Genomic DNA, 70,566 nt, shown 5'->3' with positions numbered 1-70,566 from the left:
CGATGCCAACGATGTCGTCGTATGCCACTGAACATTAAAATTATCTTTTTATTTTTTATTTTTATATTTCTGTTAGTAAAATTAACGTAAATGGATCTATATGTTTTACTTTACTAACTATAGGGATGTTAATATAATTTTTTAAAGTATAATGATCGAGATGTTAAAGATAATTAACTATACGAGGTAATATGTAATTAGCCGAAATGCACATACGCTTGCCTGGGGAAAATTTTGTTTAGGAAAACTTTTAACTAGGCCTCATTACCCTTTAATTTTAGTTTTGTAGCCTCTGGCTAAATAGATATATTTCCTTTTGTTAAAAGAAAAAAAACAGAAAAGGATGCTGTTCTATCAAACATGCAAACTCTGGAGAAGATAAAGCAGCATTCCAACTTACTGAAAAGTGGCCAAGGAAATGCAAGAAGACCATCCTTCTACTATTATGACAAAATCTACATGACTTATCTCATGGCAGACCAGTCTATAGGACAATTTAGGTGGCAGTCCACTTCAATTCATTTTACAGCATGTGTCTTTTCTAGCATACAGCAATGGTCATCATAAAAAGCTATACGGAGGGAGACTTGGCAGATCTTAATGCAAAAGGAAGAAATCTCAATGCAAAAGAGTGAGACTTTCCCTTTGTATTTTTTTTCCATCTAAATAATGAATGAGCTGATCAGCCAAAATGTTTACAATCAACAATGTGATCGATGATAAAAGAACTTCTGCAGGCAAACTTTTTATTGAAGACCCAACAAACATACATATCAAGAATGCCACATGAAAGATCTCACAATGAATATTTTGGCAACATACAACTTTTTATTTCTCAAGTAGTTTCAGCTCCACTACTAGCACAATCATACTATCCTTGGACATACCTTGGAGCTGACATGCCAGTCCCTAGAATTTTAGATTGTCAGATTTGGTCGACTTGAAGCATGTCCTAAGACCAGCGTTCCCCGCAATCTGAACTGGTCTCATATTTAAGTGCAGCTCCATGCTCACTAATGCTTCCTGCCGATAACATTCTCAGTCTTTGCCAAAACTGCCTGCTGGTTGTAATCAGAGGACCTGAGCTTGAGTGCCTTTGAAATGAACCAGATTCATCTATATCAAGTCTTGTAGATGTACTTGATAGACACGAACCCAATAGAACTCTCTCAGCTTCGAGACCTGACACATTACTCAATCTAGCTGCTGTGTCTCGAGTAGATAAATCATCATGGCTGCAGCTTCCTGTTCCTTTGTTCTCGTCGCACTCATTGCATACTAATTTTAAGGCCTGGACTACCTCCCCCATAAATGGACGGTGAGAGACTTCTGGCTGAACACACATTGACGCAATGGCTGCAACTTTTGCCACACTTTCAAATGGTGCATTCATGCCAAGAGCTGGATCGGTGATCATCTCCACATTATCCATATTATTAAGAAGAGGGCGAGCCCATGTGACCAGATTTTCCTGACCAGGGGGTTGTAGCATGTCGATCGGTTTCCTACCAGTAAGCAGCTCAAGAAGCACAACTCCATAGCTATAGACATCACTCTTGACAAGAAGGTGGCCTGTCATTGCGTATTCTGGGGCAACATAACTAAGAAAAAGCAGGAACATCGGATGGTTTTAATAACTACTACTTCTATGATGGGCAATTTAACGAACTGCTAAAGTGCAAGGATGACCATTTAGAACTTCTTACCCAAAAGTTCCCATGACTCGTGTTGAGATGTGCAAATTCTGCTCATCCAAAGCAGCTCGAGCTAGGCCAAAATCAGACACTTTGGGAGTGTAATCATGATCCAGTAAGATGTTGCTGGACTTGAAATCTCGATGTATCACCCGAGGGCTTGAATCTTCATGTAAATAGGCAAGGGCTCGAGCTGCACCAAGTGCAATCTTCAAGCGAGCACTCCAGTCAAGTGGAGATGTTTTCTTGTCCAATCCTGCTTAGCGAATGAAACAAATGAGACAATTCGAATCTGGAGATAAATTTCTATTCTAGAACAAAATACAGCATGCAATGGGAAACTAAGCATATGCATCCATTTATAGGGTATTCTAAAATTAAAGGAATTTTATAGAGACCAGGTTGGGTTTCAAAATCCAGTTACAATGGTCTCACCACGGAACGATTATATAGCTCAGTACCAATCCATTTTTTATAATTATTATTTTCAGTGATCTTCATGATCAGTATCATAAAGGTCCAACAATATCTTGGAACTGGTATGGCACCAAGATTTAAATAATCAAGAATAAAAGTAACCATGTGTCATAGTATATTAATTACCCAATAAAAAAAGAAAACATTAGAATTTGCACAAGCAGAAGCATTGCTTAAATTAAGTAATTCTAAACCTCTTTTTGCTTACCATGCAAGTGTGATTCCAAACTCCCATTTGGAATTAGTTCATAAACCAGACATCTTATGTGCTCCTCTGTGCATATACCAATCAACTTGACTAAGTTCCTGTGGTGCAAACGGCTAAGCATCTCGACCTCTGCATAGAACTCCCGTCCACCCTGCTGGTCATCTCTCTTAAGAATCTTTACGGCAACTCTTGTTCCATCTTCAAGCGTACCTTGGTAGACTCTCCCAAAACCACCTTCTCCAATAATTCTAGCTTCATCAAATCTGTTTGTAGCTCTTTCAATTTCAGATACAGAAAATGTCTTTGCTGATCCAGTATATGTTGCGATGCTAGAGCTGAAGGAAGCTGATTCTGAACTAAGCCTTTGTCCTAATATCGTGTGTCTTGTCCCTTTACATAAAGTTTAACAGAAAAAGAAAAAATAAATAAAAAAATGAAAGTCAACTTATGGATCTTGTAAGTTGCAATAGCTTTTCATGTAAATCCTATACCAATCCTACACATTCCCTCCTGCTTTACCACACAAGAAATGTAGGACTTTGGGAGTTCAGATGAGTTGGTAACAAATTCACATATATTGAAATCGTCTTGCAGCTGGCACTAATAAAATGCAAAAAAAAAAGGAAGGACAATGTCCATTTCAAGTACACCATCACCTATAAGGTTCGTTGCCTTTCTTACGTATCAAATATGCTTCCAATGTATTGAAGTCCTCACACTAGAAAATGTAAAAAAAATAAAGAAAAAAAGTTGCTTTCTGTTTCAATAGAAAATTTAAGCTACAAGGATCTTTGCTTTTCTTATGTGTCAAATACATCTGGCAAACCAAAATACAAATTATCAACCCAATAAGAACGTACCTGATGATTTTGCAAATAGTGGCAACATTTTATGCAGATTCGTCGCAGGCAGATGACTGTGGTTTCTTTGTTTCAACCACAGGAACCATGCTGCCCCCACACATAAGATCAACGCTGAAAAAGATGATAAAATAATTACAGCAATTAATCTCCGATTGGTCTTCCCCTTTTGTTTTCTCACATCAACGCCAAGAGGCTTTATTGCCATTGCATTACTATTATTGCCAAATGAACCAACGTTACCCCCTCCAGGTGCTCTAGGTGGAGATGGAGGAAGCCCTGCATAGAATAGAAGTCAGGAAAAATCCATGGTAACAGGACTTCGACAAACTGTAGAGCCTTCAAATTATCTTCTTATATATAATTTTCATATACATTAAGAGTGACTTATTTACATTCCAAGTCCATAACTTACTCAAAAGCTCATGTTGGATCATCCAACAACTCCTAATCTTCCTTTATGAAATTTCTGGCAGTCCATTAGTTAGGACATATACACCAATTAGTCCCACATCAGAAGCAGATGTTAGGCTGGTTTCTGATGTGGTCACTTTCCAGTTGTCTTTCCTATTAAGATGGATGAGCTGTGTAGGCCTATTCTATATCCAAAGCACCATGTCAAATATCCATGCATCTTGGAGTTTGACCTTTCAATGCCAAAATAGTTCAGGGTCAGAGTATCAATTGGAATTTTTAGTTTGCGAAAGGATGATGACCCTACAATTCAAGAAGGAACGCTAGGAATGGGATCGACAGGTCCTCCTACACTCATTAAAATTCGCATGAGAAAGAACTTAGGGAGGTCTGAACAGGGAACTGGGTTCATTGCTTGAGGCGTGTTCTCATCTCTATAGCCAAGCACAAATGGGCTGCCATTTCTAGAGGAGAGATTCGTACATAGTATGGGTTAGAGGCTTCAAATGACTACAGTAAAAGATATGATGGCACCATGCATGGCCTGACACTTGGCACCAAAATTGGCTTGTGAGTGTGGATTGAGCTATGTGATCAACAAGAGCTGCTAGTCATTCAAGTCGAACTATCTATCATTAATGCAGGTGACCATGCTATTATCATGACTTTTTATGTCTACAGCTAATAACTTGGGATATGGATTTTGTTCAGGTGGTTCTAGGAGTGTTTTATCAATACCTGGTGCAAGTACCTTCTCGAGATTAGTTGTGATATGGGTTTCAAATTAACTATAGGCTTGTCATATGTATTAACTCATACATACCAAGATGGGGGCACTTGGATTAGACTTTTCCAAATCCCTAAAGGTGGATTCTAGGTTATCCGGTGAACCCTTGACAAATATGTCAAGTCTTTGAGTGGGAAGGCTGTGATACAATTATTCTTATAACAAGAATAGAAGTTGGTTTGATATGATATCTGACACTAAAGGAGTCTACTACTAAAAATTTGGAACTAAGCATTTTGTATCATGTTGTATCAGGCTTATCAAATCCAAGTTATTGAGTCAGCAGACCCATTAGTTCGAGTTGTCATAAATGATATCAAGTAACATTCATAGACATCTAAATAGCAAGTACAAATTTCTTGGAAGTTTATGCCCATAGTAACCAACATAAAGTATTGAAATCATAATCACATTTAAGAACAACTAATAGCTAAAGTTGGACAAATTATTGTCTATGTATCTTCCAATAGCATTATAGGTATTAGCAACTAAAGAGGATGAAGCATATGCAAACCTGGATAAAGAACATATAGAACAGTATAGTCACCAAAAAGTGATGTGTTTATGACAAAATCCTTATGCCAGAACTTCTCAAATGATAAAAATGCAGTAGCAGTATCAAACTTTTCTTCAACGGGCACCAGATCAATAAGTACGATTGTGTTCTCAGGCTGGTCACTGGCAACATTTGCTCCCATAATGCGCACTTGACTTTGTTTCATATAGATCCCAAAGGCAATTTCTTGGGCAAACTCAGGGACCAAAGGAAAGAATGTATACAGTGTGGTGCTTAGACGAAGTCCAACTCGAATTGGCAATACACAGACACATGGTGATCCTGGAGGTGGAATTGTTAAAGGCTCTACACACACCAATGACATACAATCTGCACAAAGAAAGTAAGTTAACATTTATATTAAAGTTCTTAGATCAAAAGAATCTTGTAAACCTCATTAAGCCTTTAATTCAACAATTTCGTACAAACATAAAAACGACCAGAATTGGCTGACAAATGTGCACAGGATGTCTATACCCAAGTTAGGAGGTGGAGGTGGCAGCACCCAGATAGGTGGTGGTGGCGCTGCACTTGAGGCCCTAGGATGAGAGCTAGAAGGAGTCGTTATAGGCGAATGACCTAACCCTGTAGACACAAACACAATAAACATAAAAGAAAAAAAAAAGATATTTCAAGCAATTCAACAATATTTAAAAAAGAAGGATGAAATATACACGCATTCGAGTCCGAAGATACTGATGATGATGGTGAAGGAGATGGGGCTTGGATTGAAGAAAAAGAGGGGCCTGCAACGGAGGAAAAAGATCAAAAACAAAAGAAGTGTATAAGTTAAGACCCTCTGCATTCATCTTCTCTCGCCATGCTTTTGTATGCGTTGGTACCTTGATGAGAGGGTCGATAAGCATGATGTGGTTGCCTATTCTTAGGGAAGGCCTCAGGAGCTTCAGTAACCATAGGATCTTCAAATAAAAGCAGAATGAGAGAACAAAAACCAGTGAAAGCTTACAAACACATTTCTCCTTGCTTTTTGTATGTGTTGGTACCTTCATGAGAGGGTGGAGAAGCATGATGCGGTCTGCGATACTTAGGGAAGGCTTCAGGAGTTGGAGTGACCATAGGAGCTTCAAATAAAGCCAAAACAAGAAAAGCAAAATTATTGGAAGTTTACAAACAAGTCTATCAAAACTTAATTTGTCAATGGTAGTAATATCCACCTGGAAGATGTGATGGTGACCAAAATGGAGATGTTGGTGAAGAGGCTGAGTTTCCCACTCCTTTTCTAGGTCTCCACTGTTGGACTGGATTTAGAGGCGAAACAGCAGGCCCATCAGATGTACTCATTGCTGGAGGTTGAAGATGTGATGTTGATGGACCATGAGCTAAATTTGAGGGCTTAGCTTGATGATGCACAGGGCTTAACATAGGAGAAGAACCTGAAGAGAAGGTCAGTAACAAAATTTATGCTTTCAGATTCATTGTGTAACATACTCCAGAATCCTTAAGAAATTACCTTCTGAGGGTGACCCATTTGCTGGGGTCAAATGCCTATATCCTTCAGCTGGAGGTGAAGCAACTGGCACACCATGTCTTTGTCTGCTGCTGATTGGGGAAGAAATTGATGTTGGTGGTGCCACTGATCCTGCATGTTTCATTTAAAAAGTTACAATTTCAGACAGTTAAAGAAAACAAAGCATGCTTCGCAAGAGCTCTAGATGAAGCATCCAAAATATGCAATTTGTGCTCACCATGGAAATATGTAGAATGTGGAGCCAATGCAGATTTTGGAGCTATTCTTGGTATAATTGGTGGTTTGTTGGATGAACTGGGCTGCGGGTATCCTGGCGAACCGAAAACTGCTGCATCAAGATAAATGAGATGCATTATATACATATCTAAAAATAAGCTGCATTTAAGTAACCCATGAGTGGCATACTTACATGCTTAGCCATAGACATTCTCCATGGTGGAGCTATGTAAACAAGAAACTTGTAGGAGTATAGTGTGAAATCAGCAAAGAAATAGGCCGTCAATTAGTGACCAGGATGAGCATTACCTGATGAAATAGGAGCAATCGGTTGAGCTTCTACGGATGGAGATACAGCTCTTGGCCATTTATGTCCTGTGGCGACAAGAGTAGATGGAGCGGGCGACAGCATAGATGGAATTACCGGTTGGAAGCTAGGTGGCACTGCTCCATATGTAGGTGAAGAGACTATCAAGAATGAGAAACAGATACTGAAGCGTTAAACCTGATATCCTATCAAGAGGAAGAGGTTTTGTGAAACAAATCATGATTACCTTCAGGGAAAGAATCTGATGTTGGTGCAATTGCACTCCCTGAATTTGTAAGATGCGCAGGACTGCTTGCCATCCCTTTCTGCGAAGGATAGTCAAATGCAGCTGGTGAAGGAGCCATACCGAGCCCTACAAGAAAAATCACAAGCAAGCAACTTAAGTTTGATCACAGATCAGAAATCTTGTACAGCTCTTGCAATGTATTTATCAGAACTGAACTAGCAAAGTTCAACACTAAATTTTCATGCAACCAATTGCAAATAAAAATGTTACAGTTAGCAGTATTCTTGAGGATGCATAGGCTGCATTAACCATATTGGCTCGTCTCGGATGATGTCTTTGCAGCCACTGAAGGTGGGAAATTAAAGTAACATGACGAAAATAAATTGATAATACCTTATACGGCAAAGTGCTAACTAATAGATAAAATTGCTAACACGAAACTCATTCATGCTAACTTGAGTATATCAAACAAGGTTAAGGAAAATAAGTATCAAAGTCGAAACTGCACTTTCCACAGCCAAGTGATGCGACAACAGCTGATGTTAATAAGGCATGCTAAGGCTGATCAGAGCATTGTCGATCAAGCAAAAGCTTATTACATGAAGTGCCTTAAAATAGTTTTAAGAGGACTATGCGGGACAAAATATTAATACAGTTCTACTATAGCTCGATGAAAGTGGCTAGAAATATTGATCTGTAATTTTCCAATTGCAACAATTTTTTTTTTGTCTAATTTATACTTCTCTTTGTCACTCAAAGACTAGTAAGTTTGAAAAAACATGAAGAGCTTACAGCTACATTGTTACTAAATTGGTTTAAACATTTTTTTCGGTAGAACATGAACCCAGACCTAAATGCCACCCTCAGCTGTCAGTGTGAATTATAATAGAAGAAAAAGGGTGCTTTGAATGTGCAAATCCTGAGCAAGTTGAGCACAACATTGGTTATCGGCACACATCGTCTCCTAATACCACACTATTTCTTGTTGCAAGATAAATGTTCAACCAAAGGATAAAATACAAATAGTTCTCTGCGATCAGAAGCTTAGGCTCTTGGTCATCAACAGCATGACAATACATTGCTACAACAAAATGCTAATGAACCCTAATAAAAGCAAAATTCATCGACCAAATGCCAAAAGGAATTAATCGGATAAACGAACAAGTGCTAAATCACAAAAGTGATTAGGACTCGGCATTCATAATCAAAACTAGTTTTAGGAGCACAATAGCCATCATCGAGCAAAAGATCTCTTATTTTGCTTATTTACATCCATACAAGTAAAGCAAACAAATGGGTGTTCATCTCCTCCTCGCGGACTAACCAGCTGACAGGAAGATAAACAGAACATTTCCACACGCAATGTGTTACCTTCAAGTCGACAAATCACGGAAGCAAATACCGCAACGAAAATAATCCAGGGACGAGAAAGCTCGCATCGCCAACCCATCCTGCTGCTTCTCACCGACAGAACAAAGCTAAAGATCTAATGGCCTTCACACGCCACCACAGTCTCTTCTTCTATTGAAGCAAAGCCCTGCCCATCAAAGAGAAGGCATCCGAAGAACCAAGGAATCCTCAAGGCAATGGAACAGAATGGCCCATCTGGAACGGGAGATGGGCGGTGGCATGTTGGGTGAACAGAAGCGGATAGCTAAAAGCACCAATCCAGAGTAGGTAGAGAGGAAAAAAAAGGCGGAGGGAGCTCAACGAAGGAACCTTGTAGGAGTGCTTTTCCTGTCAAAGAAAAGAAACTGTAACCAAGAAGGAAGGTGAAAAGGAAAAGGAAAACCAAAGATACCGATGAAAAAGACATACAGAATGACAGTGCTCAATGCCTTGATGATATGAAAAAGGGTTGGGTTCTTTGTGGGGAAGGAAGAGATCGGATCAGAGATGGGTAGAAAAAGTGATCGTGAAGGAACGGCCATGTGATCTATCCAAAATTATACTCGGTGCGAGGACTGACTCTTGTTTCAGATCCTTTGTTGGCATGTCTGATGCTAAGCGTCACAGGGAGTGCAAGATGTACGAGTTTAGGGAATGTTGTGAAGGGAGTGCAAGAACCAACCCGTGTTTCAGATCCTTTGTTGTTTTGACATGTATAGGGGTAGAGTGACAGGGACAGCTGAGGATCTATCTACGGTCTTTGGGGAGGATCTTTCTTTAGGAGTGTCTATATATATATATATATATATATATATATATATATATATATATATATATATATATATGGATAGTTTTCTTTAGGATCTTTCTTTGGGGAGGATCTATATATATAATGAAAGCTAGTTTGTATATTTTTCAAATCACGAATACTGTTTGAGAATAAATAAAAGAGGTACTTACTGATTTGGAAATACCCAAGATGTGGGTATGTTGTAAGGAAATCGCCCTATATAAATTTTATTTAGGAGATTTTTTTTTTTCTTTCAAAATGACAAAAGTAACTCTTGACAACTATCTTTGATCTTTTTTTATTTCTCTTCAAACTTATTTAATTGAATCGGTTGAACCAACTCAAAGCTCGGACTAAAAATAATAATAATAATAATTTAAAATGAATAAATTTGTCTTTTAGACTACCTTATTTCATGTGATTTCATGCAGTGTGAGAGAATCTATCTATGGTGTAAGGGATTGTTTTGTATGTAGTGTGAGGACTCACCCGGGTCTCAGATTCTTTGTCGGCTCAGCGTCACAGGGACAAGAAGAAGAGGGCAGTCGCGTTGTTGATGGCTCAAAACCGGGGATCGGATTGTGAATCTTGTCCTGTTCGTCACATACAAACACTGTTCATTTCCTTCGCCGTTTGTATGGCTGGTAGCATACCGATTCAAGAAGAATTTGCAACGACACTCACCGCCATTGTTTGTTTATGTTGTGATCGAAGACTTAAGCCGGAGGTCACTTGGTGGTGTGTAATGTTGGGACTTGGAAGGGAGGCTATCTATTTTATTGAATGGTTGGAATAGCAACCATCAATTTTCATTACGAGAATTATTGGTCATGTATCACATCATGAGCTGACAGAGCATTGTATTAACGTATAAGATTTTACAATGTATTATCCGAGGTTTAATCATTTGAAAGATGAGCGATTCAAGTAGAAAAAAAGACATCATATGTTAAGCCAACTGAAAGACCAATGACGGGCATTTGTTTCATCAGAAAAGAAGAGCAAGAACGAGAGAGAGAAGATGTGGGCAAGACCAAAAGGAATCCAACCTGCCAAAGATTGTAGCAGGCAGTTGTCCTTGACGAAAGCTGGTCCCCGTTCGATTGGGGACAGAGCAATAAAGCAACAAAGGCACAAAAGCGCAGCTACAGAGACAAAAAATCTCTGGGATCTTGATCCAGATGAGACCGTAGTGGGAAAGTACTCTGTCTTCCTGTCGCTGCTACCAATCATGGAATACAAGTAACTTGCCTACTACTCTCAGTGCCTCAGGCAAATGTTCGGACATAACTAATGAGAACCGCCTTATCCATGGAATTGGTATGAGCTGAGGGAGCTCTGCTTCACCACTCCACTCTTACCGAAACGACATTACGTAATGCTTATGCTGAGATACAAGAGAGCATCCACTACATACTGCTTTGGATCTTGACACTACTTTGCTGTTTGTTCCATTTGATCCTGTGAGTACTTGTCGAAAGAAAGAAAGAGTAGCATGTAGGAGCTGTATGATCGCAAGAATTCCAGCTTTTCTATTGCTCTAGTGCCGAAGGAAACGGGTAAAGACGGCCGGCCCCCCCTTGCATGTGGCGTAGGTCTGCTCTCATGTACTACTTCCATTTTGCTATCGAGCTTTTGCTTCGGCGTGGAAATTGGCGTAGGTCCGCTCTCATGTACTACTTCCATTTTGCCATCGAGCTTTTGCTTCGGCGTGGAGATTGAGAGGTCAAGTTCTCAGGTAACCAACTAAATCAACCGTTCGGTTCGGCGACAATGCTACCGCCACACTATTTGTGTCACCATCGGCTGAGCTACCATTTCTCCGTGTTTTGCTGCTGTACAACAGCATCACGGTGAGCTTCTTCGGCCAGTAGTAAAAGCCCGCTGCCTGTCACCGGCGAACGGAGTCGTGGGCAACAACCGGACCGCATAAAAGGTTGCTTCTTTCTGATCGACCTGGCAGCCACGTGAAACTGTTCTCTTTGGCTCATCATCTCATTTCACTGGAACAAATTAATTGCTGATGTGCAAGGACGAGGCACGCAGGCTGTAAAGAACAAGGATAACATGGTGATGCCTCCTGATTAATATTCCATTTCGCTCGCATCATCTTCTTCTCCTTTTTTGTTTCTGGGGCAGACTTCTGATACCGACACAAGAATGAACTTATGTCACGGATCGATCGTGCAGTGATAAACCATTGCACAAGCATTTTCTCTGAACTCGAAACAATTTAAGAAAGATATAGCTATCTCACTTTTACTGAATGGTAATGAAATTGGAACATCTGCCCAAACCTGAGTAATGATATAGATGAGAAATTGTCATGTTTAATTCGAATAAGATCCAAAATCCAATTCTGATGACGGCCCAAACCTGAAAAATAATGCGACGCAAACATCCAATCCGTTTCAGTATTGGATCCCAAATTTTAATTATACACGAAATCAATTTTAGCACAATAAGATCTGATCACTGGTGACCTGATAACGAGCTCCTCCTCCTATATATATATATATATATATATATATATATATATATATATATATATATATATAGAGAGAGAGAGAGAGAGAGAGAGAGAGAGAGAGAGAGAGAGAGAGAGATGCAATATGTTTTATTGAAAGTATATTAACGTATCAGATTTATCAGGCTCCTGCTACAGATCCAACAATATATTCCAGTCCTGTATGCTGTGGCATACAGATTGAAGAATCCATCACTTTAGATCTGAACCATTGAAGGTTTAGACAACTTACATTATGCCACACTGGGATTAACACACAAATCAGCCCCTTCATGAACCATACCAAAATAATTTTGATGCAGTCCTGGCTAGAAGATGACCAATCAAGGTTGTCCGAATTTGAACCAATGCACCGAAGAGAATTAGCAGCATCTCAACAAGTCAAATCTGTTTATACATGGGCTTCCATCATTTCTTGATCTGTTATGATGTTTACCAGTTGAAACTGCATAAACCTCTACAATGTAGCCTACTGTTCCGAACAAAACCTTAAATCTCCTCCCCGAGCCAACTCAATTTTTTGGAAGCAAAATTTCTAGTGACAACTCTTATGAATGATCAAGTTACATGTTTTTCCTAATCCCCAATGGGTGCATCTTCAATGGTTTTCTCTGCAAAAAATGAGGTATCGAGAGCAAGACTTGTTCTCCTCAACATATTTAACCAAAAGATCTTCATGCTATTGACACATTTGATTGTGCAGTATGGCCAACCACTAGGTTGACTTCAAACTGGAAATCTTCAACTGGAGGAGTGGTGCTTCTTCGTCGACCACAAATGAATCTGAAGCAGCAACGCCAGCATCACTCCCTATGTTTCTGGTGTTTGTACTACTGTCACTATAAAAATCCGACTTCTTCTCCAGCTTCCATTCCTGTAGATAATTAAATCCCACAATTCAAGATATCAAAACATGTACATGCATGTGGAAAAATTTAATGATGGTACAAAGTTAACATTGATATCGAACTTGTGTCTTGATCAGCCAGATGCACATTGATATCGAACTTGTCAAACAAGAACTTTTATGGTCAATATTCCAACAAGACCAAATACACATTTCCATGAACTATGAACAAATGTAAATGGCACACAAAATTTAGTAACAGGTAATCTTGTGGCTGAGGTGCTCCTGAATTTTAGATAACCAGTACAAAAGCTTCAAGTACAAAAGTCAAGGTTCATATGTTCTATCTCTTCAAACAAATATTATCCAGCTATTAAGCTTTTGAGGTTATTAATATTCGTTTATTAATATGCAATGAACTTTTCCGACCTAAATTTTAAAAATAGCAGAACTGCCAAACTACAGCTAAAAACTAAAATGAGTTTTGAAACCTTGCTGAAGCTTGAAATAAAAGTTATATATGCATGCCAAGTTATGACAACAATGGAACTTAGACCAACAAGTGGCTATTCCTAATGAAGCAATCCTAGAGGGAGCACAAGAAGTTGTTAATACAAAAGACAGATAACATGTTCACTCTTATGGTAGCTTAAATGCTGTGCTCTAGTATTTAACCTTTGAGGCCCTTTCAGCGATGCTCTCCATTGGTAGTTGATTTGCTGTTCTGACATCCTTGACCTTCAAATAGTTGTACATGACAACACCACAAAGAGCTGCACAGAAGCATGATTAAGAAATAGAAAAACTAACAGATAAAGATACATAAGAACTAGGGAACAGGATCTTAAACAAAAGAGTTTACCAATGGCATAGCCAATTATATTAAGACCAGTTATTGTTGATTCAGGGAATACAATTGTGGAAAGGGCTATCAATATCCAATCTTTCAGAACTCCAGCAACTCGTATGGTCACTGCCCCAGTTCTACCAATTACTAGAAATATGGAGAAGTTCAGCGCTAATGCACAGAGAGCATTTGAGAAAAATATCCAGAAATTAAACCGAATCTGTGATATTTCCATCCCTGGCTTCTCCAACACATACCAAGGTATAAAGAGAAACAGAAAACTGCAAATGGAGTATATACAAGTGTAAGAATTTTTATACAAATATATATTATTTGAGATACAGAAATGTCAGAAAAACAGAAAATAAAATGCAAAACTAAAGTTAGGAATTTTCATTGATACAAAATCCAAATTTATGTAAATTTACAGTAGCATCGCAAACATAATGGAGAATTATAGTTTCACAACCAATAACTTGTTAGAGTGATATCCAATACAGTTCACTAAAGAACATGGGCTAGAAAACAGAAAAGCACATGAAAGCATTATATCAGGACTAAAAATGTGTTGTTCCTGCTAAGAGAGAAAGAGAACGAGAAGGAAAATTGATTGGTTGGTCAAAGTAGTAGCAAGGAAGTCAGCAAGGTTAGTATGTGAAGCACAGATGCAACAGTATTAAAGACCCAAAGAGATGGTGAAATTTAGACAGAACTCTGTAGTGTTTCAAATTTGTAATGGTATTTAGTCTTATTTCAGACAAACAATCACAAAACTAATTGATCTTTTTTCAACATAAGAGCTCCCATGTAGTTTTTAGCGCACAGATAACATAATCCTGTTCAACAATGGAACATAAGTTGAATATTTAATTGGCTTTTTGTTCGACTGTTTTTTGTCCATCACCTGACCAAGAATAACATTTTAAATGGACAGAGTGAACACAGCATTTGAACTCTCACCTAACTTATATAACCAAAAGAACCATACCTTCAATCCTGTCTGTTTAATCATAAAAGCATCATTATGAAAAACAAATATTTGATTATACTGATTAATGTTTCATCGTTCCAAACATTATGAATCTCCTTCATAAACAAGAGCACGTTCATTTCTGCTTTGCTAACCTTATTCTAGATCTGACTTGTACCTTAACTGGCAATTGCAGTAGCTCACCACCAAACATACCATCAACAGAAGGACCCAACTTGCATAATAAATTGGACAACATCTACAGGTGCAAGGTCCAAAATCTCAGTCCATACCAATACCAATTGGCAGCCAGACTGGTATAGTTCTTGTATGATCCAGTGAGCTGATTCTCAATAGAGGTTGGTACTGCTCGGACCAAGAGAGAGAGAGAGAAGAAAAGAAAAGTAGAAAGAAGAAAGAAGACCGACGGAGAGGAAGCAGAAGGTGGAGTGGAGGAAGAGATGGCAGAGTAGGTTGAGGAGGAAGTTAAAACAGAGGAGGATGGGGAGGAGGAGGAGGCTGATGAGGTGGAGCAGGAGGAGGCGGAGGCATTCTTCAGGCAAAAGAGCAACTCTTACTAAAGAACATAACAGTAAGCATTCTGCAGGTGGAAGAGTAAACAGCAACCCTTAATAAAGAAGGCAACAGTAGCAAGACAGCCGGATGAAGTGACAACAATGAGGCGACGGGGAGGATGAAGAGCTAGAAGAGGTGGGAGAGAGAGACGCATGTAAGAGAGAAAGAAAGGAGAGAGAGAGAGAGAGAGAGAGAGAGCACAAGAGAAAAAAAAAATTAAAAGAATGACAACTGTCAAGCTATTATAAAAATTAGAAATAACAATACATTAGTGGGAAATAGACTTATTATCTGGTACCCTTTCTTTTAACTGGTGAAATTGGCAGCACATCTGGTGAAGTAACCATACCAGGTGGCAAGCCTGGTATGAACATAAACATGCAGAAACTGATGGTCACTGCCCATTGTGAATCCTAAACAAGCAAAAACTGGTGGTATGTTTATCAATTCACATTCAGACTGGTAAATACCAGTTGTACCATATGTTTTAGAGCAGTACAACCAGGTTTTTGAACCTTGGTCCAGGAGCCCCTTCAACTAATCCATGTCTTTCTAATATCTTGTATATATCAAGAAAATCCGCATCGAAATGTTTTGCAGAAGGTGAAACATCCCAATATTAATTACTAACGCAATCAAATATGAGATGTATCTTCAACCAAAGTTCGCCGTGCCACAGCATTCCGCTCAATACGAGCGATATGTACCAATCCAACAGGAGGTTAGTATGGGTGATATATACCAATCTGTCGGTACACCCCACTATATTGTGTCTCGGTATATCGGTATATACCATACCAATAGCTGAACGGTACATCGGTACTAACCGATAAGGCGAACCATGTCTTCAACTATGTAATTATTATATGCACATGTAGATTGCAGCGAAAAGATATTAGCCATAAAAAACATCCAAACAAATATCTGAATGATGGAAATAAAAATAAATCTTGATTATCTAAAAGAAGAATAATTTAATTTGTCGTTTTATTTATAGCAAATCAATGGCTGCCAAGACTATTGAAACTTATGACCACCAATGCTTCAAAATAAGACAACTGCAGCCATGCATATGGTTCAAGTTATCTAAACATGGCATAGCAGTTGTTAAACACATACAATTTCTGTCAAAACGTTAAAGGCTTCCAAGCATTTCAAGTGAATGTACAAATTTATATAAGTCCATAAATTACCTGCAGGGTGCTATGTAATATAGACTGGTAACAGGATTCAGTGTCAAGCCTTTTTTCTGGAGAAGGACCTGAGTTAAAACCAGTCTTAAAGCTTCTGCAAATATACCAGTAACTTGGAAAGCTGTTCCAATTACATTAAAATGAATCTCTCCATAGGATGAAATTGCGACCCCGACACTGACTAGCACCATGTTCAAGAAAACATCACACCTCAATTTGTCAGTGCCACAGATAACAGCCATCAGAAATGTTGCAACAGGCACTGCAAAATTACATGTTCAAGAATGGTAAGCCTTTTGGTTGAGTAAACATTATTCTAAAAAGGATATAGGGCAACTCACTTAAGGCCTTTAGCATCTGAATGAAAGCAACTGAAATATGCAAATAAGCGGTGTTGCCAAACCTGCCATAAAAATAAGACTTTTGTTAATGGTACTAAAAATAAAAAAGAGAATTTCCGTCCACAAATTGGTGATAAATTATAAGATTGATGATCAAAAGAAAATTGAAAATGGAAACAGTATGAAAATGCACCAGTACATGAAAAAATAGTGCTAACACCATTTTTTATGAGGTGCTTGATGACAAAGTGCTAGTTTATTTACAAATAAAAGTGTGGCTAGCATAAGCTGGAAATTTTAAAAAATTAAATTATTCATGAAACCAAAATACAGAATAAAATATTCACAAAAAATAATCTTCCAGAATAACTTCTTTTCCAACCCAAAAGAACAAGTAACAAACCTGAAACAAGTCTGAACTTCATGAAACAAATAGGAAAATTCAAATATCCATGTCTATCCACATAGACATCGTAACCACTAATATCAATCAATATGTCAATGGAATCAGTAACTAACAATATAAATGAATTTCTTTGTGCACATACAATTGAATTCAACTAATATAGCACATTGATGTTCTTACTGAAAGCAAATGATCATTAATGCATGTAATAAAAGAAATTAGGAACATGGGCCTTCGGAGATTTTAAACTTAATAGATGTAGGATTTATACATTCAACTTAATAGATATAGGATTTATACATTCTTGTCTACTGAGTATCTATCTGAATGTTGTATAAGTAATAAATGTCAGAATCTAAAGAACAAGACACCTTATTGATTATCTTGCTCACTGTAATTTGTTGAAATATAGAAGACTAATCTTAAAGCAAATCATCATTTTTAAAAATCTTGACAAAAGGTAGCAGGTGACATGATAACTAAACATACTTACCAGAGACTTGATGCAAAGAATGCACTAATAGGAATCACACAAGTTGCATATCTGCAAAGGATCAAACTCAACATTAAAGCAGGCATTAAACATGGAAAATTAGATAAGTCTGCATCCTTACATCTGAAAAGTCATCTTAACAGGTGCAACAACCTGCCATTCCAACAAGTAAATTCGAGTGAATTAACTTGTTATGCAAAAGATGTTATATTCAATTGAAAGATAAAGAGTATAGTAAACAGACAAGGATTGATTAATAAAAACAATCACAAAGATTTCTATCTGGCAAGAAGAATAATCATATTCAACATGCAAAGGCATGAAGCAGAGTTGGAAGAGAAAATCCTTTTAAGAGTTAGATAATTTTCATGAATTCAAATGCTCAATGGTTATGAATCCATGTAACCATTCACCAGCCAAATATTAGACAATTTTTTTTTTTTCCCTTTTGTGTGCATAACCAAATTTTCACCTATTGATAACTTAGAAAGTGCATCAACATCTTAGGCAGAATATTGTAGCCTGAAAATATATATCACATTATACACCTCATGATTACAAACAATTATCCCCTCAGTTGTTTTTCAACGCATTACATGCCCCTAGTTAGTTGATCATATATTACAAGCCACTATTGACCTACATAATAAGCATCCAGAATATACACTCTCAACCATGATTCACCTTACCGATTCATACCGGTATACTAATCGGCCGTCGATACAGTACATAACAATGTACCAACACATGATATGATGGGATATACCGACAGACTGGTATGTACCACCAACACCGATCCCCTATTGCACCAATACATATCACCCGTATCGAGCAGCACAACATAGTACGGTGAACCTTGCTCTCAAGTCTCAACCACTAGTTAGTTGAAGAAATATTAGACATTATAATTTTTTGTTTTTTTCCTTTTCTTTTGTGCATAACCAAATTTTCACCAATTGATAACTTTGAAAGTGCATCAACATCTTAAGTAAAATATTGTAGCCTGAAAAAATATATCACGTTATACACCTCATGATTACAAACAATTTTCCCCTCAGTTGTTTTCCAACACATTATGTGCCCCTAGTTAGTTGATCATATATTACAAGCCACCATTAACCTACATGTTAAGTGTCCAGAACACACTCAGCCTCTTTACTAATCCTTCAATTTTTAGCCTCTATACTTTAGATATAATTTTGCTATTTCAGACAGACTAATGGCAGATAGCAGCCATAAGATTCTGATGCAATTCACCAGAGGTTTCTCGTGAACACAAGAGAAGGAATATCAGGAATTTTCAGATAACTAGTGAAACTGCACTGTTGGAGATGATAGCTCATTACGGCCCGTTCAGCTCTTAAGGTCATCAATAAAGTTTTAAGATAGCCTTTTCAATTTTCTAAGCTAGTCATGACAGACAAGCATTGAACTCCAATTAGCATAGATATAAAAACACAATCAAGCATAAGGAGTCAAATCCATGAACTTTCAACAAGAAAAATATTGATGAGAGGTAGCAAAACTAATGTAGAATAATACAGCATTTTTTTTAGTCACAGCATAAAAAGAACTAAAATAGAAAGAAAGAAATATAAGCAGAAAAAGAATAATTTTCAATGATAAGTTCATACATACCTTAAAAACACGAACAAGAAAAAATGCTACCACACCAGAAAATCCCATGTGAATCATAGTAAGAGTTATGGGGAAAGGAAACTTGAAATACTTCGGAGATAGTACCCACTGCAAAACGTACAAAAAAAAAAAAGAAAGTGTGTTTTACACATGTTCACTCCGATGTACATGCTACTTTGTAGTAATGAATGTGCAAATTAGCAAATAAATTGGTCATTGTCTCTATTATATGAAGCAAAAATGAGTTGGGCAGATATGAAAACTCTACCAGCTATTATAAGATATGCCTATTATTCACAAATAATATATAGACAGAACTAGAGACATGGTTCTGCATAGTCATCATATTTGTTCCAAATAACGTAGAAAGGTGAAACCTGAATGGTGAGAATTTTCATCACTTGAAACCTTTTTTTTACATTTAAAGAAAAATGTATAGCAGCCCTTTTCAATGATCAGCTTTACCAGCTTTCATGCATAAACTGATATAAATGGATGAGAATTTTTATACAAGATGATGACTTCGACTGCAGGGATTTCTAATATGGTTGGAATTTAATGAAGGCTGGAGCCCACTTAGGCAAACTTAGAATAATTACTTGGTAAGATTTTCTTTACATTTGTGACTCTCGTCATCATTCACAGTACCATGCGACTTCTTTTTTATCTTTTTTGTGGATCGGCTAGTGCAAGTGTCCAACATCAGACTGCAATTTTTGATCCAAGAATGCAATTCCAATGAAGTCACATTCCTTAAAACCATGATCACAAATAAATGATCAGAAACCTGAGCTGCACAAATATCGAACCACAAGCAACACAGGGTTACAGAACACAAATTCCACTGGTGATTAATGACTTTCATGATTAGCAAGTGGTTTGAGTGGCTTAAAATCCATAGAAAGACTCCATGATTAAAATCCATAGATAGACTCCATTATCATGGCTAACAAAGTCTAGATATCAAACATCTATATCTCTTCTGGCTCCAAGTCTAGCTTTTATTACTAATCATCTAAAGTTTTCAAGTATGTGAAGGTGGAATATCTAGTAGTAAGAACACATAGTTATTCTAACTAGCTTGGACTTGAAAAGTTGAAAATTGCTTCCGGAATACATTTCATGACACCAAGATAACTGTAACAACTAAAGAGTTAGTGTATAAAATTCTTGAAAATATTGGACCACAGGTGACAAAAGAAGCTCAAAGGTTAATCAAATTCTAAGCAATAGAGTATCTCCAAAGTTAAAATTATTTTACATTTTCATTTTAGAAGCAAACCACTGGCAATATGATAACCTGGGTAGATTTTCCATTGTCAAATACTCCGGCCAAGGAATCAATCAGTCTGTCCAAGGACCAGTACAGACCATCTAGGTAGGTAAACCAGTTTCAATTTTTTATTGTATCATTCAATGACACTAGATGGTATTATGTCCGGTATACCAGTAGTGTATTGATCCAGAATCCAGATGGTTACCAAAACCTATATCAAATTGAGATTTTAGTGTTTGCTTAGAATTTACATATTCAAGGCCCGAAATCCAAACAAGGAATCTTTTTAGTAGGTGGTTATTCTATAAAATATGCTTCGGATAAATCCACACACTTCCATGCACCATCATATGTCAAGTTCAGAATATCGTATTTGGTCTTTGACAAACTCCAAAGGTTTAGTCCAGACAATTATATTATCTGAAATTCACTCTGAACTTTTCTTTATTAGTTGTTTTAGAGTTCTATTCTAGGAAGACAAACGTTATCTATTTTGGACTTCGGAAGATTGTATACACTCAAATTTTAAAAAAAGTCAGCTACATATTAGTGAACAGTAAGTGATTTAGGATCTAATTGTCACCAAGGAGTTCAAAATATGGGCTCTATTTGATATTACCTAAAAACTAATTAAAAGAATCTTAATAGGACTCGAAGAAGAGTTAAGCTGAGTTAATGAAGAAAATTTCAGTTCAGCTACTCATTCCTGATTTATTCTCTAAAGAATTATAGTTTAAGAATGGTTGTTCTTATTTCATTTGACATGACAAGTGTTTGATAGGCTGGGAAGAACACAATTGTCCCCATGGTATCTTGACAAGTATAAAGCTTTATTTTGGTTAATTTGCATCCATACGCTTCTTGCTCTCATCCCTCTTTCTTCATTCTTCTTTCTACCATTTTATTATAAATATTATTTTTACAATCGATATCTCAAGTTATCAACAACTTTCAGTTTAGGCAAGACCCAATGGACAGACATTGATATGGTCAAGAGTCAAGTTATTGTTGGTGTGAGCTGACGAAAATGGATATTACATCGTATAACTTGGGTATTGATATGAATGGTCTGACTAATGAGCTTCATCCATGATCATAGTGTTAGATGTGCATTCTTGTGACTGACTCGACCCAAAAGAAGAAAATACACTATAATACTTCTATGATCAAACCTCTACGTACAAAACGCCACGTGTATAAACACTCTAATCAAAATTACTTCAAAAAATAATAATGCTTTGTACAACAACAACAAAACCGCAAATCTCAACTATTTGGAGTCGGTTACATGGGTCTTTTGTCATCATTAGAATATGAAAAAAATAATGATTTAAAAAACGCTAGGCGCCCGCTCGCTCGAGCGAAGTAAGAAGCTCTGAAATATTAAAATATAAAACATATATAATACAATTGATAAATATGATTATATAAATCACATTAGTTAATAATCTACTATTAATAGTAGATTATTTACTGTTAACGGTAGTTAGAGGGGAAGAAAAGAGTTATCTACTATTAACATTAGTTAGAGGGGGAGAAAAGAGTCACCAATAGTGGAAAGTGGGGAAGGAGAGGGCAACGGTGATGGAGAAACTTTCGGACAACAACGACGGCAGCAGAGGAAGTTGCGAACGATAGCAGCAATGGCGGAGGAAGGTTCGGATGACAACAACAACGACGAAGGAAGCTACGGACGACAGTAGCGGCGATGGCGAAAACTGTGAACAACGACGTCGTGGGCGGAGGAAGCTTCAGAGGTGTCCGTCGGTGGCCGAGGAAGCTATGGTCCTCTCCCTCAATAGAAGTAGCAATGGTGGAGGAAACTACGCATGAAAGTTAGGCCGTCGAACCCGTCCGTCGGTGAGAGAGGAAGCATCGGTCCTGTGCGTCGGCAATGGTAAAGGAAGCGTCAATGGCGAAGGCAGCAACTGCGCTATGGTTTATGGCTCGGGGTCGCGTAGGGAGGGCAAGCGAGGTATAGTAATATAACGTAGCTTAGTTGGTTCAATCGAACCAGCTAACTACTGTTCAACAGAACCAGACTTTTAAGTCTAGTTCGATTACTTCGTTTGAACCAATTACTCACCCGAGCTTAATTGGTTCAATCGAACCAACTAGCCAGTAATCAATCGAACCAAACTTAAAAGTCTAGTTCGACTACTTTGTTTGAACTGGGTGCTTGCCCAAGGCGCTCGACACCTAGGTTTAGGCCAGCACCCAGGCGACGCTTCAGTAAAGCACACCGCTTGCTCGAGGCCTAAGACGCTCGGGCCTCGCCTCGCCTCACCCATGAGCATAGGCAAGCACCCGAGCACCTATTTAAACCCCTGGTAAAAAGTCATATAAATGATTTTCTCTCATCTTATCCTCTATCGAAGTGACACATAATTGTTTACGAATAAAAATAATTTTTTTCCTATCTTTCCTAGTAACTCCATGCATCCATCTTAGCATTCTCATCTCAACAACACAAAATTTATATATATTATTTTTTAACTGCCCAATACTCAGAACTAATATTAGATAAAGCACTTTTATAAAAGAAACAATGCAATTAGATAAAGCACTTTTTTTGTCCAATAAACAGTGCAATTATTAGGATTCCTTGAACTCATATCTAAAAGAAAAGTTAATTTTGTCATAGATAACTCACTAGCTTGTATTTACATAACAAAGCTCAGTTCATTTACAAATTGTAATATATCAAACAAACAGAAAATTGTTAAGCATCAATTAAAAATTTTCATATTCAAATATTAGCTACAAGGAACATAAATGATCATTAGCTTGTTTTTTTATGTTATGGAAATAGGTCTTCTACAAAACATCATAAAAGAATTAAATCATTTTATGCATATTAATTTATGATGGCTACTGAAAAATATAAAGAACTCATGAAACACATGGAATAATTTACCTTGTTATACAAGATAACCCCTGATGAGAGACAAATGTAAATGAGTAGATAAAGGTAAGTCAGCAGAAGTTGTTTGTTGATCATTCTGCCTGCTGGCAATTTATACATATTTCTGTTCCAGATTATGATTGTCTTGACTAGCTGTGGCTGGTAATCCAGATGGATGAAGCTACAAACATTAATTGCATCTTTGACTTTGTAAGAATATCATTTTCACAGAAAAGCAAGACCATATTATTCGCAATTCCTAATATACATAGCTATTTAGCTAAATTCTTGAAGGCAACCCGCTGTGCTTCAATAATCCAGAAAGTCAGACACCTGGAAAATGATCAGTGAAGACAAAGAAAGAAACATGTTAGACTGCTCTAAACTAAATAAAAGCATATGAACAATAAAAAGAAAGACAAGGCATCAAGTTAAGAAACAGGCATATGAGCCCATCCAACAGCATGACCTTAGAATTCTTTTATGAATTTAGCAAGGGGAGATGATACTTCACCAGTAACGCTGGTTAAATATGACATTTTCATATGTATTCTATCAGCATAAAGGAACCAGGCATGAATTAGCAAGTCTCTTAACAAAAAGTATCGTCTACAGCATAAGTTCCATTAACAAATCAAGCTTGCACCAGTTCACGCTATACAACTGTTTCTTAAGTATAACAAAATTTTGAAAAGTTGAATAACTTACCTTTTACTAGGCCTTTTCTAGAGCTTGGACACATAGCTAATTAAACATTAAGGGAATAGATTGTCGAATCATATTTAATGTTCTTCTCACTTGATTTTCAGCTATGGATTTTCTTTATAGTTTATACAACATGGCTCATACAAAATTTTTGACATCCAACTAAAGGTATCAGAAGTTGGCAATGAAAGTAAAGCTGCCATTTGATCAAGTTGGATTTGGCAACTTCGGTTCAGATTAAGATGTATAGGATTAATGTGAAATAAACATAATCAACTGGCAGGTCATAGAAATCTTCACCTAGAAATAAACCAGTGGTCAACACGTACCTTCTGGATCCGTCTTTCCTACGTTAGGCATGCTGCTTCAAGTTTTAAAATCGTTGACCACGTTTGGGTTGTAATGAGTTAGATCTAACTAATTTTATATTAGAATTTAAATTAACTTTGCAATGAATTTGACTACATAAATGAATTATCAGATGCAAATATTGATGGCACATCTTGCTGTAGAAGCTAAAAGGTTTAAACAAAAATAAGAAGTTTTCATACAGTAAAGATACACGTCCAATGCAGATACATGTACATTATACACAATCAATGGTCTAAATCTCGCTCTGGTAAAAGCTTAGGTAATCTACTAGACCAATATGCTACCAGTATATCAGCTGGTACAGTGACTTGTACCACCTGACCGAGACCGGACCATTTGTGTTACCAAACAGTATTTGGAACTGTAAAAACAGTGATAGAGGTTAGTCTATTTTCGCCCGTGTCAAAAAACCTTGAATCCAACCAACACACTAGCAAATTTGGCAAGTTGTGACTCAGACCTGACACATAGTCCAACGTGTCATCTTAAATAGATTGTGCCAGGTTGACCCTATCCATTTGGATCAAGAATGTCAACCATAACAAATACGCATATTATGAAATTATAATAACCATTATAGGTAAAGGAATGGAACAATAATTGTCTTGTCAATTTACAAAACAAACTAATAAATCAACGTCTATTAGCCTTGCAACCTTGCAGGATGCAACAACTAAACCAAGAATTTATTTTTGGGGCACACCCTCACACCAATAGTCAAGTTGCCAAGAATTTATTTGTGGTGCACACCCTCATGCCAGTAGTCATCTAGGATAGGAGAAGATCACATGTTGTCACTGGTTACTAAATTGAAGAAAAAAAAACATGCAAATCAATGAACTCATCCCTCAACCAGAATATTTATGATTCATGTTGATATCTGAATACCACTAACACAGAAGAACAAACCTCAATCAAAATCATGACAATTTAGAAAGCTCCACTCAGAAAGAGAATGTAGCAGAGAAAACAAATGGGGAACACATAATTTTAGCTTCTAATGCTTGTTACCCATATGTATGGAAGCAAAAAGGTGCTGTATTTTTTCAATAGCCAAATCCTCAGGCCATCACTTTATGTCCACGGGTAAGGGATCTAATATATATGTATATAATATATATATATATATATATATATATATATATATATATATATATATATATATATATATATATATATATATATATATATATATACACACACACACATATATGTATATGTAGGTATGTATTGATATTATATGTACATATATTGTCAACAATACTTGTATAACACAATTATAGAAATTAGCCTATTCTGACCAGTCAACCAAAAAGCCCTCAAATCAACCTGAACAGACTGTATCACTAGCAAGTCCAGAAATTGTGATCCAGAAGTAACACATGCACCCAGCTTGCCATCTTCGATGAATTGGGTTGGTTGATCATATCAGTTCGGTTCAAGAATGCCAGCTCGATCAGGTAATCATGACTCGAGCCCATGAGTTAAAGATTTAAGCTCCAAAAGCCCATAGTATGAAGTTAGAATAAGCATTCTGGAGACTTGAATCAACAATTTTCATGTCAAGATACAAAATGAATCAAAGAAACGGCATCTATTAACTTTTCAGAATCCAACCTCTAAAACAAGTATCCATTTGTTGGTCTCAGACGCTCATACCAGGAGTCATCTAGAAACCAATGCTGATCAGGCAGTCGTGAATTGAAGTGAAAAAGAAAAAAAGAGATAGAAAGTGGTATGTGCATAAGAAGGATGTTTACAAGACTTATGGATTATCTGAAACCCCAGAACAAAACTTCATCAAGATCACGAAACCAGAAGAAAGAACGACGGCAAGCAATGTAAATGGGGAAACAACGCAATCTTTTGCTGTCAGTGTTCTTTATTGAATACGTCAGGAAGCAAAAAAAATGCAGCAATCCTTAGAAAAGATGACTTCTTGAATGCCCAATTTCTATCTATGCTTCGACATAATGCCGAAGACGAATCCAATTTCTATATCCGTTTCCACATAGTACTTACTGTATGACAGGGAAAATTGCATGTACAATCCGAAGCACATTTTTGCCTCACACTTGAAGATATTAAGAAGGAATTTGTGGATCCCGAAACCCAGCATTCAGTTTGATATCAAAGAAACCCTACCCCTGTGGCCGTGACCGACTACGGTCAAGATCTTTAACCAAGAATGAGCCAAGAAGCGGACCTGACGCTCAGATCTCGCGCTAGGGCTACATGCACGCAACTCCTTTCAACGCAAACGGATCACGGAGGAGACAATAGCAGAGAAAAAAGCGAACCAAGAAAGAGGGTGAGCGGTGCACCTCGGATGGAGACAACGGGAGAGAGGACGGCAGATCTACCGCTACGTGGTCAGAGGAGTGAAAGGAGAATCGCCGCAACCCGCCGGCGCCAACGTAAATCGAGGAAGAGCGCCCTGGCCAGGAAGGATCGATAGAGGGAGGGGCCACAGAGAAAGCTGCCTTGTACTGGGGGAGGTGCGGAATGGTTTGATTGGCTTTCTTGGGTTGAGTTGAGTCGGATCGAATTATAAACAAAGCGGTCCGACTCCATAGCGATTCGGTTTAATCCTGAACCGCCCAAGACTTGGCAAAGCGCATTCGGATTCTTTTCTAATTATTGTTGTCCGTGGGATATTGTTTGTATGTTTTTGGGAGAACACTTGGAATTGACTACAAATTAGTAAATAACTTGATGATTTTTATGATTTTTTTTTTTGTTTTCTCTCATTAGGTACACTATCTTCTTTTTTTCTCGTATAATTTTTTTTTTTATGATATTGCTCGTCACCTTCCCTTCATCAATATTGGTCACTCGTCACCTCTATTTCTATTCACACCATGAGATCCTATCGTCTCTTTATAACCTTACTTTCTACTCCCATTGCGAGGTGATGATCAAGAAATGACGCATAAAGACAAAGGTAACATGTACGACAAATAGAAAGGCAACGAGAGGACACCGATGAAACGAAAGGCAACTAGCAAAAAATAAAAGGGAAGAATATTTATGGGATTTAAAAAAATAAAAAAAATCCTATATCAGAAAAACAGAAATATTAGCATCTTCTAGAAAAAAAAATTAGAAAAATCATCCTAACAGCTTTAGAATTTATTAAATAATTATGAAAAATTTTATTGGTTAAAAATTGTGAATATGAGACATTAGATGGAAAACTCACCTTCAGCATCAATTCATCACGGATCCAAACCAAAACCTTATCAAAATGCTGGCCGATATGACACTAACTAAAGAACTACAAGTAACTCCAACTAATTCGAGTCCTCCTAGCTTCTTACAAGTTTTTTTTTTTGAACAAAAATGATGCTTTCTCCAATGCTGTTTGATCCACACACGTTGCATTCTAGAGAATAGTTACAACGAACAGTTCGAAATCAAACAAGAACAGAGAGCTTCTCAGTCCTACCATCTTATATTTTCCTTGGAAACCTACCAGGCTCCAAGAATTGGTAGTGGAAGTGCTGTGGGGAAGCTGTTGATCTTAAGTCGAACTTATCCTTCAACTGCAACTCCTTGTTGAGCAGCAGACCAAAGCTCATGTTTGCCACAACCTGATCAGTCTATTTTGACAGATAAATATATCTCGTGGGCAAATTAAAAACAGGCATAAAAGCAAACCATGCCATTCGACATGAAGAATGCATATGATAAAATGAACATGTACTCAAAAGTAAATGACTACAGAGACCACTTTAGTTATCTCTAACTTTGTCAAGAACCTGCAGTCAAATTACACCCTCCATGACCAGTAATAGTCTTCACGGCACAGCTGGACGTAGCAAAGCACAATTGTTATTTCTGCACACGTCACAACAAGGATGATGAAGGGATGCCAAGATGTAATAAAACTGGATCAGCCAGATCGAGGTCAGGAGGAACAAGAGTGCAATAAGAACAGCATCAAAAGGTAGTATCCCACCGTAAATTAGCATAGAAAACAACGGCTGCATATACCAAGCTTGCTGAGGTATCTGCCTGGGGATCTTGTTTGTCTTCACTGGATCTTCAAGAGTTGGCGTTTTGTTGCCTATATAGCTCCCAGCAAACATCAGAGGAACAGATATGACAAATCATAGTAACACCAAGGCAAACATAGTCCCAAAGGGAACTACACCAGATGATTTCTCCCACCAAACAAGAGCATTCAGCACAAAGAAAATGGCAAAGACAATGCCAGGAAACATAAAAGCAGTGCCCGTGAATATTTACAGAGGAAAGCTGAAGAAAATCCAGCAAATAGGCCCATAAAAACCCACAGGACAACCATAGCAGTCATCAGACCTCCATGGTTGGAGGGAGAGAGAGCCTCGTAGTGCAAAAATCATAGTGACCAAAGTCATCACAAAGAATTGAACTCTGGTTCCTCAATAAACACAAAGAAGCCCAAAGTTGATTGGCGGTCTAAAGACATGACCATGTAGTTGTTGGCAGCTACCTCTTGGGGTGTATTGCTACCAGGCATTATTTTAGTGTCTGCATTGCATGTAGAAACTTTAGGGTTCTTATCGTCCCAGTCACTATAGTCATGCTTCACACTGTTCACAAGACCAAAAATGAGGTAAAAAAAAAAAATCATGAATCAACTTATTCCGAGGGGCAGATGAAAAGAAAATTTATGTAGGTTATCATCCAATATATAACATTAAATTAACATATGAGAAACGTAATCACTTGTACGATCTAATTTGAATGAATCTTATTCAATACAAAAGCAATGTGAATGTATCATTTATGGCCCAGGCTAACCATTCACAAAAAATCAGTTAACAGTTCAAAAAACTGCCAAATTTTGGAAACACTGTTTGAAAGTGCTTCAGATTAATTAGAACAGATATAGATCATGATAGAAATGAGATGACTCAGGTAAAACAGAAAAAACATCCATATATATAAGTCAGAACATGTAGACAGTAGAAAGATTAATATGGGAGTAGATAGGAAAACCAATTCTGAAACAGCAACTAGCCAAGGTAGATAAATTATATTATTCTCTCGTTACTACAGACAACAATTGTAGCTCTTTTGTTATTGAAAAAGGCTTCTCAATCTCTTACATCTAAGGCCATACAGAAAAATTGTAGCAGGAATGCCTATCAAACGATTAACATAGAACTGTCATTGGTCTTTGCTATTCTAGGAAAAGGATATCAATCTTGGACTTCTTATTTCCATTCCAGTCAAATACAGTATATTTATTCACTATAGAATGGCTTAAAGCTGCAGCTCATACAGACTACTGATATTTAATAAACAAAATATTGCTGATATTGTAGCAAAGTTTATAAAGCCAAGCAGCCGACTAGAAGACACTCATAATCAATCAGAGAAGAATAGTTACAGCTGAAACTAAACAAGACAGCAATATAAATTCCACTGCTTGGAAGCTTAGAGATCAATCTTTCTGCGATCTTATTTAATATGCATTTGCAAAAAGATCACTTATTCTATATCTTTGTTTTCTTATATCTCCAAATTTATCACATAATATTTCAGCAAGATTTGTGCTGTAGTTGTCGCTCATTTAAACTTAACAGAAAAAAAGTTTCACCATGCTGTATCTCTGCAGTACAATGATAGAAAGATAATGTTTCAAAACTTGTGACTGCTATAGCCAGCATGATGCTAGACAATGCCAAAAGAACTTATTGGACTGTGAAGCTGAACGAACATCAGTACCCAATTGGAACTTGGAATCACCCCAAAGCCAACAAATTGAGCATCGTCGGATTCTGCATTTTATGGTACATAACTTTGAAACTGAGGTGGTTACTAATGTAATAGTTACCATCTTTGCTCTGTTCACGGCAGCCGTATATTAACTATGTAGCAAACAAGCCAAAAATGTTTGTAGATTAATGTAATAACTTTATACCCAACACGGAAACTATGTTCATAGCTTGGAGCTTAGCTTCCACCTCTTCTTTGCCTTGGAACTGCAACATGAAGATTGTCCAGAATCCCATAAAGTGAATAAGAAGCACCAGGATAGTATCTCGTCACAGAAGAAAATTATGAATCTTATAAACCATGGAAAAGAAGCTTGGAGATTGAAACAAGCCTGGTGATAACCAGACCCCATCAGCTAGATATAAAATGGCTATGTAAACTTAAGTAATGAACTTTATCCCGAGTGAACACATTTTAGAAACTTACATGTTCAGGCAACACTCATCATCACTTATCACCATAAAGCTCTTAGCAGCTTCAGAGCTAAGTTTTGTTCGAGAAGTTACTTTGCAACTTTCATCCATTCTCATTTTCAACTGACGATTGAATCATGCACATCAAATAAAGGAGGTTGACTATGCAAAATTTAATATCTTTCCCTCTGGTATTTTGGTGTTATCAAGAATGAAATTATAAAAAACACATGATATTCCAACAATGGTAATTTACAAAAGATTAGTTGTTTATCAAACAGAAAAGGAAAGCAAGTATTTACTGTGTAAACAGAATTTTCAATGTGAACACCATGAAGCCCCAAGTTCTCGGCACTCTCAGTATCTTGGGAGGCATACAGTAATTCAAAAAATAGTAATTATATGGAAATTGTGTCTTCGTCAATGAAAGTTTGTTCACTTTGACCTGAAGCTAGTCATCATGTAAGAAACGAGAATCAGCAACAGTAACATTTAATCAATTCAGGAGCCAGTGAAAGTTTCCTTGCAGATCATGAAAATAAAAAGCATTACATGTTCTAGAAACAGCCATGGTTTAAAGTACAAACAAAACATAAAGACAATGAGGAAAGAGATAAAACTTGTTTGGAAGTTAACACAAGAAAGTAGCAAGTTTTCATCACATTATACATTTTCTAACACCTCTAAAAATAAAAGGCAATGCCTAATCACCTATTAGATTAAATCATATTGCATCTAACATCAAGCTGGATGCTCAAGATAGAAACCAATTTATGACAAAACTGCATGATATTGCTGCTAAACAAAATATATTCCAGATCTGTTAGGATTCTATCAATGAACCCAAAAAAACTCATTGCAAATGCTCATTCCAATATTAATTGTGTATGGCCAATACTTATTCCTTACTGATTCTTATTAGGCAATATAAGTCAATAGCCCACTAATCTAAAATAGAGAATTCTTTGGCCGCTAGATCATCTTGAATTGAACGTGACGTGAGATATACCAACTCAAAGGAGTTTATGACTACAGTGTCAAGTATAAGATGAAAATACAATGACTACCTAGTCATAGTATGAAAAAGATCTAACATAAATCTAATAAGGCCAAAACGAAACTCTAATGTAGACTCGAGTTAATCTGAACTCCTTTTCCTAAATCAGCTGCATCATGGTCTCTATGCATTAGATGAAATATGCTTCAACAACAACAGTTTTTGTATGATCTAGCACATTGATCGAACTTTCTTTTTTCTTCAAGCTTCTCATTATGAATTTAAAGTCTTCAATTGTGGTTAGACATGGAAATGAACAATCTTATGCAAATAACAAATAGTATCACTTAGTTTTGACACTTTATTAATATGGTCAAATCATCATATCAAGTATTACAAGAATACAAGTTGAAACCATCATGGGTAATGAACTAACAATCACTAACAAACTAGCTATTAGAGCCATGTTTGGAATGGGATAGGCAAAGAAGGAATAGAAAATGGAGTTGCCTTGGAGAACTACTACTTTGATCTAATATTTGTTGTAATATGTTAAGGTTTGAATATGAAAAGTGGGAATGACCCAACAACGCAACTCTTTGCTAGAACGCCTATTGTAGCCGAGGATAGTATCAGAAAAAGGATGGAAAAGGATATTCCAGCCCTCCTATGGAATTCTCATCCCATATATAGACAGATAGTAATCAAAAAGCAACTGATATGGCTTTATAATTATTCAGGAGACTTGCATCACAAAGGCATCTCTGAGAATGAATGAGCATCTTGAGATTGCAAAACACTTGCACTATCAATTGCATAACATTTGCACTATCTTACCTATCTCTAAAATTGATAATTCAGTACATGTTTGACTTCCTTTATGAAAAAAATTCTTGCTTATCTTGAGCATTCAGCATCACAAAGGCATCTTGAGCATATTAAGTACATGTGTTACCTATCTCTAAAATTGATAAATTTAGAGATAATTCAGTACATGTTTGCTGAGCATGTTTGTACTAAAATTGATAATTTTAGTACTAAAATTGATGAGCATATTAAGTACACGTTTGCTGAGTATGTTTGTACTAAAATTGATATTCTAAAATTGATAAAATTAGAGATAATTCAGTACATTTGTACTCGCATCACAAAGGCATCTTGAGCATGTTTGCTTATCTTATCTATCTCTAAATTGATAATTCAGTACATGTTTGACTTCCTTTATGAACAAAATTCTAAACCACAAAGTGACATTTGTTGATCAATTTGCATTTTAGGGTAAGTCATGATAGTCATAATAGGTTAGAAAGTGATTTAAGCAGGCATGTACTGATGAATCGCTAAAGAACCCAGATAAAAACAATCTAAAGCAAATAAAAGGCTACTGCTTGACAGAAAGAACAACGTTCAGTCAAAATGCTCAACTCTCATCGTTTTACGCAATCGCAAAGGACGCGTTCTTCAAGTGATGATTCAGACCATCAAACAATATTCATCACACAAACAAAAATACAACTTCGTAAGCGTGAATTACCTATCAGCACCGTGCTTGAGCATATTAAAACGAAACCCTGGGGAGAGAAATGAATTGTCAAATATAAGCAAACACGGAGATTCATCGATATCCCTTGGTCAAAATTTTAAGTGAATAAACTCCTAAAGGCCAGATACATCATTAAAAACAAGAAGCGACAAAGTTCCATTATCGAATTCCCTACCGAGAAGATCGCAGAAGCGAAGCCCAGATCTTCAAAAAAGAAGAACAAACGCACAATAAAAAATCCAGCTCCCGAGACGTCACCTAAGATCTAAAACCCTAGCAAGACCCGCAACGATTTGGAGCAAACTGCAAAAGAAATTACCTTACGGAAATCGCAGGAGCGACGCCAGTCGAGCGTGGAGGGAACGACTACCATGCGTCGCCGTTGAAAGAGAAAGAGAGGGGGAGGACGGAGAGCAAGAATCCGCTACTGCCGATGGGGCAAAGACTATGACGCGACCGAGACGGAAGAGGTACTCGAGCGACTACAACGAGACCAAGAACCAACGAAGGAAACCCAAAAGGTTGACCGACGCCTGCGCAGAGTTAGAGAATCCAAAGGGACCCACAATTTTGTCTTTCTTTCTCTTTCTGATGCGTTGAAAGCACAGCCGGTGCTCGTTGGTTTCCAACCGCCGGTGGCAACGACAACCGATCATCGCATTCATCAAGACTCTTCAAGGACAGTCCAACTCGAAATCATTCGAATTTGATTGAAATTTTCATTAAAAATTTCAATCGACTATTATTGTTGTTTGGCAATATAATTAATGACAATCAACAAAGTACGTGCTAATTTTATTCCACTAAATTAAAAAAATGATATTTAATGCATTCAAATCATGTTGTTGGAGGACTTCATTCTCAATGTCTAAACCTTTTTGGGTTGGTAGAAACACCAATCTTTCCTAGTATGCTTTTGTTCCTCGGTACCATTCAATATCATAGACGTTACCCGGACGGTCTCCCCCTTTGACATGGACTTCATTTCTCTGTCTTTGTCTGAAGCCAGAAGAACGACAGATAGCTACCCGGAAACAGAGTCTACAAGAAAGCTGTTCCGGCAAGGCCACGGTGCAGCAGATTATGAGCAATGCTATCCCTGTTCTGCATGGCACTCGCCGATCGGACGCCGTTCTCGGGCACCATCTCGTCGTCCACCACGTCGCACCGCAGCTCTGGGTCCATCTCCTCTCCTTTCGTCTCGCATATGTTGTGGAGCACGCAGCAGGCACCGAGGAACACGGGCAAGTCCTGCAGCTTCACTTCGGCCCTCTTCTGCAGGCATCCCCACCTTCCCTTCAGCCTGGCGAAGGCCTCCTTGGCCACGCGCTGCACCTCCCCGATCTTCTCGTTGAAGGCGTGCTGCGCCCATGTCAGGTTCGTTTGGGCGTACGGGACGAGCACCCAGTCCAGAAGAGGGTAGCTGCCACCGCCGACGAGCCACTGGTTGTTCAAGAGGCCGCTGTTGGCGCGCTCAAACAGCGCCGATTTCTCGAGCACTTGGTCGTCCGGCATCGACCCGGGCCACCCGATGCAGACGTCGGTGAAGACGCCGTCGGGGTCGACGACGCCTTGGATGGTCACGGTGTAGGAGGTCTTCTGATTGCGCTCGGTGTGGCGGCGGTTGAAGTAGGTGGCGGCGCTCTCCTTGGGGGCGATGATGGGGATGTGGGTTGTGTACATGGCGCCGACGACGTTGGGGATGCCGGAGAGAGCCTCGAAGCGCGCGGCTGCGGAGGCTGCTTCGGATGGGGCGGGCCAGAGGAGCAATCGCGGCAAGAGAACGTTCCGGATGGCGGTGCAGACTTCGAGAACGAGCTTATGACAGGTGGAGATACCGAGGCCGAACCGGCGGGAGACGAGCCGGAGAGGCTCGCCAGTGGCAAGTCGCCACACGCAAACGGCAACCCGCTGCCGGACGGGGATGGCGGCGCGGAGCGCCGTGTCCTCCTTGGCTACGGCGGAGCCGAGCTCATCGCAGATGAAGTCGAAGGTAGCGCGACACATACGGAAGGCGCGTCGGAACTCGTCCTCCGGGAGGTCCGGGTGGTTGTAATAGTCCCACCAGTCACTGGACCGGTCCTTGACCCAGAGACGGCGGTGCCCAGGCTGCACCGTTGGAGGCACCGCCTGCGCCTCTTCCTGCTCCGCGGCGTCGTCGTCGACGGGAGGGGGGGAAGAGGAGGAGGAGGACGGCTTCAAGGCGACGAGCCGGCTGGGGGATAGGTCATCCTCCCGCCGGCGCTTGTTGGGGTTGGGTTCCATGGCCGAGGGAAGAGCGGAAGATGGTTGAGGGTCGGAGGCCGCGGCAGTGTCGTGGAAGAAGGAGAAGTAGTAGGAGAAGAGGTCGTCGTCGAAAGCGGTGGCGGGGGAGGGGAAGCGTGAAGGAGTTTGGTTAGCGGTCATGAATGGTTCCACTGTCGGCGGGGTTTCTTGCCGCTGCTCCCCCGTTCGAGAGTACTTTCTGATTTGGTGGACTTGGGAATGATGGATGGGAATGAATGTGAAGGCGGAGCTAATTTATAGGTTGTGGGGAAGGAGGGTCGCGTGAACGCGGTTGGGTCGAATCATTCTCATTCGGGGAAAGGGCGGAGACCAAAAGGACGCCAACCGCGGCTTACGCGGGTGTGTGGAATGGCTTCTGATTCTGACGCGTCCGATATCCTGCCGTCCATTGGGTGAAACGACGTTCGATTAGCTGCGGGACCCGCCCAGGTGGACGGTGGGACACGGGATCCGAGTGGAGAACGACTGCCGAGTGGGTCGTTGATCGCGAGACGAGTAATTAGACCAAGGTCGGGGGCATCAACGTGGCTAGCGGTTTCGTGAAACGGCAATACTTCTGGGTACTCGTTGTCAAGTTACCCATTTTGTCACCTGTCTTACAGCTCGTGGTGTCAACGGATTCTAGCTTACTTTATCCAACCACAGAGCGGGTATTGGTCAGGTAATAGACCACCGGTCAGCGAATTATTGCACTTTGTGAAACACGTGCGGCGTGTGGTGCGTCAGACTAGGAGGCGGAGGTGGCAAGCTGTGATTCCACGGAGCAGTGACTAAATCTTAGTAGAGCAATACCTTATCGACCCATCTACGGGGTGGTACGTTTAATCAGTGGGACCCAGAAAAGTCCACCCAATTGAGAGGCAGGTAGCCGCGACAGAGAGAGACGCAACAAAAGCTTATGGGCTACTGACCTGGCGCTGAACGCACCACGGACGATCGCACTTCTCCGTTGCATCGCGTGAGGCGTAAGGTGGGTCCACAATCAATCTCTTCAATCAGATCGTCGTATAGGGTGGTTCTTCACCCACTTATCCACCACGTGTACATGCCACCTCGTACAACACGAATGCTGTAGCCACCGCAGAGGTTCATCCGGTTTCTCCTGGCTTTTATTTCTTGCGAACCGTAGTCAATTCAACTGCCAAAGTAAGTTAGAAATAACGAAAGAAACAAATGATGCTTTTTAAAACTTTCTTCTGTAAATGGTACTGATTTATACGAAATTAATGTCACAAAACACTGAATCCAAAAGTACATGGCAATCTTTTTATGTTAAATTTACACCATCGAAGACGTATGCTTATTATATTAACATAGTTATACGCTTAAATTTGATATCAATATGAGTTGACAAAATTAATCCGCCGAGACCCATATTTTGAGGACCGTCACATTAATAAAAAAATAAAATCACTAGATAAAAGAAATTTTTTGAATAGCTTCATAAAGATATCTCTATATAACATTATTGTTGTAGCATTCAATTTAATAAAAGATTATTCACTTCAGGTCATAAGGCTTATGCCTAGGCTCCTATCAAAAAGCACCCAGGGATAAAAAATGACCTAAAGATTGCTAGTCATATTTGTCATGCAAATCAATCACATGAATGATTATACGTATAATTTGACATTCAATCTTTTTGTTTATTATATTTTATCATTTATCATTTTATATTGACTATTGTATATATGCATGCATATATTATGATGTCCTTATATCTGTATAATAGGAATCGGATCATGATGAGATCACGATAATGAGATCGATTCACCTTTAAACGCATATCCTAAATAATCTCGATCATAGGTTACTCGAGAGGGATATTGAGATAACCTGACAGACTGGTGTGCTGTCTGATTGATCCGCTTATGGAATGTTGGATGGTTGATGATGTCTTATTGTCAAACAACGATTCCATAGTCCTAGTGGTGTATATGATCCTTAGACTTGAGACATCAAGGATGTCTTGTACGAGTGCTCCACTCTTTAATACTAGACTTATAGGTTTGAATGTCCCATATCTAGTACAGTTGGTCATCGGGAGTAACAGTCAATCTTACGAGGGTTATTGAGTGTCAATAGAGGATTATCCACTCTTGATGTCATGAGAGGAATATCTCATGTGTTCTTGCTCAGACAAATCCCTAGCTAAGATCATTCGGATTGAGAGAGAAAGAGTTCTACGGGAGAATCTAATTAGAACAAGACTTGAGTAGAAACCGTATATGTTTGACAGCACCATACCCAGTATACGATCTCTAGGATATTAGATGGATAAAAAACTATAGGTACATGATAACTGATGATAGACATGTTTAATGGATTATATTCCCCTGTATTGTTTGGGGTTGTGGCGTAGTGGCCTAGTACATCCGCAATCGATGAATCGAGTGAATTATTATGGAGATAATAACTCACTATGCTATAAGGAGTTCTGATAAGTATGACTCATGGCGGCTCGATATTGTGCTTAGAGGGTCATATACATATGGTACGCATTGTGATGAGTAGAGGTTCAGATATGAGATATCCGCTAAAGCTCATATCTTATTGGATATCCAATAAACCCCTAATTATTGGATCCTTTGGATGAGATCTAATAAGTACCCATGAGAGATTATTGGATAGAGATCCACTAATCTAAAAGGCTTGAGTAGTTGGATAGAGATCCAATACCCAATAAGGGAGGATCCATTAGGATTAAGTTGATAGTGGACCTCTATAAATAGGAGGGAATCAATGGTTCATAGGCTAAAGTCTTTGCTTGCTTCTCCTATTCTCCTCCCCTCTCCATCTTAAAGTAGAGTTTTGAGAAGCATCGTCGTAGCCCTACTGTGTGGATCATCGCTAGAGAGGAGGGCGCTTGACCTCCTTCACCCTCTCCTAGAGATCTACAATGATTCAGGGATATACGATCTCCTTATGTAACATAATCTACTTTATACTTAGTTTTAAGTTTCACAAATTTTTGCATATCAATCTTCGCATGACGTCAAACATCTTTTTGGGAAATTGAGGATTTTATTTTCTGTTCTTCTGTTGCGTATGTAATGATCACGATTATCCGACATGTGTCCCTCGGGGATAAGTATAGGAGGAGCCCACCACCGCACCACTTATAACACACAAACCCCCGTCCCCCCCCCCCCCCCCTCATAGCCCACCTTATGGTGAGCGAACGAAGAAGGGCAAGTCAGTAACTAGAGGCTTCGAAGCATCCTCACTCTGGACTCGTTGCCCAACATTGGTCCCATGGGGATGAGCAGAGGAAGAGCCCACGTTTGCATCGCTTAAACCTTGCCTTGGCTCATCTCACAACCTACCTAAATGGCAAGTATAAGGGGAGGGATAGGTTGGTGATGGACCATCGCTAGCATCACTAGCACCCCTCATTGTGGTCCTCGTCGAGCTAGCCCCCCCCCCAAAGCATGGTGGTTAGGAAACCCGATAGTAGCCCTTGCACCCATTACCTGTAATCCTCACTGAACCAGGGGGGTCAGAAAACCTAATCCCTTTCGCCCGAGGCATGGAGGTTGGGAAACCTGACCCCTTACTCCACCCAAGATATGGAGATCGGGCACCCGACCCTCCCTTCTCATCATTGTCTAGCCACATAGATCAGGAAATTGATCCTCATCATTGTCGTACTCCATGCACGAAGGAGGGGCGAATTCACGTCGACAATGATTGATTTACTATTGAGGATGACCCATTGATGAGGAGCAATCATCTATAGAGGGACAAGGTCATCAATTCAAAGCACAAATCGGACACCTCCTGACCCTGTCAACATCTACCAAATGCTCAAAGTCAAAAATAGTTGAGGAGGTCTAAGCTCAATATTTGGATGAATTATATATCATAATTCAGATCCCTCTTGCAAGAGCCCTTGAAGCACATCTTGTGAGGGGAGGGGGATAGATGATAAGGAGAGCATCGTTAGCTAGTGATCACTCGACATATGACTTATACGTGATGTCCAGGGTGAAAGGAGAAGACAAATGTCATCCTCCATTATTTGCCCATATAGATAAAGGTCTAAGACATGTAGTTATAAACTATCTTCTTTGTCGCTCACATGGATAAAAGGCCAAGGGAAGATTGTCAGAGGTGGTCAAAGGTTACCTCATCATGAAATATTCTATCCCTTTACGATTAAGTATAAAAGCTCATCTTAAACATGGTGAAAGGGTATATCACTTTTTTATCACTCGCATTTACACTCACTTATCTTGGGTTATTAAATTGGGAATAGGATGAATCGAGTTGAGAAACATCTTCTAATCTCAGTTTTCGTATAGATGGCATTTCGAGAGCTCGATATTTTCACATTGGAAGCACCCTGGGCAACCCTGTGCACACGAGTTCGGACAACGTCGTGCTGACGAGAATATCAATAACTTCTTCCTATAATTATTAGATCCGAGAGCCAAAGATACTCATGTTTGATTCCAACAAAAATCATGTCTAATGTTTGTTCGACAAAATTCATTAGTTTTAGTAAGTTCATAGCCATGTAAAACTTGTAACTATCCATTTTGAAAGTTCCTAACAAAAACCTAGCTGATAAGATAAATCTATGTAACATTGTTCTTGTAATATTCGGTTTAATAAGAGAATATTCACTTTATTAAGGTGGCATATGTCATTAGAGTATGTCTTTCGAAGAAAAAAAAGTATGTCTTAGGACTATATTTGAAGAGTCATTTTATAGTGATCTTCGGGTGCTCCGGCAGAAGATACCAGTTACAAAAATTATGATATACTTCTCATAAACTTAATTACCAGTGTGATACAATGAATCTAGTTCATAATAAATATTAGACTCACTCAATCACATGTTACTAATTACCAGTGTTTATCTGATGTTTACCATACCATCATTCGTCTATCCGAATTAAATAATTAAAACAAAACATATGCACCCTTATGATGTTGTGATAAATGGAGAGAGAGTCGAGAGAGAATATTAACAAATATTAACTTATCCTTTCACTTTCCAGATGAACAGGACTGCATTATCATTAGCTTAAGCTTTGGAATATGATGCTCGAGCAAAGCGGCAAACATTAAACAGGAAAAGTGGAATATGATACTTGTTTCAAGGGTTTCTACCTCACGTGAGACCAAATCTGCCAACCTTAATTAACTTAAAATCCAAGTTTTTACTGCACATGGTTACCCTCGTAGTATGCCTAATTAGATCCAACTCACACTACTAGTTTGTTAGTCTGTGTTTAAGAGAGTTGTTTATTGAAACAGCTGGATTTGCTGCACGCCTTTCCTTCTTTCCACCCAATGATTAGCATCTAACCACATCAAGCCCAACCCTTCCTCATCCGCAGCATCATAGAACACAGCGAACAGACACCGAGACCAATAGATGTTCATCACGTTTATAAAATTTCTTACGTAGCAAGGTTTCATTCGTCCGAAGTCGTGTTGGTAAGAGGTACCCGTTTCACCGACAAAACGTGCAGGTCGAGTATGTCCAAGAGCGAGCGGCTCGCAAGCCAAGGAACCGTCCGATCGTCATCGTAGGGCTGGTGTTTTCTGATCCGCCCAACCGGCAGTGAGCTGGAGAACCACGATGCTTAGCCAGGCGGAACCCCGGATGGGCCGTTCTAGACCGTCAGTTTTTTTATCGACGGTGACGAGGCCTGTCTGATTTCCTTAATAGAATATGAGGGAATCCCAAAATTAAAGTGGGGGCGAAGACGCCGTGAGCCCGTGCGCACTCTTGTGGACAGTGCGGAACATAATATTAGCCGTCGGATTCTGGCTAGTGATCATTCGTAGCTTGAAAAGTCGTGTTGTCTGGAATCTGACGGTTGTAAAACTCGTTCACATTGGGTAAGAACGAGGGCACACTTATGTTCCGGAAGAATTAATACGTATCATACTAGCGAGGGGACAGAGGAGAGAGAGAGAGAGAGAGGGACATGGAGGGAGGGGCGAGGGAGAACGGAGGGGAAGCTGCGGCGGTGACGGAGGAGGCGGAGGCGGTGGGGTCGAGCTTGACGATGGAGCGGGTGGCTGCCGCCAAGAAGTTCATCGAGAACCACTACAGGAACCAGACGAAGAACATCAAGGAGCGGAAAGAACGGTTGGTTCTGGCTATCTCTCTATTCGCCCGATTCTCTCGCTTTACCTTCTAAGATCTTGTTTTATTGATCCCGAACGGCCTTGATCTTAGCTTTCTCCAGTCTCATCCTCGCTGGATATATTTCTACTGCTCCTCCTGCTGCTCCGTGGGGTTTTTCTCTCTCGATTCAGTGAAAAGATACGCGAATCCAGTTCCTGATTCTCAAACAGCCTTAGGTGTTAGCTTTGGATCAGAAAATTGTTGGTTTGGGCCTCTCCATTAATCCGAGTGGCTTAGTAAGGAACATTCAGTTGGTACAATAGTCCACGTCAGGAGCTAGTATTCATCAAAGTTGATGGTTTTAGAGTTTTAATTGATAGTTTGACTGAATTATGGCACGATGTTATAGTCAATTGTGAAGCACTGTTGGCTAACTGTTTGAGAGATTAAACATGTTTGATGTAGGAGAGATGCACGCGCCCACAAGTATGAGAGAAATCTATGTCGAGGATTGAATTGGAAGAGATGATTTTTTTTTTTATTTTATGAAACACAGATGAAAGGTTACACTGAGATGGTGGCTTTTGAAAGTGCATTACAAATAAATTGACTCAGCCAAAGAACATAATTTAGTAACAAAATCTATAAAAAAAGGAACATTCGTGAAAAGATCCTTCCTCAGGGCTTTCATTTTTGTCTTCTCTTGATATGCTTTTGAATTATTTACTCTACCAAATCTATATTGGTCTTGCATCATGAAGTTCCATGACATTCTAGCTTTCCAACAAATTATGATGAGTCTGAACTTGCTTACTCATCTCATTTTTGGAATGAGCATGGATGTTTAGCAGCTCAATTAGTGTGAGCAAATCCGCTTAATTTGGACAGTAAATCAGATGTTTCTGTAGTGATTGATAGGTAAAAATCGAATTTGGCTTACATTCTTCTGAAAATTGGTTTTAAATAGCCAAAATGAGGCTTAATGGTAGCTAACTGATCATTTATTCTATTTCAAGTTCTTGTTTGATCTATCAGCACAGGAAGCGATTCTTTGGTTTCTTAGGACAACAATACTTTGTTAATTTGATCCTAACCCATTCCGATCTATATTGTAGCACACATTCATACTTGTTCAGTGAATAGGGGTATGTACAAAATAAAACTAGCTATTTCTTTTTCTGACAAGGCATGTTTTGGTCTCCAAGGACTAGCCTTTCCCTTCCTTTAGTTCACCTCGATCATCCTACATCTTTTTGTTATTGATCATGTAAAATGAACCCGCCATCAAATGGAAATTTATGAGCTTCAACAACAAAGGATGATTCTCAAGCAAAGAAGCTGTTTTGTGCTGCTTTATTAAATTTGTAGATTCGAAGTTCAAATGGCCTATTATGAGCTTTCATGAGAAAAAAAAAGTATCTGAATACTTTCATAGGATTGTAGCTCAAGAATAGAAACTCAATTTTTTCTATTGAGAGGAAGTTAATTACATACGTGTCTCTTAGGTAAATGTCCAAATCACTTGATTGATATATGCACAAACTCAACTTTGCAAATGGTAACAATTCTTGGTTTTAATAGCTGATAAATTTTAACAATTGCAGACGTTGGTTCTTGGAGAGAAAATTGGCTTCTTCAAAAGTTTCCAAGGAGGAGCAGATCAATATGCTGAAGGATCTTGAAAGAAAGGAGACAGAGTATATGAGGCTTAAAAGGCACAAAATCTGCGTTGATGATTTTGAGCTGCTGACCATAATTGGGAGGGGAGCTTTTGGGGAGGTCTGAGCTTGTGTGGTCTTTCTCATAGAACCAAAAACTTGCTTGTCTTTTTTGCTAGAATATGCAAATCTCTTTTCGTCGCTGAGTGCAGACATTAGAACTCTTCAATTAATATTGTTCGAATGTTGTTAACATGATTATATTGATTGTGAAAGTATTACTAACTGCTATTCTTGGTTGTCTTTCTTCTAGCTTATTTTTAGATGTCTATTGAGGTCTCATGCTGAGCTTATAAAGACGGATTCTAACAATCAGACCTATTAAGATAAAAAGGGTGAACCCAGTGCATGAGACAACCAATGTAGGATTTGGGGAGGGTCAATGTACTCAATCTTAACTCTATAAATAGAAAACTATTTCTATGACAAACCCTAGTCACCTAATGGAATGACCCTAGTTGATCTGACCTACTACTATTATGAACAAAATTCAGCAAAGACTGACTTTGTGCATATACTGATAACACACCAACTCCTCTGTTAGGTTATCATAGTATGCACCCAAATCTTTATTTATTAAGGCAATGCTATACCCACATATCCACCTCATTGTTATTTTTTTTGCATGTACAAGATCATTTCATGATTCAGCTTCACTTCCAAATTAATTTTAGTGGGCATATTCCACCAAACTTACCACAATATGTATCAGTCTTCGGGGTGAATCTGTCGATGATGTACATTGTTTTATGCTTTTTATGTGTTTATATGATCTTTCATGATCCAAGCCTCTGACTGCTGGCAGAGTCAGATATTCTATACAGTTTACATCATATATGATTTGGTTAATTCAAATCTGAATCATAACTTATGGATCTCATAGTATTTGGTGATAGTAGACCAAGTTCTGGTTTTAAAGAATTATTGTTTTGATGCTATGTAGAATCTTTAGTACATTGAGGCATTTTATCTTTTAGCCTTCAATTATTTCTCTACATTTCTCATAGCTAATCAGGACTTTATGTCCTCAGCTTACGATGATCCATTAGAGATGCTAATAACATTCTTTACATTTGAGATTCTCTAGGTTTCCTTTTTTAGTCATACTGTCGAAATTGGATTGAGGAACATAGCAGAGTTGAAAAATCACATGCTGCGTAGTGCACACAATCTGCTAAATCAGCATGCTAGTTTGTACTGCTAATTTTTTGGATGCTTATCAGTTTATAAACCACAGGTCAGACTCTGTCGGGAGAAGACCTCTGGCAATATTTATGCCATGAAAAAGCTGAAGAAATCTGAAATGGTTACCAGAGGTCAGGTAAGATATGTTGCATAACTGTGTTTTAGAAAATGTCCGATATGTTGCAAATGAGTTTTCAAGTCATAAATTTATTTTTCCTTAATTTTGTTTTAGATCTATTTAGGCAAAGACTTCATACTTTTCATCTATGTAATACTTTGGTTGGTTGGTATGTTTAACTTCCTAAGCAACTGTTGTGAGTTCTGCATTGACCTTGTATATGTCTTTGATGACTTATGAACCGCTCTGAGAGCTTGTTATAAACTTCTAAATGCCTTGAATAACTCCTGATGCATCATAACTAACTATTGGGTCTTAATAGCTAAATATTTATTTGTGTGATGATTGTAACCTTCCAAATGTTTCAGTAACTTCTTTCAGTAGCTTTTAGAGTAAAAATTGTAATGTTAGCCTTCTAAGAGATATTTAGCAATGGTTACTTGAAATGCAGTAAAAGGTTCAAGGGTTCAAGGGACAATTATAAATATGGATATAGCCATTGATGGAAACTACCTGTCATGAGATGTTATTGTATGATTTTGGTTGAGTATAGCTGATAGTAACTGACTATATATTTTTTAATGCTACCCATAATCTCCATGTCATTTTTATCCATTGCATGTCCTATATTTATCTACTTTGTTGTATGTTCTCATCTGTTAAAGATCTTTTTCTTATTATTCTAGTGCTCATATAGCTTTCTTTAAACATAAATCTTGCCTTCTATTCGATAACCCTCTAAATTTGTGTGTAGTAACAAACAACAATAGGTTCTACATTGGCATTTTCTTTCTCTTATATACTTCTATTCTTTTATTATTCTTAAAATCCATCATATTGTCATTTAGGTGGAGCATGTAATAGCTGAGAGAAACTTGCTTGCTGAAGTTGCTAGCCATTGCATCGTTAAACTCTACTATTCATTTCAAGATACTGAAGACCTTTACCTAATTATGGAATATCTTCCTGGAGGGGACATGATGACCCTGCTTATCAGAGAAGATACCTTGACTGAAACAGTGGCTAGATTTTACATTGCTCAGAGTGTGTCGGCCATAGAGTCCATTCATAAACACAATTATATTCACAGGTTAGTACATCATAGATTTCAACTGATCAGTTGATCAATAGGTTGGTATATAAACTTTGAAGTATAAACCAATAAATTTTTTGTTTTATTACCTTCACATGCAGGGACATAAAGCCTGACAACCTTCTGTTGGACAAAAATGGTCACATGAAGCTGTCAGACTTTGGCTTGTGTAAACCAATTGATTGTTTAAAGCTCTCGACATTGAATGAAGATGAACTGCTGAGTGATGAAAATCTTAGGGAGTCGATGGATGTTGATGGTTTTTCTTATACAAATAATGATAGCGGGTGGAAAAGCCCTCACGAACAACTGCAGCATTGGCAGATGAACAGGAGGAAGCTGGTAGGTTCTCTATAATGCTTTATTTTGAGCCTATGTGAAGTGTGAACCTGTTCTCTATGATTCTGTTCTCTCTTAATTAATTCACTTCACTTGGTATTTACTTCTTGAGACATAGATCTATGATATTATCAATGTGTTTTTAGGCATTTTCCACAGTTGGAACACCTGACTATATTGCTCCAGAAGTATTACTAAAGAAAGGATATGGGATGGAGTGTGATTGGTAAGTAACTGCATAAGTCTGATCCTCATAAGCCATGTTCTATTGGTATTGTCATGAAAGTTTATTTGTATCTTTCAAGTACAAATGCAAATATCTTTAGATATTTTGGTTTTGAACCTTTATCGACTTTCCGTAACCATCAGACAGTGGTTGATTTTTGTTTTACCTATACATTGTGTTGAAAATCTCTTTCCTTTTTCTTTGAGAAGGCATTCACTTTTAAGTCTTTTTCTAATTTCTCTCAGTACAGTTTTTATACTTGATTTAAAGTTGTGGCTCTATAGTTGACTAATGACGATAACAACTAGCTACAATGTCTCAACTATTTGGGGTCGGTTACATAGAACTTTTATATTGGCTATTGGCTGCCTAATCTCTCATCTTTTTGAACTTTGGATCAACCTTGAGAAAGATTTAATTTGTAAGCATGCATGGGAAAATTTTCGTTGAGTAATGACATAAGTATGCAAATTTATACTCAAATCTGACTTAGGTTGGATGGAGTTTTGCTTTTTTTAATATGTACACGTTATAGTTGACAGTTGATGGAGTAACTCGTTGATTAAATTTTTTGCCTTTTATCCTTCTATTATTTATGTGGGTGGTATCTTAAAGTTCTAGAATTTTGTGTGCATCAGCATCTGTTGTCATCAAACTTTGAAGCAAAAAAAATGAGTGGATTAGATTGTGGCAATAGCATTTTGACTAAAAAGTAATTAAAAATTATGTCAGAAAGGTGAGAAGGTTAGGAATAAATAAAATGAAATAGTTAAGAAATTGATAAAGAAATGTAATTTGTGCTACAAACTAGTGCAAACTCAATAAAACATGTGGTAAATCATCCAGCAAAAGGCAATAGCATAATTATGGAGCTGAATGAAATGCCAATAGCCAATATGCACCTCTTTTATTCCTTCTCCCTTTTTGCTGAAATCTTCTGGGGATTGGTCAGAATCCATTTGGAGTGGGTTGAACTGGTGAGGTTTGACTGCTTTTTGGAACCATGTATAGAAGTTGCAGTGTGGTTGTCAGTTTTCTTGAAGCTTTATGTTCTCTTGGCTGGTTACCATTTCTGAGCAATATAAACACAGAATTGTTGTGAAACAATCTTTTCCTTTGTTTGAATATTGCTTGTATGTGCCAGATAAAGAAATCCTGTTGGTGTTTGTGCCCGATATATTTGTTCCTACTGATATACTTTTTTCTGTCTAAAGTCTAGTTTTAGCGCAAAACTGCAACATTTTAGAAAGTGGGTTTGTGTAGGAGGTCAAGGTATTGCATATTGCACATGCGTATACACTGCATACTGGTAAAATACTTTGAATGGTTTGTTATAACAAGAACACTGTACATTATTAAGTTGGAAATGCATAATCAATTGATAGTTATGTATAGTGTCACTAGCACTAAACTATTTTCTTTTTTTTATATTCAAACTAAAAATCTATCTTGGTATTTGATAATATTTAACTTGTTAAAGGATCTATATTAATCGATAACCAGCAAGAAATTGGTAATGGTCTGTCTAACTAATCATTTAATATTTTACAATTTTTGGGGCAGATGATGCATTGTTTATATTGCTATGATATGCATACCTGAGCTTGTTGGGGCTTTATGATGTTGTGGTGGTTGTATATACATACATGTGTTTAAATTAAGTTGACCATTAAGCCTTTTATTTTAATTCTATTACTATTTTGCGGTGCATACTGCTAGTGGCTCAAACCAAGGAGAGCAATCTTGTACCGGACTTCTGTATTGGTCCGTGACTGGATACCTATCGATGCACCTGTATGTACTGATTTCTGAAAAATTGATGAAAAATCGGTCGAAGGAGGAGGAGAGGCAGCGCCGTAGAAGGAGAGGAGGGAAAGAGGCTGAGGAGGGGAGGATGAGAGGAGGGAATGTGACTGAGGAGGGGAGGAGGAGAGGCAGTGGTGCAGGAGGAGAGGAGGGAAGGAGAAGGTTGAGGAGGAAGAGGAGAGGAGAGGAGAGGTGACAGCCCATATGGAGAGGAGGAGGGAAGGTAGTGGCGGAGGAGGGAAAAAGGAGAGGACACGATGCAGAAGGAGAGGAGGCTGATGAGGGAAGGAGGAGGAGAGACGACAAACTATGAGAGCAGGGAAGTAGGCTATCAAGAGGAAAGGAGGGGAGAAGGCGGCAAAGGGGGGAAAGGAGGCATCGGAGGAGATTGAGAAGTAGAAGATGAGTACCGATGAGGACTGGTGATGGAGATGCGAGCAACAGGTGAGCAGTGAGGGACACAGTCGATGAAGGACGTGAACACAGATGCAGGCATAGATAGAGAACACAATAGAATAAGTTAGGGTTTTATCTTTTATTTTTAAATTTAAAAAATAAAAATTGGCTGGGCTGGCACAAATGGAGAACGCATAATAGGATAAGTTAAGGATTTATTTTTTTATTTTAAATTTTAAAAAATTGGCTGGGCTTATTATTCAGACCATTACCGGGTTTGAACTAGGCGGTTAGCCCTGTTCGCAGGCCTTGTCGCCTGATTCACAAGGTTTACTGAGCGATGAGACCTATATTGCATTTGAACTACCTGAAATTGGGCTGATCCGAGTTTCAGATAGCGGTGGGATCGGTATGTACCACTTGTACTATACCATTTCGTTTTGGCCAAAATTGCAGTCCATGGCTCAAACATTGAGCCATTTTTGTTTCCATCAAGAATTCCTATTATAGTCTATGGTGTTCTCTTCTGTAGGAAAATTCTTTTTTCTTATCGATATAAGATATGAAGTCCCTTTGCCACCACTATCACCTTTTGTTGTTCTTTTGTCAATGAACTTGTTTAGAGGTAGGTTTAAAATAGTGCTGGAAGAGCTCTTCTTTGGTTGGTACTAGTAGTCAAGGTTTTGTCTTGTATGTATGTGAACATGCATATGTTGTGTATTCATATGTGTTATGAGTTTTCAGTGAATTCATCTATGCTCGCTCTAATGCATTTTAAGAAAAACTATTCTTCCATACTTCTGTTGATGTTATATATTACAATGTGGAGAGAAATTTTATGGGCATTTCATTGTGGAAATATTGCAGGTGGTCCCTCGGTGCGATTATGTATGAGATGCTTGTTGGCTATCCACCATTCTATTCTGATGACCCAATAACTACATGCCGTAAGGTTAATCTGCTTAATCTCACAGCTTTAGCACCCATTTTGGTATTTATATTCCATTTTGATGATATTTTACAACATGCTTGCACCTTCTTAGGATATTAAAATTAGATTGTAATTGTGTTCAACAAACACCATAATTGTCAATCCTTGCACTTTCTTACTTGCCATATGAAGGTCTTTGGAGTTTGGATATCTAGGTGTTCCATCTATGATCAATGAGATGGGAACACCTCTCATATCTCTCAAAATCGGTGAGTGCTTTTCTTATCATCTTGCGGTGTGTATTATATGATATATGTAGCTCATTTGTGATTTTGTTAATATAACTCAGTGCAAGACTGCATATAATGGCTCACCCAAGACAATGATCTCGCTTACTGTATCCCGTAATCTAGAGGACAACATATGCTTCTTGACAGTCTTCTCATCCAATGAACTTGCAAAATGAGAACTAGTCTAGTTATTAAATGTAAACATAGCTTTATGTCCCACTTTCTCTGCTGGAGGTGCTTCAGGGAGATAAAGTTGGTTATAAATTGATTGAAACCCGATTATCAAAGCTCCTCCATGTGAACTCTATACTAATGCATGCACCCAATGTTGATTATAAACGCAATGATTGATGCTTTGTGTTCTTTCTTCTGTCTTTTTAGTTGAACACTATTACCACTGCCACTTCCATGCTCATATTGGATGAATCTCCAACCCTGTGTCAGTATCATGGACTCTTGCATATACTGGTGCTTTAGTGATGCATGAACATTGGATGCTCTCATAGTCATCATAGACAAGTGACTCAGGTGCCTGCTTATTGAGGTCCTCCCTGTGGGCTTTTTACTGTAGTCTTAAGACTATCCAAACATTTAATTCTATTCTAGATTGTTTGATTTCTTGGGGCACCTTTGTACATTTGGTCATGTCTGACAATCCACGAATCAAATATTGCTTAGTTGGGTTATTCCACCATGTGCAACCAAAATGTTGTTGAAAGCATTCTGCATTAGCAACCAAAATAGTTGCTAGCTGGTTCGAAAATTTAGTAATGTTTCCGACAATGTCTCTTTGCTGCATGCTTTACCTTGTAGGTTCCATTTGCTGGGATATCATATATATTTCTGAAAATAATTTTTATTTCATATTATTATCACATCTCCTGTATTGTGGATTAGACTACAACTTTAAATGCATTCATGATCTTAGCTGTTTTATCTACAAACAATCCCTCAAGTTGTTTAACCATGCTATTAGATTGTGCATTGGAGAAACCATTTAATATTTCCAGAAGATGCAAGGTTGTCTCCCGAGGCAAAGGATCTTATATGTAGATTATTATGTGATGTTGAGCACAGAATTGGCAGTAGAGGAGCAGATCAATTAAAGGTGATTTTCAAGTATATAAAATCAATGGAAAATTATCTTTTTTAATTGATATTTATAAATTGCTGGCAATTGTCCTTTTCCAGGCTCATCCCTGGTTTAAAGATATTATTTGGGATAAGCTTTATGAAATGGAGGCAGCATTTAAACCCGAAGTTAATGGCGAACTAGATACACAGAATTTCTTGAAGTTTGATGAAGTATGTCTGTTCACTTCTGTGCATTACTTTTTGGCCATGAATAAAGCTTACTGTTGTTTTACTCACTTTCTACATGCCTGTAGTCATCAATAACAGCATGTCACAGACAGTGCTTGTTGGTCATAAATTTATTCTCACCTTTTTCATTTCTGTTCTGTAACCTTAACATGATGCAATGTATTCTCTATTTCACATATTTGGACTCTTCAAGTTTTCCTTTTTGCAAGCATGTCTCAATTATCTTTAGACTATGCCAGCTTGAACATGATAATATATTTCACAATGCTGTACCCACAGAAGCTGGTCTCTATTGTTAATTGATTTTGCAATTTGTTATCCAAAATGATGTGTTAGAAGGTTTCTAGTTGGCAACAGATTATAAATTCTTTGAATTTTGTCATTGTTAACTTTGCATTTTGTTCCTTTTTGGTCTATGATCCAGTTGGATCCGCCTACTCCAGCAAGAACTGGTTCCGGGCTTACAAGGAAGGTATGCAACTTTATTTATTGCCATTTGTATTTTCATAATCAGCAATTAAGATGCCAAATGTGCTAATATAGTTATTGATTTAGTGTGGCAGTCACTCCTGATAGACTTTGATAAATGCAAAGTCTTTGATAAATCCACATGAATTTTGCATTGAGAACAATGGATAGTTGGGTAATTGGACAAGTGGATTTAGCTAGATTATGATGAAATATCATCATTTTAAGGTGGGGTACAGGTTTCATTGATTAATATTGAATATCTGCGATGTGTAAAAGATGCCTCCTCAGAAATATCTGAAGTTTAAAGCACTTAAGCATCATCATCAGCTAATGGAGAAATTATAGTTACAAAATTTGTGTACCATCAAGTTGGACTCAAGTTGGCATGTACATGCCACTTGTCATGTGGTAATGTATTATGCCAGCTCATGGTAGTCAAGTGCCCATGCATGTGCCCATTTATGTAACGGGCACACATCCATGTATCATGCTTGATAATGCATTTTCTTGGACTGGCATGGCAGTCCTTGATAATCTATGTTGTAAACATAATGACAGACTCATCAAACAATATTATACTTGCCTTGGCATGCACTTGTGTGTTGTGCTGATTGATGGCTAATGCGATACTTGCCATTGCAATGTGGACAGCAGGAAATGAAAAACAAAGAAAAGAGAAAGAGAAGAGAAAATAGCAAAACTAAGAGAGAAAATTGCGCTATTTTCTTTTGGAATTGTTGTTGTCACCAACACTATCTCTGAATGGGTCAGATGCTGACATGTTGCTGAATATGCATGTTGGCTTCTAGAGTGGGGAATGTCTAGTCTGGAGGACTTGCTTTAAAATCTTCAGAGACCTGGTGGCTTTTAGCTCTATATGTGGTTCTTCTTGTGCAAAGTTTGAGGTCAAGATGCATGCATTGAGCAAGGGGGAGACTAGCACCTTAACCTTTAAGTAACTTAAAGTCTGTGACTGACTGTTTATTCTTTTTCATCACAAGCTGTGAGAAACAAATTCTATTTGAAATTCTTCACATTGTTGAGGGCATCTTACCGAGATTGCTGAGTATATCAAATATCTATCTAAAAGTTCTGTTAATTCCTATGCATGAAATTTAAGCTTATCACCCCTTATATGTATATTTTTGTAGTTGCATGATTTAATTGTGGTGGATATTCTGAGTGTTTACTCATTCTTGGTACATTTTTTTGATGCAGAAATTGCTAAATGCTCAAGATTTGAGCTTTGTTGGATATACTTTCAAGAATTTTGATGCCGTCAAAGGGTTACATCAACCTACTGGTAAACAATCTTACTGTGAGAAAATCTCTGGAGATTCTAATGTTCCAGTGTAGTCTCAATCTTGTCCACAAATATGCTTAGTTTTTTCATTTTGTATTTGCACGTTGATTTTGTTTTTAATACATATTCCTGTAGATATTTGTTATACATCATATGTGAAAAAGGATTGGGTGGTGGAAAGGAAAGAATAATGTTGCCATACATAATTTCAGAACTACAAATAGAGGAGGGTGAAAAAGGAGTGGAAAGATGGGTTAGATCTCATTTCCTGCAATACATGGAACAGGACTGTTTTAGATGGAGTGTTCTTTCTTCATTTGCTATTTCAAATTCCAGAATATGGTGGCTGCTGTGTAAAACATTTAAGACTTGACAAGTAAAGCTCTGATTTTGATTTATACACTTTTCAGCTCTCTCTCCCTCAAACAGTATATGGTGAGAGGCATTGTGTATCTCGTGATCACTTTATAAGGCAATCAACAAGAGTCAATGTCAATAATGCTAAACTGTTTCATCCCTCCAATCTATCCTCAATTAGATTGGAAGGGGAGAAAGTGGTTAAAGAATCTGAATTTATATTTCTGGCAAAATTTGTATAAAGACTTCCTTTTGTGGGGACTTCGACGTGCATCAAGTGAATTAAAGCTGACATAGGAGCCTCAGGTAAAAAAACATAGAGAAAATGGTGCTTTCTTGGAAATGATTAATTTAGCCATGATATCACATTACAGGTCCACAGGCCATATCAGACCAGTATGGTACATTGGTATGGACCAGCATACCCCAGTATACTGATAAGAAAATAATTAAGAATAGAAAAAAGAGGAATAATTTGGGAACATACATCAACAGATCTTATTGTTGGATATTAAGAAAACCAGACCTGTTAGATGGAGGAATAATCCTCTCTCTCTCTCGAGCAAATGAGCCTTCGTTTGATTTTTGCCAAATATTTTTGACCTGACTTGGGATGTTAAAGATTAGGCCAGGTCTGGCCAGACCAACTCAAGAAATCCCAAGACAGTGCCATTTTAGATGTTTTACCATATATATGTTAAGACTACACAGACCATGTAACAGTAACATGTTGGACTGACATTCTGACGCTTATTGTTTTTGTATATTAATTCTTGATGAATGTAGACCTATTGTTTGAACTTTGAACAAATCGAATGGGTAATTCGCTTGTTATTTTTAGGCTTCTGATAGTGAATTTCTACATAAGGCTTCTAATGTCCTAGCTATAGGTTCGTCATGTAAATTACACTTTAACCATTTCTCATCATCTTTTCTAAGCCAGTGTACCTCCAATTTATGACTGATATAGTTATCAGTCATAAATTAGTCATTTTCTTAATTTTTCAATAAAGAGATAGGAGTCCAGGCTATAAAGTCTGTTTGTATATACTAATTTATATATTGTGTAGCCTTAATAAGTTGTTCTGAGGTTTCTTTATGTGGCTCACGCCAATTACTTTGCAAAACCATCTAAATATGAGTGCCATCTATCATTGATGTTAAAACTCTTAAGGATCCTTGTACATTTTGGTATTAGTTAACCTACCTCTATGTTTTTTGCCTTTACATGGAAGAGAACATAAAGGGTGGATGAGACTAAAACTAAGAGTTAAAGTTAATAATGAGGGTACTTGACACTTCAATTGATGCTATATTTGGTATTTTGTGGAGAAGATTTCCCCACTTATCCGTTAGCTCATGCATGATTATACTTGACACTTGGTTCATTTTAATAGTGGGTACTTTGTATCGCCATCCATCGACCCCCAATATTTGGGACCTAACAGTTTCTTTGTTGTTGTATACTTGTGTATCGCCAGATAACTCAGTCATGAAAAGTGAAAAGAGATCAACTGAAGGGAAATCTTATGTGGACATGGTTGCATCGGGTGATGCAGTGGCTCCATAATTCATGTGTACTTATTGAAGTGATTTATCTGGATCATATCCTACCAGTGTGGCCATTGGACTTACCTGCTTATTTTTAGTCAGGTCTGCCTCTGGTCCTGATAAGTTGCTATCTACGTAACATTTTGTAGATCCAGACCTGAGAGTCTGAGCGCATATGTTGTGTCTGCCCAGGTTGACGAGCATAGCATTGCCTTCTCTTGTGGCAGTGCCCTTATCTGGTTTTTCACTTTGATGAGAGTGCTACGAGCAACATGAAGTGATATGTTACTGCTGTTTGACGTGTGTCTTAAAAGCTGTAGTTTCAGTTGTGTTCTGTGGAACCAATGTGTTTGCCTATTTGAGACTAATCGTGTTTGCCTAGTAAATTAACATGTTAATGCTATCATGTGTTCCTTCAGAAAAGAAAACTTTTCTACTGTTCGTCTGCTTAGTAATGATAGATTATTAGACAGATGTTAAACACATAGAGAGCCTTTGGTCATGCAAATGTTGACGTGCATGCACCGGGAGTCAAAAAGAAGAAAAATAAAAGAACCATCAAACAGCAAGACAATCTGTCCAAGGCGGTGACTCTGAAGCGGTGGGTCGGTGGAGATTCTTAAAAATAATATTTTTTATATTTTATTTTAAATGTTAAATTTTTTTATATTAATTAAAATTAGAAATATAAATATATATTTTTATTTGAATGAATTTATGTTAAGATACGTCCTGCTTGTCTATCTAGATGTTGATATGGCTCCATAGATTCTGTGATTCGATTAGGATGTTGATTCGGAGCTCTAATCAAGGTTTTCCCGTAACTTTCTGAGTTGATAGTTTTGGATAGACACCAAGTTTTCAGGAGCAGCAGAAGAAGACACTCTTAAGAGTCTATTCTGGCTAACAACTTGCCGAAGGGTCTTTCTATACTAAGGTTTAAGACCATTGTAATTGACATCGACATGATTTAATATCGACAACAACGGTTACGTATCTCTTCGAGCATTAATACAATCGAAGAAGAACATTATGTCGTGTCGTGTCGTGTCGTGTCGGTCTCAGTCACGTTATGATGAGATGTGATAGTCTTTGTCGTGTAAGGAAAATAATTTTTGTGTCAGGTAAGCCATTCTCAATTTACAGGGATAGACGTGAGATGAACACAGCAGAAGAAAATTACCACATACTCACACACAGTACTACAAATACAATTCGAGATCTAATGACAACGATCATCTTTCAGTCTCATCAATCTGCTCCTTGTACAGGACGAGCCCATAGAAACCTCCAACCGCGACACACCCCGCCGAAATCCAGATGAGAACAGCTAATGCCGTGGGCATTAGCTCCGATACCCTCCAACCGAATGCCACCACAAGCGCCGTCGACAGCAGCCAAACAGCCTGCTTCAGCCTCGCCTTCTCCTCCGGTGGGCCGTCCGGAGCGAGCCGCTCGAACCTCCTGAGGCAAAGAACGAGACACAGTAGATCGACCCAGGAGAACAGCATGAAGGCTAACGACGACGGATCGCTGCGCGACCCGTACGCGGAGACGGCGACGCTGATGCCGAGCAAGAGCAGGCCGAGGACGTACGGCAGATCATGGAGCCAGTTGTAGCGGGCAGCCGGCCTATCCTGCACCTGTAGTCGGGGCGCGGGCGGCGACGGAGGTGGCGAGGGTTGTTTGTCGTCGATCGGATGAGCGAGCTTGGCGTCTCGGTATGCTTCCATGAGACCAAGGCGAGCGGGGGCAACAGCGTCGGTGGAGTGTTATGGCTCTGTGGTCAACTTCGGATTCTTTCAGCGGAAGGAAGGATAATGGCAATCCGGGAAGCAACATATATAGGGCGGAAGTTTCCGTATCGCTTCCGACGTCGCCGACATCGGGATCACTTATCTCTTGCCACGCATATGCCGACACATCGTTTTACGTTGATAACTATAGCTTCTTTAATCTTCGCGACATATTTCAGTGAGTCCTTACTGCATCGAAAAGTTATTTATGATAATTATACGATTTGTTCTTCTTAGATATTTAGACAAAATTGTAGGCTTATTACGCAGTTGTTGCATGCTTATAGGAAAGAGCCTGATCTGTATCAGTAAATACATGTTTGTATCAAGATAACACAATTCATTAAGAAGATAAGATTATAACCCAATTATTATCAATATTCAAGATAAGATAAGATTATGAATCTGTAGTATATGAATCCTAATTTTCATAGCAGTATGATATCCGACCCAAAAAATCTTAGGTTAATCATGATTAACTTCTGTGATTTAAGTCGGCTAGCGTAAGCTAAAAATCTAAAATACCTCTAATATTTTATAATCATTTTAATATATAAAAAATCACTTTGGTTTTGGGAGAGAGATGTTAGTTTGTTTCCCACGTGATGCGATGGTTCTGCAACGAAGAGTAAGGCTTCGATAACCACCGTTCAAATACCATCCAACGGTCAAAACAGAGTCCCGACATCCATCGGGCGATCATTCTTTGCTTTCGAATCGCCGAACCGACGGTGCAGATTCATACACGATTCACATCTTCGCCAAGACGAAGAAAACCCATTTAGATAAAATCCAATTATTCGCCACGTTCCGAGTTCTCTACTCTCGTTTGGGGCGATTTGGAGTGAGGAAGCCATGGGTCCGGGATTGTACTCCGATGTCGCCAAAAGGGCGAGAGGTACTCGTGGCGGCCTCGCTGGTTTTTGCTTCATTTCAATCCATTTTTTGCATTTCTCGCTTATTTTTTTGAATTTATTTGGGTGCAGATCTTTTGTACAAGGACTACCAGACCGATCAGAAGTTCACTATCACCACCAGCACTTTGAACGGAGTCGTGAGTCCCTCTTTTTTTTTTCTTTTCGGTGATTTCTGAAGCATTTTAGGGTTTATTCCCAGCGAGGGTTTCAGTTTGCGCCACTATTGTTCGATGTATTGTTCTAATGTGTTCATTATTATGATCGACGAGTGGTTCTTCGGTTTGTTGGTTTTGCTTGCTGTACTCTAAATCACTAGAGCTGATTGTTAACCGGAGTGAACAGATGCTTAATGTCTTGGTAATGTCCTTCATTTCAATACGTAAAAATTGTGAGATTATTATTATTATTGTATTATAGACAATTTTTGGGGCTAAATCTTGTGGGACGAGCACTTAATGTTTATGATGCTTTATTGTGAAACCGTTTATCATATACCTTCGTTATTAAGTTACATGTTACTAATCGTGTGGGTGTTCGGCAAATTCTTGTAAGCAATTTGGTGATGTGTGTATGAAAGCGTCATCTTGCCAAACAATTGTTTTCGCACTGATCACAATGAATTTTTTTTGTTTTTGTAAAAATGGTAGAATATATTTTTTTTCTTTGTTTTTTTGTTATTCATTTGTTCCTTTCAAGTTGTATCTTTGATTGTGTAAGAACCCTAGGCTTTCAGTCAACTATAGTGAAGGATTTAGCCTAGAGGCTAAGACCCAAAAGAAGTCTGTCTTAGTGTAGTAACAAGATGAAAATTGACACTGTATTGTCAGGACAGAGATTGGTTGACCCGAGAATTTAGTTGGCTACAAGCACTTTAAGGGCATCTGATATTGCTATTGAATCACCAGATCTAAACAGAGAGAAAAGTATTTTTATATCATGGGGGATGGGATTGATCATGTCTATGGGCTAGGATTATGCACCCGGGAGATGCAAGGCAGGCAGCACATTTGAGAATTATCTACCTTATGGCAGCTTGTAGTTAGTAGCATAGGAGATGATTATCGGGGCATGGGGTGAGCTAAGAGAAATTTGTCGTAGGGCTTGACATTGGGCCCTGCAAAGAGATTCTCCATTGCTATATGTGGTGGTAGCTAAGAAGCAGAGGCACAAGACATGGACACGAGACGGATATGGAGACACATCATTTAAAAAAAAAATTAGGATACAGACATAGCGAGGACATGCATATTTTTAATACATATATACATATATATATATATATATATATATATATATTATAATATTCGATTAATATGAGTTTTATATTATTTATATTTAAAAGTATTTTTTAATAAATTCCTAGCAAATATTCATGTAACTTCTGTTATAAATTTTATACATGACTTATTACTAATAAGTGACAGTAACATAATTTACCATCAATATAGTTATTAATATAGTTATGTGACACTGTAATTTAGGGAATATAAAAGGTCATCAATTCCTTAAAAAACTACTAAAAAGAAACAGAAAGCCTTGATTTATTACCATATTGTAATTTGAACTCCTTGCACTAAAATTCATTATTATTCACTGACTGATCATGTAATTGTATTGCTGTGATCATAGCAAGATAATTGGGAATAGGGAAGACTCAAAGAATAGAAGTGAAAAGACTTTTTTTCCAATATACAGAGGGGAATACAATCAGATGTTGGCAAACTGTTTTAGGCATAACTATAATTTTTCCTATTGTTATTATAGTTCCTAGCCATGGAGCTACAAGAAAAATTAACTAAGCTTTGCTATTCATATCACCACCCTTTACATCTAGCATAGTCTAAAATGATAGTTAACAAGCTTACCCTTAAGAAAGATGCTGCTTTCTTTTGTATGGATGAAGACGATTATACGTGTGCAGCATTTCTGAGACTTCTCATCTGAGAAATGTATACCAAAGAAAAATTGATAACAAATAGCAGAAAGTCTCCACAATCATTTTTACGGGGTTACAGGTCTATAGTCAAAAAGTGTAAAAGAGTACCTGGATATGGTCAGATGTTAATAGTGCATCAACAGCAACTTCCTCTAGGTGTATTTCTTTTAGTTTCAAACTTAGAGGGACATAGAGCGTATTTAAAATATCCGAGGGAGAAATATGACATTTCGTCGGTTTGCAGGGATGTGCGTGAAAATTTTCTTTTGAACCCAAATATGATAAATAATGTCGTATTTCTTATTAGTGTTATTAGATTACTGAGACATACTCCATTAGTAAACTCTGTTAGTCAATAGGTTCCTTCTAAAAGAAATCTTGGTGTCTGAACTGTATTTATTATCAAGGAAGAATAACTGGTTTGCAAATGTCCAATTTTTTTTGCATTGACATTTGCATCTATCTACTGAACTGTGATTTACTGAAATTTTTGTCTATAACAGTTCAACAGATGTAAGTTCCTGTGGTTGTTGATGTGTGATGTCCTTCTGATTTTATGGGCCTAGGTGACTTATTCTGTTAAATTTTCTTAGATTCTTTTTCTGCACTTTAAAATATGATTAGATGGTACTGTTTAACATGAAATACTCAGAAAACAGCAAAAGAACTTGTTGGTCTTGCATCATGATGTTTCTGGAGGGGTTTTTCATTGATCTGTAGTAGATTATCAGATGAAAGAACCTTAGATCATGTTGTCTTTGTTACGGTGCTCGTTGGTACATTAATCCCCTTTTTAAGGCGATACTGTGTATAATGCAGTCTATTACAACATCTGGCACAAAGAAAAATGAACTGATATTTGGTGAGCTTCAGTCCCAGTGGAAGAATAACAATATCAGTGTTGATGTTAAAGCAACTTCAGACTCTAAAGTAAGTTGTAGTTTATGTTTTTTATGCTTCATGAATTTCCTTCTTTTAATATAGTTTTTTCAACCTTTTGTAACATGTTAATCACGGGGATCTTGTTTGAAACATATGTTGATAAAGTTTACCACTGGTATCATGATATACATGACTTTGTTGACCCTGCCAACTTTTCTAGTATATAACAATCAAGTTTAATGCTAGTCTTTGGTACCTTGAAATTGTGATAATCATTCATTCTTTTTTCACCTTCCAGTTTGCAACAACAGTTACGGTTGATGAACTCACTCCTGGCTTGAGATCTATTTTCAGTGTAATCATACCGGATCAGCGGTCTGGAAAGGTAAATAAGCACTTATCCTTTTGGTTGTTGAAAAAACCATAGCAAAGGAAGGTTGTAAACGATCACCTTTTTTTACCTATTTTGGGTGTCTTGTAGGTTGAGCTGCAGTACCTGCATAATTATGCAGGTGTAACTGCTGGGATTGGATTGACTGCTAACCCTGTTGTCAACCTTTCCGGAGTTGTTGGAACTAATACTTATGCTGTTGGAGCTGATGTATCGTTTGATACTGCAACAGGAAACTTCATCAAATGCAATGGAGGTTTGAATGTAATCAATGCTGATCTTATTGCCTCGTTAACCGTGTAAGAGTTATCTAAAGTTTCCCTTATTTTTTGAACTGGAAGCTATTTCGATCTTTACTACCATATGATAGAGGAATGCAAATAACATCTAACAGCTAACTACTCTTTGAACCCTGATAAGGGATATGACGTGGATTCTAAGTGGTTGATTTCAAACCTGCATGTAGGAATGACAAGGGAGACAGCGTAACTGCCTCCTATTACCACCTGGTGAGTCCGTTAAGTACAGCAGTTGGAGCAGAGCTCACTCACTGTTTTTCGAGCAATGAGAATACCATGACCTTTGGGACGCAACATACCCTGGATCCTCTTACCAATGTCAAGGCTCGCTTTAACAACTGTGGCAAAGCTAGTGCATTAATCCAACATGAGTGGAGGCCCAAATCGTTTGTCACCATCTCTGGGGAGGTCGACACAAAAGCAATCGAGAAGAGTGCCAAGGTTGGCCTGGCCTTGGTCCTCAGGCCCTAACGTAAATTCTCTGAGACTGTAAGATCACTCCGTTTCTCCTGTTGGAATGGCATCTTTTGATTTCATGACTCGTATGTTTGGCAATGCCAGAAGATTTCTTGGCTTTCACCTTACGGTAACTGGATTTTGCTAGTAATTTTTTTCACCTGTTAAATATGCTGTACCAGGCTGTGGTATTAATTTGCAGAAACTTTGTCGTTTTTGTTGGTTCTTTCATGATGATTTACATATATTCTCTCTCAAGTAAGCCTTTTGGAATAGTAAGGGCAGAGTAAATAAAACCTTTGGCAGAATGGAGCTTGATCTCAGCGAGGCTTAACATCTCCGTGATGTTGTGAAATTGGAAGGATTAATACTTTGAGATTTCACTGGAATTACCGCTGCCCAGAAACACATTCTTGATCTTCTTAATGGCATGCTCTGTGGCGTAGTGAGGTTTTTGACAGGCTGTGTGCTTGTGCTAATAATGTGTTTACTGTGTTGTTCTTGAAGCAACAGTTCTGGTCACCATGTATCAATCAGCAGCCCTTTGGAGTGCCTCGCGGGGGATGAGTTCAAGTTGGGGACGAAGATGGCCAATCGTATCCTTGCTTGCTCCTACTACACTCAGCCCCACTACAACTATCGCCTGGGACAACCCCTACTCCCACAACTGCTCCGTCATCACCCACTGCCGAAGGTAAGAGCTCTACAATCACCCCTTTTCCGTCTCTCTCTCGAAATATTAGTCTAATATTTAGAAAAAGATCAATTCTGTACGTTTCTCGTACGAGCAAACATCAGTGAAATATGAGATTAAAAACCTTCGTATGCATGCATGCATATTATAACGTATAGTGTAGGAATATATATATATATATATATATAACCTGCCTTCGTATGGTAGACATATACAGCTGCAACCTTCTAAACTATTTCACAGTCTAACAGAAGAGCAAGCCAAATGTGTCTACACACCAAAGAAAAAAAAAGAAAAAAGATATGTAGTTGTCAACATCAACCAAGGAAATTATTCCAGTTTTTCTGCTGGATTATGAAGATTCAGGCAAACAGGCAATCGTTTCTGTAACATAAATGCGTGCAACATTTCTACCAGAGGGAGTGGAGTTGAATCCATCATCAATCCGCCGTCCAGCTTTGTTCAACGATCTCGCGCACTTTCCTGTTGTATTCACGCTTGTTCTCACTGAACAAGCGCGCAGCCTCAGAATTTGCAGGCGAGTTGGGATTTGGATCACACAGCAATGACTGCAACAAAGAATTGGTTCTGGTATTAGCAGACAATAATCCATATGCAACCTTTCGTAAATTATTGAAAAAGAATTGACACGCAGGATATTGTACCGTATACATAGATAGCCACCACCAAATGGTTTACTATATCACCACACACATAAAGTGTATGTCACTCCCCAACAAAAATGTGAAGACCTACAAATTTATTACCTCCCCACATGTCTATTCTGGAACACATTGAATTAATATCAATTGCTACAACATTGTCTGCAAAACTAGTCGGTCAAATGTAAATATCAATTTGCTGTTGTTACCTAGAACAAAGAGTGCTACAACCAAGCCCATGACATAGGGAACATGACTTGTTCACAGATGATGTATGGTGCCAATATATCTAGTGAGACATCTACACGACCAAGGATGTAGAACCAATCTATGCAATAATTACAGTTGCATATTGAACTATAAACCGTGTGTGATATTTACATACTCAAACATTAAACAAACTTCTGAAGCATTTGTCCAATGCCAATATGACAATAGTGAAAATTTTACTGGTGCAGTTCCTGATGAAAAATGCTGACTGACAACTCAAGGGAAAAAAAAATATTTTCTTACATCTTAATCCTACATACGTGCAACATAAGCTATCCTAAGCTATGAACAATATTCTAAAAAGGATCTATAACTGTAAGCTCTCCTGACCTGTACCAGTAATGTTATCATCTCACAAGAAATTATTAGTTTAACAACAATGTTTGACAAATAAATACAGGCCAGGAAACCTTATGTTGCAAAAAATATGTATATAAGCATCAGAAAGTAGTAACAGGAGAAAAAAGTGATGGATGTTCATTAGTCAACAACTTTAAGGACAGCTCGAGAAAAATGTAGGAGAAATAAAGGATTCAGTACCTGGATGGAGGTAAGAATTGCAGCTACATCATATATTGGGCTCCACTGGTTCTGCAAAATATCCAAGCATATGCTACCATCTGCATAAACTGTACATTTATTCAAAAATCATCAGGACTATCCAAAAGAATAATGTTACACCCAAAATGATAACAAGATTAAGTACACATCTAAATAACTAGAAAGTTCCTGTAGAGAAAAAATGACAAGGGACAGCTTAACAACATTACATCAAAGGTAACCAAAAGGTCTTCCTTACCAAAAATCTATCAAAGAACCCAACTTAGCTGATAATAGGGCTTCTAATCATGAATTATATAAGAAAATCTAGAACACCCAGAACCATCATTTTTATTCAATCATGCAATCCATTTGTTGAAGAATTTGTCCAGCTAGGAAAACCCCAATAATTTGACAAAAAATTTTCATTCACAACCATCCCTTAAAATGACTCCCTTCTGAATGCTGCACAACAGCAGGAAAGTCTATGACTCACACTTTTACGGTCTCGAAGACTTGAATCATACAAGGAATTGTAAGTGAACGAGCAACTAGGTTTGTTTGAAATTTTGGCTGAGCCAGTATGGTTAGTAACCCCAAGTCACCAAGACACCACAGGAACCCATGATAAAAATCCTAATCTTAAGTGATTCTAGATAAATCCAGTCTATACTACCTTTTTTGTCTCAATCACTCGTTGGAAAGGGAAGTTACAGCCGAAACCTAAATCCATTAGTGATCATTGCAAAAGATACTATGAAGTATTACTCTTTCTTTTCCATTATAATCTCTCAAAGCCAGAAGCTTGGTTTCTTTTTTAAAGCAACAGCATGTAAAAGCTGTAGGTATAGCTAACAGATAACTGGTTAAGTCTCTCCAATACCAGTGCTGGCAACATTCTCTGATTGTAAATGCTCCCCTCAACAACAACAAAACTGTAAGTCCCAATTATTTGGAGTCGGCTACATGAATATGTTGTCGCTATTAATCAGCGATTTAAAAAGCGCTAGGCGCCAAAAGGCACCAAGGTCCAAAAACGCCCGAGGCGCTAGGCGCTCGCCCGAGCGAAGCGAGGCGCTAAAATATAAAAATATATAATATAATTAATAAATATAATTATTAATTATATTATATATTAAGATTCAGCAAAACTTAATATTAAGAGTATACTGTATACTGAGCCTGACGGAGAAACGAGGAAGCAGCGGCGAGCGGCGGCGGGAAAGGGAAAGGGAGCGGGAGGCGCGAGCAGCGGGAGTCGCGAGCAGAGGGAAGGCTTGCGGGAGGCACGAGCAGCGAGAGGGCTTGCGGGAGGGGCGAGCAGCGGGAGGGCTCGCGGGAGGCGCGAGCAGCTGGAGGGCTCGCGGGAGGCGCGAGCAACGGGAGGGCTCGCGACTGGGCTCGCGAGAGGCGCGAGCAGCTGGAGGGCTCGCGGGAGGCGCGAGTAGCGACAACGACGAGCAGCGACAGCGAGAGCAGGAGCGACGAGCAGCGAGATCGGGAGCAGTAGCGGCAGCGGGTTAGGGTTGGGTAAGGGTTATATCGATTTAGTTGGTTCGATTGAACCAACTAACAACCGAACCAGGACCGAACCAGACCTAAAATCCTGGTTCGGTCACTTGGTTTACCCAGGCGCTCGCCCGAAGCGCCCAACGCCTGCGCTCGGGCGAGCGCCCAGGCGGCGCCTGTTTGAAGCGCGCCGCCTGGGACATTAACGAGGCGCTCGGGCCTCGCCTCGCCTCGCCCGAGCGCCTCTTTCAATCACTGCTATTAATATATGTAAAAAATCATATGTTTAGTTAAGCTTAGAATATTTAAATCTTTATTAATAGATCTGTAAATGCCCCCCTCCCACCAACCAAAAAAGAGAAACAAAGAAAGAGAAGTAAAACAAGATTGATCCTTCCCAATATCAAGCATGATATTCTAAACTTGCAATACCACTTCTAGGACATTTCAATGTGCTCATCATATTTTGCCAAAGCTGAAGCATCTCAAGTTTCTATGGTAGCCCATTAGGAGATAGCAAAGGCTTTGTTCCATGATATTATTCATCTTCAACAGGTACTAACATGCTGAACCAAACTCCATACATATCATTTTTGCAGCATCTACCATATAAGAAACTCTTGTTAATGTCACATCAAGCAGTTGATGCTCAACATTAAATTTTTCATTCCAATAAAACAGTTAAGAAAAAAAAATCAGAATCTATCTTTTAATATGAACCTTAAAAATTTCAACTTAATTCAAGAGCATTGGACAATCACTGGCCTAATACCAAAATGAATTAATTCAAGATTGAGTAGTTTTATAGTTGATCTGTCCACCCAAGAAACCAACATAAAGTAACAGACCAAATTTAACCTCTGGTAACAACCCCTGTTTTGGATTTCAGCGGATAATCACATCATCCTAATACTGATATATCAAGGTAACAGCATCAGATCACCGAATCTCTGGACAGGTGCTACAATATAGTGATGGTACCATGCAGTCTTTTTGTCTTGGCATTCATCTTTCTAAGGTGTAAGATGTTGTCTTAAACATTTCCTATCACAGCAATAGCCACCAAGAATCGAAAAATAAAGCAATATCAAAGCAGCATAATTCTAAACATTCATGAAAAAAAGGAAATCAGTAATTCCACTTACTATTTGGATGAAACATTCGAGAAACAAACCGTACAGATGGTGGCTTATTTGGATAATCCTCTGTAAATTGAAGTGTCAATTTAAACGTGCCTGGACAGATCCGATAATTCAAGCTTAGAGGAAGCAAAATAATAATAATAATAAAATCTACTGATGAACACTTGGAGCAGGTATACAGTATAATCCAGCAAATAGAGAGAATAAATAATGCATTAGCAGCATAGTTGGCATAACTGTATCATTATTGTAATATGCCCAATGCACGGATCAGTAGAGGAATAATACTTTGGCTATAGAAGATGTAAACCCTCTTGAAACTCATACATAGCACAACAAAAAAATTCATCAAATCATCTTCGCTTGCTATTCAATTTGGCATAATCAGATGTCAAGGTAAAAAAAAGTAAAATATTAGATTATAGAAAACTCCAAAGAGACTAGAAAATTATAAATATATTGGGAAATGTTTTCAAGACATAATTTCAACCTCAAGACTGGCAACAGACACATGCTATGATATTTCAAAATTAAGCATGCTCTTTGTGAAAGTTGTCTTACAAGGCCTGGGATATTTATGCATATATGGAGTTAACAAATCAACACGTTTTGTCTACTTTGGTTCTGTTTCTGAATTTCACTCGTAGAATGTTCAAAACCTAAAGCAGGGCTTACTGGATCTCATATACACTAACTTAGATTGGTGTAATACTCCTGGGGTGTTGCAGTATTCTGCTTATTGAACCTGCAGAGTGGGGTCATTGATTGTACAGTTTTACCTGCCTCTTTATACTGCACCATTGCTAGAGTCCTGCAGCATTATATTCTACTTTATGATTGTGGCATTAAATAAATAGCTATGAAAACTTTGTTGATCCTTCCTCAATTGGATAAGCTTGCATCAGCATTAAAGTTTAATATATTATGATTTCCCATTTGGACTTTTCTTCTGTGAGATTATTATGTCGACATCCTGCAGTGTTTGCTTGATTATTCTTTTTCAGTAGGGACTTTGGTTGTCGTTGAAGGGGAGAAAGGTGTGGTGTCAGGTAGTTGTGAAGTGGATGCTAGTTGGAAAGTTAGTTGTTTCATTGATGTGGGTTCAACTGATATATCAATCTTCCTTATCAAATCTAAATTCAGCATAAATGCAGTTAACCAGGCTTGCTATAGTCTAAATAGAAATGGATGATATAATATAACAACATAATTTTACCTATCATATGGAATGCAACAAAAAAATGTAACTACTAATCACTAACATTGAAATTGGTTATTCAAGCAACAAGCTTAGTCTCAAAAAATGTGTTCAGGAGAAAATGACATTCACAAAAATAATAGATAATCAGCATAATGCTCCAACTTCCTGAGCAGAGGCTAAAGCACTAAATAGCTTACCTCCATCCCAAGGTGTATCATCTGGGCTGCAGTTCAAAACCAAGCTAGAAGTATCAATAAAATCACCCCACAGTATTAACCATGTAAAACTACACCAAATGATTCGTATGGACATACCCAAATATTACAGCATTCCATAGCATGATGTTGTTTTCATGGGGAGCACCGCTGATACCTGCTGGAGGATCCTGCTGCAACCGTTTGAAGTCTCTCATCAGCCTTTTCCTTGCAGGAGTAGACATCCTTGATACCTAGATAACGGATGCCATCATAATCCGACCAAAAACAGTGTATGAAACACAAGGATCACCTAAAGCCTTTACCTCACTCCAAGAAATCATATTTTCCCCTTTTTCTCCCCTCTTCTTTCCAGTTATTGGATCCAAAAAGTAAAATTCAGGTGAGTTCTGTTAATTAAATCTATCGATAAATGAAAATCTATTACTCTGATAAATTGGAGCGAGCGTCGCGTCATATATCATAGTCGAATAGGAAAATATCACGGCAGTTGGATACATCAGATCCAATTTGAATTTTCATGGAATCCCCATGAATCCCAGGACGCAATCAAGATTCAGCACAAAACTATTCTTCGCAGAAAGTTTTAATTTTTCGACCGCGTTCCAGAAGATTCGATTGCAAAATAGCACAACCAAACTAGGGTTTTTCTTGCCAGAAAAGATTCCAACTGAAATTTTCCGATCATGATCGTGTCCAGGCAATACCAGATGAGGTTGCTCAAGAAAAAAACAATAAATACGAATCAAATTGGGTCGCTCTACCTGTGATCCAGCCGCGGCTACGAGGGACCGGAAATTCACCAAGGGGTCTCGACGACCGATGCACGAAGAGCAGCGACTTCAGCGTCGTCCTGCGGCCAAATCGATTCCTCCTCCCCCTCGATCGCAGTTACGAAAGCATGAAGGGGGCGAATTCGACGAAAGTTTGGAAAGGGCGTAGAAAGGACACACGGCGATCGGAAGAGAAATTCGCACGCGACAAATCAGGAGCGAGTATCTAATTATCTATTCGGCGACCGCACAGAGGCCATCCCGTGCTTTAATTAACGGAACGTTTTTAGAAAACCCCTTTTTTCTGATAATATTTCACATATAGGCCCTTTTCTTTTTATCCTTATTCACCGAAGACCCTTAAGTGGGAATCAACGAACGATAAAGTATTCGTGAAAACAAATATGACAGGGACTTTGTCGAAACATTACTCACATGAAAATAAATTAAAATGATTTTTTGAGTGAGTACTCAACATGGATGACGTAATGCTATCGTAGAATTCTCGAAAGAGGAATTTATTAATAGGTTCAACAGATGTGTCATGAACCCAATATAGTCTTGATGGTGTATGATGAGTCAATATGATTGATTTACTATCGTAAATTTATTCTTGTGTTCTCCTTGTTGACGTGGGAGTGCGTAAGAAACCAACGTAGGAGATCTACAAGGTAGGCGGTTCGTTGGGGTCGATCTGGCCTTAGAGCGGTGAGACCAAGTAAAGGAATTGGGATCTGCTCGGCTGCGAAGTCCTTCCCTGGAGGCTAGGTCGTCCCGGTGTCTTCTAGCGGTTGGTAATCTTACATGACAAGCCGGCTGTATAACTGAGTTAGTATGTAGAGAGTCTCTCCCTTAATGTGAGTTGATGGGTTCTTTTTAATACATGATCCCTAGGCCGTCTTACTAGTTGGCCTGATCATTTTGGTCTCTAATCTTGATAAGATAAGATGATTATTGATCTTGATAAGGTAGAGCAGTTATTGTTAGTCATTAATGCAGGGCATATTAAGACACATTATGACGTCATTTTGGGACTGGTGACTTGGGGCCCTACTTAGGTGTCAACCTTTATGGCAAATGAGTTGGCATGGGGCAAAATTATCCATATTATTTGCCCCCCTCTTGGAAGGGCGTCATTCAGGGGCTTTCTTTGGATGGTACATTTGCGTGCTCTTCTGTTGGGTATGTGCTCTGATGGAAGTTTGTTGGCTAGGGTGTCAAGAGCGTATCGATCCTAGCCGAGGTATGATCCTAGGGTCTTCATACCGAGTGCATGGATAGAGAGCATGCAGGCTCGGCTTAGGTGCATCCCTCGGGTCTTTCATGCTGAGTGCACGACTAGGGAGCATGTGAGCTCGACCTAAGTGCATCCCCCGGGTCTTCATGCAAAGTGTAAGATTATGGAGCACGTGAGCTCAGCCTAGGTGCAGCTCTCGGGTCTTCATGCTGAGTGTATGGCTAGGGAGCATATGAGCTTAGCCTATGTGCAACCCTTAGGTAGATTAGACCCGTTAAGGGGTTTGACCATATTAAAGTGGTAGATTGGACTCGTTAAGGGGTTTGACCATGTTGAAGTAGTAGATTGGACCCACCAAGGGGTTTGACCAGGTTGAAATGGTAGGTTAGACCCGTTAAGGAGTTTGAGTACGTTAAAGCGATAGGTTGGACCCGTCATGATACCTGACCAGTGGTGGATGATGCTGCAATGGGTGGTATTTATTGCTGCTAAGGCGTTTTGTCTAAGATGTGATGTATCGCCTTACCCTACTTAGTTTAGGAGGGAGCTTTTTACTGCCTTAAGGTTTGATGTGCTCAGGGGGTTGTGCTCCTCTTTAGGTTTCGTTGGCGTGTGGTGATTGAAGGTGCGATTTTTATGACGGGTCTAAATTTGGTCGCTATGGGCTGGGGAATAGATCTACCTTAGCTACTTATACTATGGCATTTTACCAACAGTGGAAGCTGAGGTGCAGCACTACCAAGGTTCAGGCCGCTGAGCTACTCTTGGAGCTACGAGCAAAGGAAGTCGAGTAGAAATTTACGAAGGCATGAAAGAAGTTGCAAGGATGAGGCGAAGGCACAGTGCTGTTGAAGCCTAGCAAAGGAGGCCAAGCATAGGCTCGAGGAGGCCCGATGGGTGCTTCCAAGGATGA

At 38.5% G+C, this 70,566-nt stretch overlaps 6 protein-coding genes across 25 annotated transcripts; 2 read left to right on the top strand and 4 right to left on the bottom strand.

Annotated features, from left to right (window-relative positions):
* Positions 1-622: 622 nt before the first annotated feature.
* Positions 623-9,340, bottom strand: LOC135581875 (receptor-like serine/threonine-protein kinase ALE2). Of its 5 annotated transcripts, none has more exons than XM_065186333.1 (16): positions 9,074-9,340; positions 8,627-8,992; positions 7,256-7,381; positions 7,011-7,145; positions 6,703-6,813; positions 6,468-6,596; positions 6,172-6,390; positions 6,001-6,078; positions 5,839-5,916; positions 5,671-5,742; positions 5,474-5,581; positions 4,955-5,326; positions 3,240-3,518; positions 2,380-2,769; positions 1,707-1,950; positions 623-1,601 (listed from the first exon to the last, which is right to left on the bottom strand). In XM_065186333.1, exons 2-16 carry the CDS (start codon positions 8,703-8,705, stop codon positions 953-955), a joined length of 3,069 nt encoding a protein of 1,022 aa, XP_065042405.1. In that variant the 5' UTR covers positions 8,706-8,992; positions 9,074-9,340; the 3' UTR covers positions 623-952. The 5 variants fall into 5 exon arrangements, with proteins under 5 accessions (XP_065042405.1, XP_065042402.1, XP_065042403.1 ...); XM_065186330.1 differs by having other exon boundaries at positions 6,703-6,810; positions 7,011-7,169; positions 9,074-9,339; XM_065186331.1 differs by having other exon boundaries at positions 6,703-6,795; positions 7,011-7,169; positions 9,074-9,339.
* A 2,698-nt stretch (positions 9,341-12,038) lies between these two features.
* Positions 12,039-27,050, bottom strand: LOC103986986 (probable sugar phosphate/phosphate translocator At1g48230). Its single transcript, XM_009405148.3, has 10 exons — positions 26,855-27,050; positions 23,466-23,786; positions 19,273-19,380; positions 17,756-17,787; positions 17,635-17,685; positions 16,736-16,797; positions 16,395-16,656; positions 13,671-13,936; positions 13,484-13,581; positions 12,039-12,835 (listed from the first exon to the last, which is right to left on the bottom strand). The coding sequence occupies exons 2-10, from the start codon at positions 23,571-23,573 to the stop codon at positions 12,677-12,679; spliced, it is 1,146 nt and encodes a 381-aa protein (XP_009403423.1). The 5' UTR covers positions 23,574-23,786; positions 26,855-27,050; the 3' UTR covers positions 12,039-12,676.
* Positions 27,051-28,179: 1,129 nt separating this feature from the next.
* On the bottom strand, positions 28,180-35,742 carry LOC135675806 (protein ANTAGONIST OF LIKE HETEROCHROMATIN PROTEIN 1-like). Of its 11 annotated transcripts, none has more exons than XM_065186340.1 (4): positions 33,572-35,742; positions 33,428-33,456; positions 31,015-33,280; positions 28,180-30,835 (listed from the first exon to the last, which is right to left on the bottom strand). In XM_065186340.1, exon 1 carries the CDS (start codon positions 35,656-35,658, stop codon positions 34,294-34,296), a length of 1,365 nt encoding a protein of 454 aa, XP_065042412.1. In that variant the 5' UTR covers positions 35,659-35,742; the 3' UTR covers positions 28,180-30,835; positions 31,015-33,280; positions 33,428-33,456; positions 33,572-34,293. The 11 variants fall into 11 exon arrangements, with proteins under 11 accessions (XP_065042412.1, XP_065042411.1, XP_065042414.1 ...); XM_065186339.1 differs by having other exon boundaries at positions 28,180-31,163; positions 33,244-33,280; XM_065186342.1 differs by having other exon boundaries at positions 28,180-31,157; positions 33,244-33,280.
* A 5,726-nt stretch (positions 35,743-41,468) lies between these two features.
* Positions 41,469-55,136, top strand: LOC135675805 (uncharacterized). Of its 2 annotated transcripts, XR_010514006.1 has the most exons (13): positions 41,469-41,647; positions 43,231-43,405; positions 44,582-44,665; positions 45,496-45,737; positions 45,842-46,082; positions 46,226-46,305; positions 49,375-49,459; positions 50,705-50,836; positions 50,920-51,033; positions 51,476-51,523; positions 52,741-52,825; positions 54,664-54,835; positions 54,926-55,136. XR_010514006.1 is itself a non-coding variant. In XM_065186336.1 (12 exons), exons 1-12 carry the CDS (start codon positions 41,484-41,486, stop codon positions 54,750-54,752), a joined length of 1,539 nt encoding a protein of 512 aa, XP_065042408.1. In that variant the 5' UTR covers positions 41,469-41,483; the 3' UTR covers positions 54,753-55,136. The 2 variants fall into 2 exon arrangements, 1 of the variants encoding a protein (XP_065042408.1); XM_065186336.1 differs by having other exon boundaries at positions 54,664-55,136.
* Positions 55,137-57,278: 2,142 nt separating this feature from the next.
* LOC135675803 (mitochondrial outer membrane protein porin 1-like) lies at positions 57,279-61,627 on the top strand. Its single transcript, XM_065186324.1, has 6 exons — positions 57,279-57,427; positions 57,516-57,583; positions 60,202-60,312; positions 60,563-60,649; positions 60,746-60,954; positions 61,122-61,627. The coding sequence occupies exons 1-6, from the start codon at positions 57,385-57,387 to the stop codon at positions 61,423-61,425; spliced, it is 822 nt and encodes a 273-aa protein (XP_065042396.1). The 5' UTR covers positions 57,279-57,384; the 3' UTR covers positions 61,426-61,627.
* A 689-nt stretch (positions 61,628-62,316) lies between these two features.
* LOC103986980 (ubiquitin-conjugating enzyme E2 2) lies at positions 62,317-68,672 on the bottom strand. Of its 5 annotated transcripts, none has more exons than XM_065186326.1 (7): positions 68,408-68,672; positions 67,949-67,990; positions 67,743-67,876; positions 67,626-67,669; positions 66,231-66,320; positions 63,577-63,665; positions 62,317-62,673 (listed from the first exon to the last, which is right to left on the bottom strand). In XM_065186326.1, the coding sequence occupies exons 2-7, from the start codon at positions 67,964-67,966 to the stop codon at positions 62,545-62,547; spliced, it is 504 nt and encodes a 167-aa protein (XP_065042398.1). In that variant the 5' UTR covers positions 67,967-67,990; positions 68,408-68,672; the 3' UTR covers positions 62,317-62,544. The 5 variants fall into 5 exon arrangements, with proteins under 5 accessions (XP_065042398.1, XP_065042397.1, XP_065042399.1 ...); XM_065186325.1 differs by having other exon boundaries at positions 67,949-67,987; XM_065186327.1 differs by having other exon boundaries at positions 67,626-67,651; positions 67,949-67,987; positions 68,408-68,668.
* Between the last annotated feature and the right edge of the window lie 1,894 nt (positions 68,673-70,566).

Source organism: Musa acuminata, chromosome BXJ1-6 (assembly GCF_036884655.1).
Source record: "Musa acuminata AAA Group cultivar baxijiao chromosome BXJ1-6, Cavendish_Baxijiao_AAA, whole genome shotgun sequence".
Taxonomy (NCBI): Eukaryota; Viridiplantae; Streptophyta; class Magnoliopsida; order Zingiberales; family Musaceae; genus Musa; species Musa acuminata.
This window is presented reverse-complemented; position numbering and strand designations above follow the sequence as displayed.

Coding starts and splice junctions, on each gene's coding strand:
- LOC135675803 (XM_065186324.1), top strand. CDS start 57,385: ATGGGTCCGGGATTGTACTCCGATGTCGCCAAAAGGGCGAGAG. Junction 57,428..57,515: donor TGTCGCCAAAAGGGCGAGAG/GTACTCGTGGCG, acceptor ATTTGGGTGCAG/ATCTTTTGTACAAGGACTAC. Junction 60,313..60,562: donor AAGCAACTTCAGACTCTAAA/GTAAGTTGTAGT, acceptor TTCACCTTCCAG/TTTGCAACAACAGTTACGGT.
- LOC135581875 (XM_065186329.1), bottom strand. CDS start 8,705: ATGGGTTGGCGATGCGAGCTTTCTCGTCCCTGGATTATTTTCGTTGCG. Junction 6,597..6,702: donor ACATTCTACATATTTCCATG/GTGAGCACAAAT, acceptor TGAAACATGCAG/GATCAGTGGCACCACCAACA. Junction 3,519..4,954: donor TCTATATGTTCTTTATCCAG/GTTTGCATATGC, acceptor TATTCTATGCAG/GGCTTCCTCCATCTCCACCT.
- LOC135675806 (XM_065186337.1), bottom strand. CDS start 35,658: ATGACCGCTAACCAAACTCCTTCACGCTTCCCCTCCCCCGCCACCGCT.
- LOC103986986 (XM_009405148.3), bottom strand. CDS start 23,573: ATGTATAAATTGCCAGCAGGCAGAATGATCAACAAACAACTTCTGCTG. Junction 16,798..17,634: donor TTCTTTGCATCAAGTCTCTG/GTAAGTATGTTT, acceptor TTTTTATGGCAG/GTTTGGCAACACCGCTTATT. Junction 12,836..13,483: donor TCGCTGAAAGGGCCTCAAAG/GTTAAATACTAG, acceptor AATTATCTACAG/GAATGGAAGCTGGAGAAGAA.
- LOC135675805 (XM_065186336.1), top strand. CDS start 41,484: ATGGAGGGAGGGGCGAGGGAGAACGGAGGGGAAGCTGCGGCGGTGACG. Junction 44,666..45,495: donor AAATGGTTACCAGAGGTCAG/GTAAGATATGTT, acceptor ATTGTCATTTAG/GTGGAGCATGTAATAGCTGA. Junction 45,738..45,841: donor AAACACAATTATATTCACAG/GTTAGTACATCA, acceptor CTTCACATGCAG/GGACATAAAGCCTGACAACC.
- LOC103986980 (XM_065186326.1), bottom strand. Junction 67,670..67,742: donor TGGAATGCTGTAATATTTGG/GTATGTCCATAC, acceptor TGATACTTCTAG/CTTGGTTTTGAACTGCAGCC. Junction 63,666..66,230: donor TCGAATGTTTCATCCAAATA/GTAAGTGGAATT, acceptor ATAAATGTACAG/TTTATGCAGATGGTAGCATA.